The 55400-nt window shown below is 42.9% G+C and overlaps 2 protein-coding genes across 2 annotated transcripts; one reads left to right on the forward strand and one right to left on the reverse strand.

Moving 5' to 3' along the window:
• Positions 1–13715: 13715 nt before the first annotated feature.
• Positions 13716–37985, forward strand: adam17b (ADAM metallopeptidase domain 17b). The gene is made up of 19 exons (XM_063223488.1): positions 13716–14129; positions 14518–14650; positions 14923–15056; positions 15451–15539; positions 16700–16889; positions 21820–21947; positions 22715–22801; positions 23786–23896; positions 24530–24674; positions 26132–26223; positions 27541–27693; positions 28706–28905; positions 30145–30248; positions 30538–30672; positions 31939–32072; positions 33000–33078; positions 33700–33788; positions 34227–34283; positions 34985–37985. The coding sequence occupies exons 1-19, from the start codon at positions 14048–14050 to the stop codon at positions 35483–35485; spliced, it is 2643 nt and encodes an 880-aa protein (XP_063079558.1). The 5' UTR covers positions 13716–14047; the 3' UTR covers positions 35486–37985.
• A 131-nt stretch (positions 37986–38116) lies between these two features.
• On the reverse strand, positions 38117–54170 carry cpsf3 (cleavage and polyadenylation specific factor 3). The gene is made up of 18 exons (XM_063223490.1): positions 54002–54170; positions 53794–53857; positions 53599–53696; positions 53380–53508; positions 52957–53134; positions 52385–52474; positions 51858–52008; positions 50932–51107; positions 50286–50444; positions 49487–49633; positions 48695–48847; positions 47577–47685; positions 43734–43832; positions 43272–43366; positions 42228–42315; positions 41439–41505; positions 39636–39732; positions 38117–39080 (listed from the first exon to the last, which is right to left on the reverse strand). Exons 1-18 carry the CDS (start codon positions 54070–54072, stop codon positions 38979–38981), a joined length of 2073 nt encoding a protein of 690 aa, XP_063079560.1. The 5' UTR covers positions 54073–54170; the 3' UTR covers positions 38117–38978.
• Between the last annotated feature and the right edge of the window lie 1230 nt (positions 54171–55400).

Genomic DNA, 55400 nt, shown 5'->3' on the forward strand with positions numbered 1-55400 from the left:
GGGACTCCACATAGTAGCCAATAGAGTGGAGCTATGTCACCTGTGACTCCACATAGTAGCCAATAGAGTGGAGCTATCTCACCTGTGACTCCACATAGTAGCCAATAGAGTGGAGCTATCTCACCTGTGACTCCACATAGTAGACAATAGAGTGGAGCTATCTCACCTGGGACTCCACATAGTATCTAATCGAAAGCTTCATCTTTTCAGTGCTGTTAGATGATTGGTCCGGCTTGCACCACATGTGCTCGTAGGTGTCGTTGAGTTTGACGAAACGTCCCATCCAGTCTGATTTAGCGCACACGTAGAACTGTCCTTCAAAGAACATCATCATGACCCAGAGCATCGGCGCCGCCGTTGCTTTGACAGCACTCCACACGCCTTTCGTCAGCTGTGCGGATGGAAAACACATCTGTATGTTGTGTGTGTGTGTGTGTGTGTGTGTGTGTGTGTGTGTGTGTGTGTGTGTGTTTGTGCCTGTCTGTCTCTCTGTCTGTCTCTGTGCCTGTCTGTCTTTCTGTCTGTCTGTGTCTATCTCTCTGTGTCTGTCCGTCATTTTCTATGTTGGCACATTCAGGCCGACTGAGAACTATGCCGGTGCTCGTTCCAGCATCTAATCGCGTGGACGTCAGCAGGTTCATCCGGGTAACACAGTCACGTGCGGGAAACGTTCAAGCCCGCTATGAAAGTGGGTGGTTCACAGGTGAGCACTTGAGCGCCAAACGTAACTGTGTGGGCAGTGGCACTGTTCTGGTCTGCCTGAAAAACAGTACATACTGTATGTCTGTCTGTGTGGTAGTGCCGTGGTAGTTCGGATATTTGCCAGGTGTCAACATGAGCATAGGTGTGCTCTATGTCAGACTCAAATTGACTGAGGAGAAAAATCTGGAACGAAGTCGCAGGCCAACGTCAATATTTCTTTCAAAAAATCAAGAAAAATAAATAAATAAATGAAATAAAATAAAATAAAATTGTGCGTGCAAGCACTTTATCCTCAGTTAAATTTCCCACACACCATTTTTCCATCATATGTGGTAGTTCAAACGTCCTCGCACATATTTTGTTGCATATGACTGAGCTGTTTCATTGGCCTGGGCCCACTCATATTCCTGACAGATATAATGTCATGTTCAAGTCTTGTTACACTATACATTAATGGTGTATGTGGGCCACCTGTAATGCACATTTGACCGGCCAAATTAAAAGACTCTGTGGGCCAGATTTGCCCCCCCCAGCCTGAATATGACATCCCTGGGCTAACCTGTAATCTGTTAGCTCTGGCTCCTGCTTGATCTTACCTTTCCACAGCTGCCCTCCCTCTGCACTGGTCTGTGTCTGACTAAAGGAGTCTAGTTGAGATTGATGTTTCAGAAGAATATACAGTACAATGGTCTGTAATAATGAGTACACCACTGTTAGTAGAGCGGCTACAAGGCCAACATGGAAAGAATCGTGCAAATTATGAATCAAGCATGAAATTTGAGAGGAGAGTATGGACGATGCCAATATCTCTAAAATGCTAAATATCACCCCGATATATTGGTGGGGCGATCATTGGTCGGGCTTTCGTCTGTATTTCTGTCTGTCTCTGTACCTGTCTGTCTTTCTGTCTGTCTATCTCTCTTTATCTGTCTCTCTGTGAAGCTGTCTGTCTGCTTGTGTGGTAGTGCCGTGGTAGTTCTGATATTTGCCAGGTGTCAACATGAGCATAGATGTGCTGTTAGACAGGCAAACCATTACACAGCAGCCCTGTGTGTGTGTGTGTGTGTGTGTGTGTGTGTGTGTGTGTGTGTGTGTGTGTGTGTGTGTGTGTGTGTGTGTGTGTGTGTGTGTGTGTGTGTGTGTGTGTGTGTGTGTGTGTGTGTTAGTCTCTGTGTGTGTGTGTGTGTGTGTGTGTGTGTGTGTGTGTGTGTGTGTGCGTGTGCGTGTGTGTGTGTGTGTGTGTGTGTGTGTGTGTGTGTGTGTGTGTGTGTGTGTGTGTGTGTGTTACCTTTTCACAGTGGTCCTCCCTCTGCACTGGTCGGGGACTGGCCCGTCGACTGAGCAAAGAAGTCTACAGATACAGATAATAGTGATGTTTCAGAAGAATATAGGCTACAATGTTCTGTAATAATGAGTACACCCCTGTTAAAACAATATTTCATACAATATTTCAATAAGCATGCAAGTTATTGCCAAAATATGCGTAGAGTGAGTTTAATACAACATCTATTGATCATACAACAGAAAAATTAAGGTTAATGATGTAATTCAAATTACACATTTTTGTCCATTTTTGTGAAATAATGCTGGTGCAAAAGTGAGTACACCCCTATATTAAAGTCCCATAGAGAGGATAATGATCTGCTTAAGTAGTCACAGTCCATGCTGACGAGCACATCTCTTTTGGTAAAATTCAGCTTCCCAATGTTGATGGCATTCATGCCGCCCCAGCCTTTGTGAGTCCCACTACCATGCTTGACTTTAAGCATGGGGCACATTTCTTTGTACAAATCACTTTGATAGATAGACTGTGTTACTGAAAAACACACAAAAAAACTAAACAAGGACCCACCACAAACTTGATCCAACCAGTACAGAGCCAGCTGATCGTGAGACAAGGGTCTACTGGTTACTCAGATAAGTTATCCGTGTTGGAAGGACACTGTGTTTCTTTTTTTACTCTTACTTTTACTTTTACTCTTACTTTTACTTTTACTTTTACTTTTACTTTTACTTTCACTTTTGACACCTCTGAATGACACAGACATTGGGTAACTTGTGTCACATGATTGGTCCCGCTCCTCCAGAGTACCCTTTCATTTGCTTCTTCCTGTTCCCTTGAGCCATCGGACCCTTCACTGTCGTCAGGCTGTGTGGCGTCTGTCCCGTGTGGCTGTGTGGCGTCTGTCCCGTGTGGCTGTGTGGCGTCTGTCCCGTGTGGCTGTGTGGCGTCTGTCCCGTGTGGCTGTGTGGCGTCTGTCCCCTGTGGCTGTGATAATGACACAGTTGTGCTAAATGATGACTTAAAGGGGTATGCCACTATTTTGGGGCTTAATACAGTTAAAATCGTTGGCCAGGGTTTATAAAGGTGGTAAAGTGTCTTATTTTTTATGTTAGGCGTTGTCTTGCTTTAAGACAAGTTAAAAGAGGGAGTATGTAGCTAAGCTAGTGAAACTCAATGGATCGCTGTAGCATGTGTGATCCATTGACTCTCACTAGCTTAGATACTGACTCCTTCCTTAAAACAAGGCAACGCATAACATGAAAAATAAGACACCTTACCACCCTTATAAACCCAGGGCAATGATTTTAACCGTATTAAGTCCCAAAATAGTGGCATACCCCTTTAAAAGCTGGCCAGTTTCTGTTGATAAATGTATGATTTTCATATCAAGTAGGCCTATGTCAAATATCCATGTCCATATGGCACATACTATAAAACTGCCCTATTTCTATTTTTCCACATAAATTAATGGTATTGCCATAGAAGTTATTTTTTATATCGCCTTCTGTGACATTTTTAGTGGTTGACTGAAGGCAAATAACTGTCTTTACTCTTTATATATAACAGAGGTAATGGACTTGTGACTTGTGACTTGGACTTGAGTCAGACTTGAATCACAAATGACTTGAGATTTGACTTGGCAATATTGGGAATGACTTGTGACTTGACTTGACTGGCACGCTATTGACTTGACTTTACTTGACAGTTTACAGCTTGAAATTGCATGTCAGGTCTACATATATTCCATTTTCTGCATTTGTATGTGAAAATATTACATGAAAAAAAGGAAATTAAGTGATTTGCCCTTGACTAGTACCAGTAGGCCCACTATTTTACTGAACCTGAATGATTCAGCCATTATCCTTAACAACAATGGCACAACACTCAATAGTGGAGACGTCAACAGATTGTTTTGTCCACATACAATTTGTACATTCTATCCTCGTTTCGTTATGAATGTCGGACGTCTATCGGCTGTAAATGTCAATGCATTGCGGACAGAGGAGGGAAATGAACGGCGATTTGACGAACCACCTGTAAGTTTTGGATGCTGTCGTCAGCCATGATCATCTGTGTGCGTAAGAAAGCGGTACCTATCTGGTAACCCAAAGTGAGCAAAAAGAGGCGGAGCATCTCTTTGTTGAGTTATCATCTCTGTTCTCTGTTATGAAGAGTGTTCATGGAAATTAAGACACTGTTATGATGGAAGTTAGAGAAAAGTGTTCTATTGAAATGTGAAAGGATGTATAAACAGCATTTTGACATAAGCAGTTTTCCTATGTGAAACAACATTTTGGCCAACTTTTCCCCCCCAAAAAATGCACCTGCAAAAAGGGGGTTGTCTTATATTCAATGTAACTGACAAAATGTTTTGGTGAGAATGAGAAAGGAGTGTACCTGTTCAAGTGACAATAGAGTACCTGTCAAGGTGAGGATGAGAGACTTGAGTACTAGTTAAGAATGAGGAGAGGACCTGTACCTGTTTAGGTGAGCACTGCATCACCAGCATTAGCAGAAAGATGATGATGGCCGGTAAGACAAAGAAGAGCGCAGATGCCAAAATGTTCAATTTGGGGTCGCAGGGACATACAAACACCACGTCCATCAGATGCTCCAGTCCCGCAAAGAGTTAGCCTGATAAACCAGACTAAATGTGGATGTCTAATTTAGTCTGGCCTCGATGCATAATACATCCGAAGATTGTTGATGAGAACAACCTTCCCTCAAAACCCTGCCCGCTTTGATTCAAAACACATCTTTGTGTTGTAATTGGTTTGCCAGATTCATGGCATTCTGACTTCATTGAATCATTATGCGAGGCCAGACCCACCCGTAGACAAAACATTTTGCCGTCCAGCGGGTGGCGCTGGTTCACCAGGCTAGCAAAGAGTAAGACGATGATCAGCTTTAACTGAATCCCTCTCTGAAACATAAACTTCAGCATGTCGTCAAGCATGGTGGCCAAGTGCAGATACTCAGAACGGCACAGAACAATTTCCCAAAAGGACAATAAACAGTCTATCTCTCTTTGTATACTTCTCTACACTCGTGTCTTTCTGCCTTTCTGTCTCTCGTTGTGGTTCCCAGGTAGGAGGAGCACTGGAGGTGAATTCCCACTTCCCACATTCACAAACACACAACCAACGGATTTTGTCTTGGCTTAATGCAACAGTGCAATGCCAAGCAGACTGACATGTTCATAACTGTGACACACACACAAGGACACGCACGCATACACCCCCACATACACACACACACACAATACATATGCTGCAGGTCCCAACAGGTCTTCCTGCTTGTGGTGAGTGGTGTGAGGGCTGCTGATAACATTCTCCTTCTTCTTCCAGGAACCATCAGGTACAGGCTGTGTGTGTGTGTGTGTGTGTGTGTGTGTGTGTGTGTGTGTGTGTGTGTGTGTGTGTGTGTGTGTGTGTGTGTGTGTGTGTGTGTGTGTGTTTGTTTGTTTGTGTGTGTGTGTGTGTGTGTCTTTATGGGGCCTTCATTGGGGGGGGGGGGTACATAGTGTTCTCCCAAATGCTCACCCGTAAGCAGGCTAGCAATCTCCGCTAGCCAGGGACGCCCCACCCATCGTGGGGGCGACTAGCAGCAGAGAACGACGTTCTAGACAAACTTTGTGTAGAAACGCCATAAGTAGAGCCACCGGCGGAAAGGCATACAGCCTCCCACTGGGCCATGAGTGTGCTAGGGCATCAGCGGCTTCAAACTGGTCTTTGTAGAAAAACAACCTGCAGTGGGTGTTTTCCGCAGATGCAGCTTCGCCGAAGCGGTCCTATATCAAACTCACCGCCTCAGGATGGAGTCTCCACTCCACCGAGCACAGGCCTAATCTGGAGAGCATGTCAGCTCCAGCGTTCAGGGCTCCTGGCACATGCGAAGCTCTCATAGAGAGAAGGTGCCTGTCTACCCACAGCAGTATCCGCTTGGCTAGGGAGTGTAAGATCGCAAGCCACCTTGGTTATTGATGTAGGCAACCACAGTCATAGTGCCTTAAGCCCAGGAACACTGACAGGAGTTCCAGGTAGTTCATGTGACACGCGGACAGCTGGGGGTTTCAGGTGCTGCTGACACCACGGCCTTCCAACAGCACTCCCCTACCAGTGAGGGATGCGTCTGTACAAAGAACTTTACGAGAGGATACTGTCCCCATCTGGGATCCTCTGTTGAAGACATCCTGCTCCCTCTATGGTTTCAGGGAGGCGAGACAGCTATTCGACAGTGTGACAGCACAGCGTCTGTGACGGACTGGGCATAAATGCAGCGCATTTACCCACTGTTGCGATTCTCTTATGAGGAGATGGCTGATGGGGAACACATGGATACTCAAAGCCATGACTTCCAACAGGCGTAATAAGACGGGAGACTCCCTGAGCGGCGAAATGTCGCCAAGCAGGCCCTGAATGCCGTTAACCTCGCTGGGGACAAGTAAGCCCTGTACACCACCGAATCGAGGGACATTCCGATGAACAACATCTTCTGCGACAGTAGGAGAGAGCTCTTCCGCCTAGGGGATTCTCGGCCCAGGAGGGGCTGCCTGCATTGCAGGCTATCTGCCTCTGCTGCCCCAAATAGTCAGTAGCCGCTATGGGCATGCAGTCCACTAGGGCATCATCTACCTCAGGGGAAGTTGGCCGCTGAAAGGTGGACACGGGGGGTTGAACCGCTCGACCGTGTTGTGACCGTGTATCGTCCCAATAGACTCAGCAAGTTCGGTTAGAGTTGCAAGCCGGTGCCTACGCACTTTCACCGAAAGATTGCTGCATGGTTCACATGAGCCACCTATTAGCGCCTCTCGGGCATGGGCTATACCGAGGCAAACACAGCACGCGTCGTGTGTGTCAGCTGCCTTAATGTTGAAGCCACAGCCCCGTGGGCATGGACGGTCTTCCTGTGGGGGTCTCTTACAAGAGGCCTTTCGTCCAGTCATCGTATACACCGTTAGTGATAGGATGCGTAAGATGGACATTTCAGGGTAGGGGATGCTGAGCAAGCCCAACAGTGACAAAGCGAAAACCAGGAGTTAGCTGCAGCTAGCACTGCCTCCGTTAGCTTCGTTAGGTATCTCGGGTAAGTTAGCCAATTAACTGGATAGCTGGCGTAACCTTACCACGGCAGATCATTTTGGTGTTACCGTCGACGGGAAACCCACAGGATACAAGTATTTGAATTCGTTTGTTAGGGGAAATACTTGTTTTAGTATCCAGCAGTATCAGCAGGCACGGGGGGGAGAGTGTGGTCAAGGCTAAGGACACAGCGAAGTGCCAGCTGCTAGCCTCGTGAGCATTGCTAATAGCTTCGTCACGCTGAACCGAAGTACGGCGACAAAAGACTATTAACTTTTTCTGCCTAAGCAAAAATACCTCAGACTGTTGACAGCCTTTGTCTTTCTGTCCAGACGAATACGGCCAGGAATAGAGAGACAGTACGAGACTACTCTTATTCCAGTCAAGCTAAGCTCCTGCTTAGCTCCGCCGGGTAAGATGGTCGTCTAGCAGAGACGAACGCTGGTCTTCAGTCAAGTCTTCAAAAATGTACCCTTCTTAGCTGCTTTCGACGATAGTCCGGAAGTTGAATGCCGAAGTTTACTAGTCGGACAATTAGGCCCATTCTCCTGTTCATTTGAGCGTTTTGCTGCTAAACGCACATTGACGGCCTGTAGTAAGGTCAATCGCCACTGTGACAAAAGGTTACGGTTTGTGTTAAAGAATTTTTCACGTTAGATGTTTGGTTCCCAGATGTTGCTCATTTTGACAGGACACACTAGCCATCGATTTGAGCTACATATCAACTTGTGTTACCTGTTAAAATGAGCTACATGTCAAATTGCGCTACCTGTCGAACTGCACTACCTGGACAGCCATAGCAAAACAAATGTGCAGAAGAAAGATCACAATCATAGACTGTGTGTGTGTGTGTGTGTGTGTGTGTGTGTGTGTGTGTGTGTGTGTGTGTGTGTGTGTGTGTGTGTGTGTGTGTGTGTGTGTGTGTGTTTTGTATGCATTCACCAGGAGCAGATTTCCCACAATGTTTTTTCATGCATTTTTTTACATTTCCCTAGTCTTTGGTGGTGGTGTATTGCCAAGTACCAAATCCACTGCTTAAGATTTGGCCAAATGTGGAAACCGAAGTCCATCAGCATGATTGAATCCGGACAAATCCAAGACCGAATCTCTCTATACCACTTGACCTTTTGTATGTTAAAAACAAGTTTATTCACACAGACACACTTACTTTTACACACACTTTTACATGCACATTGCACACAGACACATACCTGCACATTCACACACAATTTCTCATATGTGCGTGTGAACACACACACACACACCTTCCCAAAACTGGCACACTAAGTCATCTGGGTTCAGAGGAGTGCAGTAGCAAAGCTCAGATTAAAGGGGTGATGTCATCCCTCTCTCTTTCAGCTGTCACATGCTGCTCCCACTCTCTCTCTCTCTCACTCTCTCTCTCTCTCGCTCTCTCGCTCTCTCCCTCCCTCTCAGCTGTCACATGCTGATGTAGCTCATACCCACACTCCTCCTTCTCTCTCTCTCTCTCTCTCTCTCTCTCTCTCTCTCTCTCTCTCTCTCTCTCTCTCTCTCTCCCTCTCCCTATTCGCATACCCCATCCCTTCCCTCCCTCCACAACCTTCTTACAATTCACTCTCAGATATCAGGTTTCAGGAGGGCTTAAGCCTATACTATTCAAGCTATATAGTACAGTATGGCTGGCCCATCCACTTATATTGTATATCACACCCCCAGCTGACTAAATCAAGGCCAAGGGGTAGTAGCCCTATTCCAATAACATGATATTTCAGTCCTGTCACATTTCAGACATGACATTGCAGTACACGCCATAGGCTACTCTCATTCTGTTTCAAACAGGATATCATGGGCGAGTTCACCATCAAGTGCGTAAGAGGAAAGAGAAGTAGAAGAAGGAGAAGTAACCCCACTGTGTGTGTAATCTCTATCTCTGTGTGTGGGTTGCATATTGAAAGGCACACCCTGTCGGTCCTGTGCTCTGTCTCTTGATTGTGTCCCCCCGGCCGGCACCACTGCACTGCAGACACAATGGCCAACTCCCAGGAAGCCTACACCAGGCAGTGTCGCCAGATTGGGCTGTTTCCTGCCCAATTGGGCTGCTTAGGATGGCCGTGTGCGGGTAAAAATTAGCCTAGAAATCTAGACGCCCCTAGAGACCGGTACGGGTCTGGCTCGCCAGGCTAGGTAAAAATGGCATTTAGCAGAAAAACCTAATTTTTGCCATAGACATCAATAGAATTGGGCGGAATTTTGTGCTTCTAGGCGGGTTTTGAGCATTCTTGGGGCTGGAAATCATCAACCTCATCTGTCAACCCTGACACCAGGAGCCATTTGACACCAGGAAGCAGGAGATACAGCACATGCACCTCATCTGCCTAGGCACGGGCCCTGTGTACTGTGGGTACACTGTAAAAAATACTGTTAATATAACTTAGTTGAGAGTTGAAATGAACTGCCTTTCAGATCACCTTTAAAACATTTTACAATCAACAAAGACAGTGTTAATTTTACTGTTCAGAGTAATATTTTCCGAGCTAGGCCTAATTCTTATCAACACTGTGTACAAATTTACTCTGCTTTTGCATCTTATTTTTTTCATTTGTTAAGAGCATGTGAATTCCAAAAGTTCTCCAATAACTCCTCCATTAAGCAACACAAACCAAATAAACCAATAATCATAAAGTCGACTCCATAATGAAAAGCAAAAATAAGAAAGTGTTTATGGCTCCAACAGAATTGTGAGCTTGTCTGTTCTGAACTGGCACTGAATACATCATTATTCACTTTTACGTACAGCCCCACACAAAGACGCCAAAGACAACCAAATTAGCTTGTCTAAATATATGTAATCACATCGCATCCTCGTACTCTTGGCATTGTTGAATAACATGTTGTGAATGGCCCTGTGCTGTTCATTGGTATTACGTCACGGGCTGCCCTCAGCCCAGGGCCAAGTTCAAATTTCCCAAGAACAAAAGATGGCATTATCATTTCCCTAAAACAAACTCACTACACATACTGCCATGAGCAATAGTTATTTTCTTGCAAGGTCATTTTGTTTGTGTGTGTGTGCGTGTGTGTGTGTGTGCGTGTGTGTGTGTGTGTGTGTGTGTGTGTGTGTGTGTGTGTGTGTGTGTGTGTGTGTGTGTGTGTGTGTGTGTGTGTGTGTGTGTGTGTGTGAGTCCTCTCCTTGACTTTTTGCTTCTGGAATGTGTATGTCTAAGCATTTGATGAAGCCATTATTTCTGCGCTCCAGTTTGGCTTACACCACTAGATCAACACTGCAGCACCAACAAGCCCAATCGGGACTCACTAGTTTCATGCCATGTTGGCCCGGGTGGGCGGGATTTGGGTTGGGCGTACTCGTGCTCTAATATGCCTCATTTTCAATAACTGGACTGCCAGTAAAGCAGTGGCACACAGCCAACTCGGCATGACCTCGGCATGTCACAAGCCCAATCAGACTGCACCTTGCCCCGTGCCCAATAGAGCTTAGTTCCGCATTTCAAGGGACCTAAGCTGACCATCTAACAACATAGTAGCGAGTAAAAATCTTCTGATCTCAGTCATTATATGCGCTGGGCTACAAATATGCTGTTTAAGAGGCTAGATAAAGATAATTCATGCAGAAGTATCTTTTTTTTTTTCGAGGCCGTCTGCATGAAAACTGTGAAGAAACACAGCTTTCTAAAAAGTTTGGGAGTTCGTATGAAAAATTAAACAAAAATATCAGAAACAGCATATGTGGAGCTCGTGGCACAACTCGAAGGGGATCGAAATATCATTTTAATACCGCCATTGGATTACATGCTACGATTTTCGGCTAAAAACGCCGTTGAGGTCCCATGAAATCGGGGGAAGTGACGTCACTTTCAAGCTCTATAATACATGTTGTGCGTTTGGCTCCACACTCAGGTGACTCGAAACACTGCGGGCAGGCATACAAAAAAAAACGGGCAAACAAACAGACAGACTGGGTCGTTGCAATACAAGGCCATGGCTGTATTGGCCATATGGCATACCGGGCATTTGCCTGGTGGACTGGTGATGATTTTGACCGGGTCCTCCCCTCAATGTAGTGCTATCAATCCTCATGTGTACAGTTTACCTCACCAAGTCCGACTTAAATATTCATTTTGGCTGTTGTGGTCAAAATAGCTTGTAAAAGATTACTAGAAATGTTGTCGCACACAGGCTTCACTGTCTCTCTCAATGCCTGACCGACTGGTCTTGGGTGAAAATGCCCGGCTGATCTTTTGTCCCAGTTTAGCTCTGTACATGGCCCAATGACCTCCAGGGAGGCATGGAGCAAGCAGGGGCGTACAGTAGCACAGACATCTGGGTCCTGTATGTAGTATTAAAGTGATACTGAAATAAGCTTATTTTACACCTTCCCTTGAGTTAAATAATAGGGTTTTACCGTTCTCCTGTACTTTCAGCCGTTCTCTGGGTATGGCAGTGCAAATTTTACCTCCAGGCTAGCAGTTAACATTGAGTCCTATGAGACCAGCTGGCGGCTAACTGGTCTCATAGGACTCAATGTTAACTGCTAGCTTGCAGGTAAAATTTGCAAAAATGAGACAGTATCACTTTGAGCCTAGTTCATACTCCATACCTCAGCTGCAACTGAGGTACACAAACCAGCCCCCGGCAGCGCTGCAATGGTTCTGATATGGAATGTTGATAATACATAGTTGCACGGGCCCCATTTGAGGGGTACCACTTCCGTTCTAGGCTTACTGTAAACAGTGAACCTCAGTCCGGTCTCTGTTGTTCATTTAGTTGTTAAGTTGTTATAAAGTAGCCACACAAAGTTATATAGGGCTATAACTTAACAGCAACGACCCCTTACAGCTGGGCCAATGTCTAGGCCCAATAACTACAGTGCACTATTTAGCTGCACCATCTTTTGAACCCAAGGCCTATTAGCTTATAGTCTTACTGATGTCAGTGTTGCCTATTCTGCAACTACAACAACAATTTGGCACATGTAGATATGTACGAAAGAGATAGATATCTGTATGCAAAGCAATTGTACACACACAGAGAGTCTCTCACACACACACAGTCACAAATACACACACACATCTTTACACTTTTTCACATTTCCTGGTTAACAAACCATGTGTCTGTCTGCCTGTCTCTCAGCAACTCAGAACTAGGAGCTTAAGTCACAGTCTCTGTCCAGACAGCAGGAAGCAAAAAAAGGCAATTCCTTCATTCCTAATCTGTTCTGCTTTGTAATAAAATGCAGTCCAGCAGCAATAGCAACTCCATAACTTAACCCCTTAGCGCAGAGACTATGTTATAACCTCACTGTCACCAAAATTGTAATGGCTATGTCTTAATCTGGTACATAAGGCTGTCAGTAATGTCATGTTGTTATGATGTAGTTGAGTCTTTCTAGCAAATAGTGAATAGGCCCGCCAGCGACCCCATCTGCACTAAGAGGCTACGCCTTCATCCTTCAACCAAGGCAACGATTCTCGAACAGTAACGTGTACTGTATGTAATGAGTTATGACCTTTTAAGGTCACAATCCAATGGGGCTTTTGAAGGGCACACACACTCCTCCTTGTATTATAATAATGTGGTTGTGTTTCTTTTTTTAAAGATGTTTTGGTCTTTTACGACTTCATTGACAGGACAGTTTGAGAGGTGGACAGGAAGCGAATAGGGAGAGAGACAGGGAGGGGTCGGCAAATGACCCGGGCAGGGAATCGAACCCGGATCGGCCGCATGTTAGACGAGTGCCCATATGGGTGTGTTTCATCGTAGATCTGTGCACATGCTGGTTTGTCCAGTGAAAAAGTTATGAAATTTTGATCACTATTGTGTATTTGTGAAATCATTGCGTGTAGCCATTATAACAGCCTTGTTGAAATACAGTATATAAATTACCCATTTTGTAAAGCACATATTTGAGACTTAGCCATTTTTGGGTGGGAGGATGGGAGTAGGCTATCATTTATTAATCCCTAGAAAAAGTAAGGTGTCCAGTAGCATAGGCCTACATACATAAATACAGAAAAAAACACAAAGACATTACACACAACATTGCACATACTACATTTACCATACATATTATTATATTAGGCTATTCACAAAGTCAGATCTCTCCCTCCCACTCACACTCACACACACACACACACACACACACACACACACACACACACACACACACACACACACACACACACACACACACACACACACACACACACACACACTCACACACTCATACACACACACACACACACACACACACACACACACACACACACACACACAGAGTGTAGGATATACAGTAAAAATGTAGTTATTGTGTTATAGTCATATCTGAGTTCACTGCATTAGATCATGCGTTGACCACAAATGCAATGGGAATAAAATGGGTATGGCCAGGCAAGCATTACAAATAGGCCCTAGATAAATGCATTGTGCCGAATTCTGCCTGTCCAAGAGATTCTAAATAACCCTGAGTATGTTTCTACCTGTTTAAATATGGTTCACGACTGAGTTACCGCGATTTCTTCGCCGCAGTTTCCTTAGATAAGATTATCAACAGTCTATTTCCTATATAGGCGGTTGCCGTGCGCTTTGGGCTATTTCAACCGAGGTTTATGCACGCATGCCAAAACATTTTTTTCTTGTTGGGTAATACTTCCGGGTATACAGTTGCTTGCTCGTGCCTGGACTGGACTGTGTCGACTTTGCTTGAAATTTCCCTAAGTTCAACTCATTGTTTAGATCTGAACTTTTGTTAACGAGCGCTGAGAAGTTAAAGGGGAAACTTGCGATATGTACTCGGTTACTTTGTTTCGTTATTCAACTTCATTCATTGCGTCTTTGTTGCGCGTCGGCCCTTGAACAAGCGAACTTCGCTTCGCAGGGTTTTTTTATCATGGCATCCAGATGTTGATGTTGATTGAAACAGGCTGTTTAATCCTGTGGACATCACGTAACAACTGTTGGGGATAAAGCAGGCTCGGCCATCATGGATCTATTTGTTTTCGTCGCATTTTATTCACTTTTCATGACTGATGCTGTTCGAAGCAACGCTGACGACAATGAACTAGGTAAGTGTTTCGATTAGCGGCTACAAATGTTATTGGCTACCCATTACGCATAGGCGCAACAACATATAGATCCCAAGTTATTTTTAAATGGCCATGTGAGTTATGAACTGTGATTTTGCCATACTGTAAGCCACGAATGTACTGTGGCTGGTAGCCTATGTTGGGCTTACAACCAGTTGCAGTTGCTGCAAATTTTAGCTTGAGTCCATTCTGCAAGTTCTTCTTTTCCTTATCCATGGGTTCACTCAGCATCCATTGTATCCGCATCCATACAATGGTCTACTCTATATTTCCTCACAGACGGTATGCGTAGACCTTATGTAGCCTACACTCTTTTGTTCTGTTGTGTTGTTGATGTTGACCACCTGTGACTGTGACACCTCCGCAGGCGAGCTCAGTTCCATGCTGTCCGACTTTGAGGTTCTCCCCATGTCTAGCCTCAAGCAACACTCGGTGCGAAAGCGAGACGTTCAGATGCACACGCATATGGAGAGACTGCTCAGTTTCACAGCCCTTCAAAGGTTTGTCTGACCTTTTTATTTGATAATATTTAGTTACTAAATGATGACACATGTGGGCTATCTAATTGTAGGCTGACCACTTCCTGTAGCTACTTGAATAGTATACCCATCAAGTAGGCCTACTTTTGTGTGTTGTCACAGCTGATGAAGGTCATTTCTCTTGTCTGTTTATATTTTCCGAGAATGTCTGTCATGCCATTTGTCCCCCATCATCACTATTTGTCAACACCATTTCAAACATTCCCTTTTATTTCATTTTTTGTTCTTTTTAGGCACTTCAGGCTCTACCTGACAACCAACAGGGAGTTGTTTACTGATGACTTCCGGGCTGTGGTCATGGATGAGAGTGGGAATGAGAATTTGCTTGAAGTACCTCGGCAGAACTTCTTCACTGGCCATGTCATCGGTGAATACCCCACCTCTGTTCTGTTTTTTCCCCCCGGCAAATACATAACCCATTATAACATAGAAATGGGTTCTTTTATCACTTACATACATGTTAACAGGAGACAGACTACCGGTCAAAAATGTTATTTCCTCCACCATACTTATTTTTTAAACTTATTTCAGCTTACTCGGTTTCAATTTCACTTGGTTTAAAATCAGTTCATTGTTGTGTCATGCTCTGAAATTAATGCATACGACAGATAAGCAATTTATTGTTGGAAAAAGTTATCATGGGGAAAAACGGAGACAGTGGTTTGGAAAACTTTTTACCAGAAGTGTACAGTATATAACATTGTCTTCTGTACGATTATTTTCCATGCCTGTGTCATATGGGGTACTTGTCACATTTGAAGGGGAGGAGCACTCTCGAGTCCAGGCACACATCGATGACAATGACTTCTCTGCACACATCCTTATCCATGATGCGGAGTACAACATTGAGGTATGTCATCTGCGGTGGATTAGTGTTTTGGCTAAATGTTTTGTCTTTCAGGTCGTCCTTCAGTAGAGTGAAGGGCATGGTGTCTGTATACCAGTGTGGCTCAATGCCAAACATCATTGCTCATCAATGTCACAAGGATATTGCCAGACAGACCAGGCTTTAAAGGATAACCTCAGTCAATTTCAACATGCAGTTGTAATGCTCACACTACCCTGGACTTGTCAGTACCTGAGTTTTTTCCCCTTCTTCAGTCTTTTCCAAGATCCTGGTCATTGTAATGGGGGCAGCGCTTTGTTTACATTTAAAAAAATAATAATAAAAATAAAAAAAACATTTAATTTTTTTCCCAAAAGGTTATGCAACATCAGCAGACAACTAGCAAAAAGTGGTAGGCTACCTTTAGGGAAATATTTGGAGTAGGCCCATGCTCATTTTTAAAAAAAAAATGTAAACAAACGCTGCCTCCATTAGAATAGCTCATATCTCAGAAAGGGCTGAGCCAAAAAATGTGGCATCACCGGGTACTGACAAGTCAAGGGTAGCGTGAGCAATAATACATTAACCCATTGTGTCCTGGAGCGACATGTACGCTGCATTCAGCTTCTTGAGATTTGAGCTGTTTGAGATGTTTAGGTTTTAATAGGAAGAGGGCACCTTTCCCCAAAAAGGGCTTAGCCTAAAATGGGTTAAGCCACCTCGGGACATAATGATTTTGTCAGACTTTTACAATTAGAATGAGACTGCCTGCACCACACCAATGAAGGGATCTGATGCGATTTTGAGTCCGTTGTGAGCACAAACGTAATGACTGTTGAAAATTTAGAACAGACTCGCAAGATGAAGGTTCCACTGCTGATGCCTTCTGCATTAACTTCTACATTAACACAATGGACTTGCCTCGATAATGTAATGTGCGAACATGCATCTGTGTCTGTACCGATAGTGACGATTGAGTGATGCCTGCTGTTTGACAGACATCCATAAAACGAACGTTTCCTTCAATGGCTCAATTTGAGTGGGAGATGACCGGTTTCTCACTTTTTTCTCACAGCTTCGCGAGTTTACAATGTCACAGATATCCAACTTTCTTTCTCTCAGATTCGTGACTTTTCCCTCCTCCTCTTCCTCATCCTCTTCCTCTTCCTCCTCTCCTCATCCAGCCCCTGTGGCGGTTCACCACGTCCCCCTCCACCGCCGATGACCGCCTGCTGGTCTACCGCTCTGCAGACATCCGCAACATCAGCCGGCTGGCCTCCTCTAAAGTCTGCGGCTACGTCAGCGCCAGCTCCAGCGACCTCCTCCCCGCCGGACTGCAGCTTCCTCACATCGCTGACGACCAGCAGGAGGAAGGTCAGTCCCGGCGCTATCTCTTTTAGGGTGCTATAATTATAGTCCTGCCCTTAAAGTGATACTGTCCCATTTTTGGAAATAAGCTTATTTTACACCTTCCCTTGAGTTAAATAATAGGGTTTTACCATTCTCCTGTACTTTCAACCGTTTTCTAGTTATGACAGTGCAAATTTTACCTCCAAGCTAACAGCAGGCCCGTTGCGTTAAGGTAAGCAAAGTAGGCATTTGCCTAGGGCCCCCACGGACGACATGTTTTGTATTCAACAGCAATGACGATTTTAAATAGCTTATAATGAGCCACTGTCATCTGTATGAACGGCTCTGCTGCGAGGGCAGCAACAGCGCCTCCCTAATGCCCCCTGCTCGAGGGGGCCCCTTCAAATTGGTGCATCAGCGACAGCGTGAGGTAAAGTGCCGAAAAGTGCATCGACGACAGTATAGTCAAAGTACCCCCAGCTGGAGGGGGCCCCCTTCCAATTGGTTGGCAGCGAAAGCGTAAAATCATTCACAAATACAAACTGAAAAGAAAGCGAAAATATCTCTCTCAGATGATGTTGTACAGACGCCAGTTTACATTACATTATTTTGGCTCAAACCAGTTGCTTTGATAATACAAATTATCTCGAAGACAACATATTACTGTCTGTAGCCTACTGCAATCAAACTTTCCCAGGCCAGTGACATCGCACTCACAATCCGCTGTAACAAGCACTTGGCAAACGTCTCGAGATTGTTCAATAACACGCCGTTTCTCGAAGCGGAACTGTTTTGGATGTGGTCAAATGTGCAATATTTCAGATATAACACAAGTCACACAAGTGAGCTGAGAGGAATCGCCAAATTGTAGCACAACAACAGTCCCTCTCTTGCTATTAGCTATGATGTGGATTACAAGGTGGAACGTGGACGATGGTCATGTTAATAACGCATGGATAACAGTGAAAGGTTGGGATAGTAGCCTACATTCTACGCGGTCAAGACACCGTTTAAGGTAAGGGCACTTGGTTAATATTTGTCCCCTGTCACAACTGCAATCACGAGTAACGCAGGTGGTTGTTCCGTGTGGTCGTTATGTATTCGGGGTTTGACTTCATTTATTACCAGAATATTACCTGGTCCAGACCCTTTCTGGAATGATGATTGCGCTGCGGTGATGTGTTATTGTGTTGAATGTGAGTTGTTGCTGTACAGTAATGGTATTACAACGCAAACATTTCGTGGGGTGAATGACGCAATACAAAACGCAGCGTGCAAGAAAAATGACTGAGTAGAAGGAAGTTGAAGGAGTAGAAGGAGGTTGTCTGAATTCTCGTCTGGGGGAGACACCCTTGGCTTGGTTACAGAATTCTTGCTTACCAATATCACATCCCCCATACCCGCCACTGTGCCTGTAACTGTTCATTAGTTTAGCCTTGGGTTTCTGGACTGTTCTGCTGTTTTATGAGTCAATAGTTCTTTTCACAAATGTTGCACCCTATGTTGTATTTTAAAAGTGGTTGGAAAGATTAAACCTAATTCTTTATTTGTGATTGCAATGCAGATCATGATTTTGGTGGGTCAAAAATGGGACCATATTCTCATGTGATGTTAAGATAGGCCAGGTTACATAGCCTACTGTAGGCCTACACAACAGAACATTACTTCATGAAATCATGAGACTATTTGAATGGGCTTTATTTGCCCAGGTCTTTATTCATGAAGTTTCAGAAAATGAACTGATAGGGATATTATAATAACTACAGGTAGATTGCATTCCATTAGGTTAACATGTATTCTGTGACATGTTGTAATGGTATGTGACAATGACTGAAGTGCCACCCAAAAGCGGTCCCATGCGCCGTGGCTTCCCAGAACATCCCCCCCCCTCCAGGCTCCCAACAACCCCTTTGCCTAGGGCCCCCAAAATTCTAGAAACGGGCTTGGCTAACAGTTAACATTGAGTCCTATGAGACCAGTTAGCCGCGAGCTGGTCTCATAGGACTCAATGTTAACTGCTAGCATGGAGGTAAAATTTGCACTGCCATACCCTGAGAACAGTTGAAAGTACAGGAGAACGGTAAAACCCTATTATTTAACTCAAGGGGAGGTGTAAAATAAGCTTATTTCCAAAAATGGCACAGTGTCCCTTTAAAGGTGCACTGTGTAGGCTGGTGGCCAGAGCAGGTATTGGTATTGGTCAAATGTGTGCAATATCGGCACAAGAACCTGAGACAATGTCCATTAACCTATTAATGAGCATTAAGTGGGCTAGAATGACAAAGTGGGCAATGACCGTCCTAATGTACGTATATTATTATGTACTGTATGTTATAGACTCTGTTTTGTCATTGTAGTGTAGTACTATCGTAGTATTTTTTCCAGCTTAGAGTGCGGTCCAGAGGAGGAATTGTGTGCATTAAGCGTTTTGTCTGTTTGATACAGACACTGTGGTATGAAGAAAGGGTTGTGTGTTGTGTGGTGTTGGTGTCGAGTGTAACAAACTGCCACTGGCCCCAAAAGAAATAAATGGTTTTGTGATAAATGTAAACCTGGAACACAACACATAATGAGGTTGTAAGAAGTTTGCTGTCCACATGCATGTGTATGATGTTGAAATTATATAATAATACTGAATGTCTAAATATGATGGATAACTTTCAAGATAACTTAAATGTCATTACCACACTGGGAGCAACCAGCACCACACCCTCATGCACTCTGTCTTGGTAAGAGGAAGCTGTGACAACACTTCCCACAGCATCTGTTTCACTTCCCTTTTCAATATTTACTTTCAGGATGTTAAACAATATCCTCACATATATATACTTTTATACACTCATGCTTAGGGGTGTGCCTGGATGTATTATACGTATTCTTGCTTACTGGTATGCTAAACAACACATGCAGGTGAAATGGGGAAACAGCCTGTCCTCCCCTTTCAGTGTAGGCAATGGTGTAAGACAAGGGGGGCTTCTATCCCCAGCACTGTTCAACCTATACATGGACAACCTCTCCAAACAACTGGGGAGATGTAAGACAGGATGTCTGATAGGGAACAATGTTTTAAACCATTTGATGTATGCAGACGATCTTGCTATCATGTCCCCTAGTACTGTTGGATTTCAGCAGCTACTCAATGTGTGCTCTGAGTATGGGGTCGAGTTTGATGTGCAGTACAATGCAAAAAAGAGTGTTGTGTTGATATGTAGAACCAAGGAGGATCATAAAGTGCCTTTTCCAACGTTCTACCTGTCAGGGCAACCAATATGTGTATCAAGCAGTATAAAATATCTTGGGCACATCATCACTGACAAGCTGGAGGATGATGCTGACATGTATAGGCAGAGACGAATGTTGTATGCACAAGCTAACATGTTAGTAAGAAAATTTCATTACTGTCCTGATGATGTGAAAGTAAGCTTGTTTCGTGCCTACTGTAGCCCTATGTATGCAGCTCCATTATGGATCAACTATAAAAAAGAGACAATGCGTAAACTCCAAGTAGCATATAATGACTGCCTAAGGATATTGCTGAAAAAGCCCAGGAGTTGCAGTGCTAGTAAACTATTTTGTGACTCAGGACTATGTACTTTACAGGCTCTCCTGAGGAACCTAATGTTTAAGTTCATGTGCCGTTTGGATAAGTCTGAAAACTGCATTATAATGATGCTCACAAGTGCCAGATATAGCTCTGTCCGTTACCAATCATATATGTGGAAACATTGGTATAGCTGCCTTTTAAGACTGTCATGACATAGTTTGTATATGCTTTGGCATCATTGCTGTTTTTTTTTGTTTTTTTTAATTATTATTATTTCTTCTTTTTCCTGCACATTCTATTTCTATGTATATGTTGTGTGTCTGCCTATTGGGCCCTGAGCCTGTAATAAAGTTTATATATATATACTTTTATACAGACATTAAAGTAGTAGACTTACCTCATCAATGCCGAAGGAAATTAAGAAACATTTACATATTATACAATATACGTACTTAACACATTACACAAAACACATTACACAGTGTACTGGACTGCTACTTTAACAATCCCAAAGTGAAAATATGTCTTACAGTGCCGTGCGTATGTTTTTGCCCCCCTACTGATAGTAGTAGAGGTAGTACTAGGTACTGGTATCCATGGTCGTCATGGGTGACCTCAACTCTGAGATCAGTAGCAGGGACATTAAAATGGAAAACATTGTTGTGGTTTTGGGCAATTGTTTTGGCAGCATCATGGAAAACATTGCTGGCAAAATTTCCAGCTCTGTAGTCGGTGTCATTTTGGGGAGGTGTGTGTGTGTGTGTGTTTGTGTGTGTGTGTGTTTGTGGTTGGGGGGGTATTTTGGCTTGCAGTATCATGGAGACAATGTGGCCTTTCACTCGTTTTTCCAGGAACAACAAGCAACTACACTCAGATTGTGGGATATCTTAGCCTCTGATGCACATTAAAACATCAAACAAGTTGCATTTAAACCCCCTAGACCCTCATCTTGCATTAGAATGTGTTCATTCAGTTGTAACATACGCACATTTTTATGAAAAATGTCTAAATGTCAAGAGCCTGAGTGCAGCGTAGTATATGTGTCTCCAGGCATCAAAGGTAAAACAACACATACGAGTCATCAGGCTTAAATGGGTTAAATGGACAGAGAAGCCTCTGTGTGCTGAAGAGGTTTTTATCTTTGTGTTTGTTTGCGTGGTTGTGGATGACTTGAAGACAATAGTGTGTTCAGGTGATGCGTGTTGGCCTTTGACGTGCTTACAATGTGGACGAGGAGGTGACACATGAGTGTACCTTTGACTTGATGACAGTGTGTGTGTTTGTGTGTGTGTGTGTGTGTGTGTGTGTGTGTGTGTGTGTGTGTGTGTGTGTGTGTGTGTGTGTGTGTGTGTGTGTGTGTGTGTGTGTGTGTGTGTGTGTGTGTGTGTTTGCCTTTGATCACCTCCCAAGAGCACATCAGAGAGACGCGGCAGGTGCACGACCACAGTGTGAACACCTGTCCTCTGCTGCTGGTGGCCGACTATCGTTTCTTCAAGCACATGGGCCGCGGAGAGGAGAGCACCACGCTCAACTACCTGGTGAGTGAGGACAACCAGACCCACCGCCAGAGAGGGTGGGGGGATAAAGGGCTCACTTGTCCAGGGCCCAGTGGAAAAGGGGGGGGGGGCAGAATTGGGTCCCTATTACATTGTATTGTATGTATGTTTTTAGAGGGAGGCCCTTTTAGATTATTTTATCCCGGGTCGAGTCAAAGCTGTCAACAGCCCTTAGAACAACACACACACACACACACACACACACACACACACACACACACACACACACACACACACACACACACACACACACACCCTCCCTTACCTCACAGAGCCCTTGGTAAAATGGACTGCATTCATATAGCGTTTTACAAAGCGCTTCATAGTGCATGCCTCAGAGTCTCCCATTCAGCCTTTCTTAAACATTCAGGGGTGGGGAACCTATGTCTCAAGGAACCTATATCTTGAGGAATCTATATCTCGTGGAACCTATGTCTCGAGGGACCTATGTCTCTAGGGCCATTCACCCACTCATTCTGTCCCACAGCTCCCACTCTTCTGGGTCCTGTCATAAGAAAGGTTTTAAGTCCTATTCTCTAGGCCTGCAGAAAACAACACACATTCTGAACTCACTCACAGACAAGCCAAGGGATGTCATTTAGACGCGTAGGTTGTTCTTTCATAGGGATTGTGCCATGATGACACAATTAACCACTCAATCACCAGGTTCTGTAGAGTTTGAAAGAAGATGATGGGTCAAGAGCTTGCTACAGTGCTGGGATACCAAGGTGTGTTTTCTCTCTTCTCAGATCGAGCTGATTGACCGTGTTGATGACATATACAGGAATACATCTTGGGATGAAGAGTACAAAGGATACGGCGTTCAAATCCAGCAGGTGAGGAGTGCTTTGTCATACTTACTGAGAATGATTACTACCAGTTAGTTATATACTATAACTTGACTACATCTAGTTAATTACTGTAGTACATACATTTTAGTACTTGTTTAGAATTCTTGGAAATAACTATTTTTGGAAATGAGTGTGTGATTGAAAGATTAGATTCTTTATTGCCCCATAGGGATATTTGGTTTCACATCAGACTGTTCAGTTCCATCAGGTTAGATCTTGTAGTACACATCTCATTTGTTAAACATATAGACACCATTTCCACACATAGACACATAAACATCCTCAGACATTCACATACAATACATATACTAAAGCAAACCATTCCTGACTTTTCTGGTAAATAATAATGTTTGAATATCATCATACCTTACAATGACATTGAATGCTGTGATGTAGTTACAGCACCAACCCCACACAAGTGGCACTGTTATGTGAATCTTGAACAAGTTTTACAAAAAAAACTTTTCCAAACTATTTCAAGCCACTCAACCAGACATTCAAACAGTTGGTGGTGTTGTGAAGGCCTTTCCTTCACAAAACAGTGTATCGCTAAAATATTGGAATATTATAATATCTTCAGAAATATTCATCAGTACGTATTCAATATATTTTTCAATAAATGAAAATGTGACAATCATTGCCATTTTCATGTATCACTTTCATATATACCCAATTGTAAAATATATGTATGTGGTGTATACATTGGCTACGTTTACACGAGACATTTAATTCAGAATTAACTCCCTGTAATTCTGAATAAAGCTTAATTCCGCTTTGAAAACGTCATGTAAACACTTCACAATTCGGAATTAAATGAAAGATCAAAGTAAACTTGACTGAACTATTTAATTCGGAATTATTCATTCGGAATTAAAAACGTCATTTAGACATAGCCAATGATATTGTCGTGTAATCGATTGTGAAGTACATTTTTGTTTCCTGTGGGCTCCGTGGCCATCTGGCTGGTAGATCATCATCAACAAAGAGTCGACGCCAGTGGCCCCCGGAGAGCTCCACTTCAACATGAAGGGCAGCCCAGTGAAGGATAAAGACGTCTGGGACGTCAAGAAGCTCCTGGAGGTACAGCAGGATTATTTATGAACATTTAGGAACATTTATGTTTAGTGTTTTATATACTTCTTTTTTTCAATCTGGAGTTGACATTTTCGAGCTTGTCAAATTAAGTTAAAGATAAGATTAAGGTTATGTGACGGAGGTGTTCCCGCACGGTTCGTCCCCTTTGGGGCCCTGAACCTGCCACCTTGTCAACTACATCGGTTTGGGAATGGGAGGCACAGTACGAGCGGTCGAGCGCGCTGAGCTAAAGGGCCGGTGCGATAGCCTAACGCCACCGCACTGTATTGAGGTTTCGGGAGGGAGGTTTACCAACGTTCCACGCCACACGCTGCTAGTTGACCTCCATTATAGTTACACACCCACAAAATCGTACTGGTATTGTTTTATTGTAACTCTTTCTAGAAGTGTTCGTTTGCCTTTGTTGCTTGACCTATCTGCATTCATCCAGCATTTATATTGAGGTTATATGCCTTTAGCTTTTTACAATTAGGCTGGTAAACCAGTCTCATGTGCCACATTTAATTTCGAATAAAGGGTTTGGAAGCGCTGCTTCGAACCTCTGTGTCCTGGAATTAATGCTACAATCTGTGTTTTAACTCTTGTGTTTTTTTTTTGTTGTCCACCCACTTGATGCAGCAATTCAGCAGAGACATAGCAGATAACGCGTCGCAGGTGTGCCTGGCGCATCTCTTCACCTACCAGGACTTTGACGAGGGCACCCTGGGCCTGGCGTACGTGGCCCATCCCAAACAGGGCTTCCCTGGCGGCCTCTGCTCCGAGAGTAAGACCTCCTTTATTGCCTTAGTGTCTCTTAACCCATTGATGCCTAAAGCACCTGCAAAAAAGGCTGCTGAATGCCTAAGCCCTTTCTAAGAGCCTATAAAAACCTAAATATCTCAGCCTCTGAAGCACATACAAAACATGCAGTAAGTTGCATTTAAACGCTAAGACCCTGATCTTGCATTGGAATGTGTTCATTCATCTCTAACATACCAAGATTTTTAATAAAATTCTCTCAAATCCCATGAGCCTGAATGTTGCATCATGCAGCTCCAGGCGCCAGATCAAATGTTGCGCAATGCACACCGTACCTCCAGTGGCTCCATGTAATAGTCATTGAAAAGTTAACTACCGTTGTACTACTATGACTTAACACGGGGCCTTTAGTAATGCACTACATGTACGACTTGGTCATTGCCATTCTGATAACAGCAAACTTATAACGCTGTGTCTTAACGGATATTTTTATTGTCTTAGAGAATATTTTTTCATCCGTTTACGTGTAAACATGATATGTGAATGAAAATAAAAACTCCATTGTTACAGCTACATGTGATATTTTGAAAGTGCACATTCTACAACTCAGCTTCTAAGACACAGGCTCCTCTTATAACTTTGTAGTTGTTTCCAGAATGGCGAAGGCCTAAGTAGGGCTGTGCAATATGTCGTATTTATATCGTGATAACGATATTTCAGTGTATCGATAGCAAATTTCATAATATCGACATAAACAATATTAAGGTTAGTTGCCTCTGCTGCTAAAAGAGACAGCAACAGAGCCTTCCCCTCCACGTGAGCCACTGCTAGCGCAGCTGACTTGCAGCTAGAGCTCTAAGCTATACTCACTCAGAGCACCCTGTCTGTGTTTCCCTATAACTATTCTCAAGCTACTGAATGGAAGTGAATTGTTTGGTTCAAACAGGGATCTGAGGGCGCATGCGCTCAAAAATTATTGAGGATGCAACTGCCATCGGTAGACAAATGAATTAAGTAGGCGAGACTATACCGAATGAACGCCCATCAAACTGAGAAAGTAATACATTGATATGTGTGCCTCACGCAACGGCTTTCTTTTTTTTAATTATCGGTTTGCAAATATTGTGATATCAATATTGTATGAAAATATCGTGTCCCAATTTCCCAATATCAAGCAGCCCTAGGCCAAAGTCATAATATGCTACTACTTAACCCCTTTGTATGGAGTCTCTGTCACCAACATTGTAACGGCCAAGTGTGTTTGTGTTCCTGATATTTGCAGTTATTTGCCGAAAATCTTCCTTGACCTTATATAAACATTCTTATATAGTATGTTGTTAATGTTAATGTACAGTATGGATTCCTAATGTTAGTGTATGTACTTGTATGTGCTTCTAATGTTCCAAGTGTTTCCTCAATGCCACGTCTACATTGCATGATGTTCATTTCCTGAAAAAGTCCATCTTTTTTTGTTTCGAATAGAGGTCAGTCCTTCCTCATCTGATCAGAAATCCATATACCTCAACACCGGACTCACAAGCACCAAGAATTATGGGAAGACCATACTAACAAAGGTACTGTCAGTTCATCTAGGTTCCAGGCTTTTGTACGGTGTGTGAAAGGTGTACTGTGTAGGTTGGTGGCCAGATAAGGTATTGCAACTATGCTGCTCATTGAAACTCTGCTGCCTGTTGCAAAATTTGATCATGAATATTTACTATATAATGAATAATGAACACTGGGGAAAAACTGCTCAAATGTAACTCAGTGCACCTTTAAACAAATGAGAAAAGCCACATTACAACAATCATTATACCAGGAAATGGAAAACTTTGAAAAGTTTTTTTTTTTTGTGCCATCATGCTTTGAATAGAATATATTTTTTAATATGCAGCACAAAATTGTTTTGAGCAGTGTTTTTAGCTTAAATTACCTCCAAAATATTTCAGTCCACCTTATAAGTCGAGGGTTTGTCTGTAGTTTGTAGTTGGTCTATAGTATTTACTATCTGTCTGGCTGTCTGGCCGTATGTCTGCCAGTCTGTGTGCGTCTCTCTGTCTCTCTCTGTCTCTCTGCCTCTCTGTCTCTCTCTCTCTCTGCGGTGGGGGAGTGGGCTGGGGAGTTGTTGACCGTGTAATGGGCACTACTTGGACCATGAAATGGTCCATTAAGGGCATTTTAAATAGCCTGAAGCTGCATTCACACACATCGCTATGTGTTACTTGCTCAGTGAGAGTCAATAGAAGGTTTATGTGTCCCAGCGATGCGAGACCTGGACAGCCGAGGAGAGTACAAGCAAAGCGATGTGGAGAGTTCAGATTGACAGTTAATTGACAGTTAACTCCTCGCTTTTCCAGTGACAGTTAACCCCTTAGCGCAGAGCCTATGTTAACCTTACTGTCACCAAAATTGTGATGGCTATGTGTTATCTATTACTTCAGGCTCTCTGTACTGTCATAGCAATGTTACTATGATGTAGTTAAGTATGTTCAGTAAATAGTGAATAGGCCCGCCGGTGACCCCATCTGCAGTAAGAGGCTACATCAGCGAGAACTTTAGCAAACGTTCAATGAGCGAGTGGTAGACAAGCAAGTGAGCTAGAAGCAAATACCCTGTAAAGTGTGCAAACGTTTAGCTCAAAAGTCTCCACCTCCCTGGCTCTACCGTGGCTGATATGGTAGGGCACACGTTTACCACTCGTCTGACCTGGGTTCGATTCCCGGTCCGGATCCTTTGCCGGTCCTTCCCCATCTCTCTCTCCCAACTCGCCTCCTGTCTCTCCTCCACTGTCCTGTCTCACAAAAACCAATAAAGGCTGAAAAGCCCCAAAAAATGCTTTAAAAAAGTTATATATATTTTTTTAAAAAAATGTCTCTTCCTCCCTGTCGTAGGAAGCAGACCTGGTGACCACTCATGAGCTGGGCCATAACTTTGGTGCGGTCCACGACCCCGACGACGTGCCCTACTGCGCCCCCAGAGACGACCAGGGAGGGAAGTACGTCATGTACCCCATCGCCGTCAGCGGAGACCACTCCAACAACAAGGTACCCCCATCGTAACTTTTTTTTTTATTTATTTTTTTAATCTTTATTGCGATGGGATAGTGTGAGAGAGACAGGAAGTGAGTGGGGAGAGAGAGATGGGGAAGGATGGGCAAAGGACACGCTCTGGAATCGATCCCAGGTTGTCGGCGTAGTAACCCAGTGCCCTACCGTTATGCCACGGCAGGGCTCTGGCATCGTAAACTTGACCGCCATTCGTTTATCAAAGCAAATAAGTGGTCCAGGCTTCAAGAGGCATCTTTTTCATATTATATTTCCATATCATATTTCAGGTTAATTTTAATGAGGGGAAAAATCTAATTATTGCTTCATAACCAATTATCAAGCATGTTTGAATTCAGCACTTTTATTCATCTATGTATTGTTTTTTAAAGACCCGTTTGCAGCTTGGTTTTGTTTTCCCTCTTTCTTACATAACTAGCTGTTCTCCACTAACCTGGTTCTCACGATGGTTGTTACCTCGTGCGAGCTCATGAAGTTTAACGAAGATGCACGAAGCACGAAGGGTCTGCGTGAGAGCCAGGCTGTTCTCCACATCCTTGACAGTAAAAACTGCAGTGTTAATTCAACTGTCAATTCAACATCCTCTAGAGTGTATTTGGTGCCAGAGTACTCTCTAAGCATTGAAATAACACTGTATTTTTTATTGTGCCTACCTGTGTCTGTGCTCAGCAAATGTGTCAAAAATAAAAGTAAAAGTAAAAATGAAACAAGACAAGCTGGGCTACTTCACAGTCACTAGACCCAGGGATGACTGGAGCACTCAGCAACTTGTACTTGTCTAACGATCAGCTAACTCTGCGCTGATTGGATAATGTTCGAGGTGGGTTCTTGTTGGGTTTTTAGTGTTTTTCAGTAACAGCGCAGTCCATCTGTCTCATTAAGTACAATGGCGTAAATGGTGTAACAGCCATGTAATATCATGTGCTAGTGTTGTACTTACTTACACCATGGGTTTACTTTTACTTTCACTTTTGACACCTATGGTGCTCAGCTCTTCTCCAACTGCAGCAAGATCTCCATCCTGAAGCGGCTGAAGGCCAAGGCGCCATCTTGCTTCCGCGTGAGGAACAGCAGCGTGTGCGGCAACTCGCGCGTGGAGGACGGGGAGGAGTGCGACCCGGGCCTGCTGCACCTCAGCCACGACCCCTGCTGCACCTCCAGCTGCAAACTGCGGCCCGGGAAACAGTGCAGGTCCGCCACACCGACACCTTTTTTTTCTTTCTCTCTCTCTTCTTTTTCCCCACTCCCTGACTATTACCTGTGTTATATGTGTCTTTAAATGTCCATGTGGGCATTATTTGTATTTATGTAAGCTACTTGACACTTGAATTTCCCCTCTGGGATCAATGAAGTTACTCTACTCTACTTCATGGAACAGAACTGCCCTACAAAAGCAAAGTGTAGTTCACTACACCAGCATTGAAACTGAGAAAAAGACCGTTGAAGTATTGGTATTAGGTTCGAAACAGTAGTTGCTGCAAATTCGAGATAGCAATATCTCTAGAACTGAACACATTTGGACCACAAGACTTTGTCCCTAGAAAAAGGAGGTGTTATGAAGACCATGTTCAGTCTAAACTCAATTTTAACAAAATATGTAGTCACTGCACTTTACTTGTGTTCAGCAGAGAAGCTGACCAGATCTAACACAATATCAAACACTGTGAATAAATTCAGTGCAGGTCCGCCACACCAACACATGGAACAGAGGTTGACCAGATCTAACACAATCTCAAACACACAGTAAAAATGCAGTGTTAATTAATTGAACACTTACAGAGTTGATTTAACAGCGTCTAGAGTATGTTTGGTCCCAGAGTACTCTAAGTGTTGAATGAACACGGCATATTTTACTGTGCCTGGAGTAGAATCTAATAAGATAAAATACAGTAGGGGGTGCTGTGGTGCAACACTCAAATACACCTGACCATTCAGTCTGGATGATGTTATTGTGGAAAAATGTTTTTTGAAGATTATTTGAAAGATATTGATGGTAATCTGTTTCATATTCTTAAATCCAAGTATGAATACAAACACAGGTTTTTCAAAGACTGATGATCAATATTGATATTTTTTTAAGTGTAAAGAATGGGTGCATTAAATCTGGTAACATGAATCACAGCACTTTAAAACTAATTAATTGTATGTTCATGCTTGCATTGTACCATAAAAAGTAGAAGGGAACAGCACCAATGCTTTAGAGAAGAATGGAAAGCAGACTCAAGTGGAATAGAATTGACCCTTGCAACTGCAAACTATGCCTCGGGAAAGTCAGTTTTGCTGTATGTTTCTTTCTCTCTCTCTCTCTCTCTCTCTCTCTCTCTCTCTCTCTCTCTCTCGCTCTCGCTCTCGCTCTCTCTCTCTCTCTCTCTCTCTCTCTCTCTCTCTCTCTCTCTCTCTCTCTCTCTCTCTCTCTCTCCTCTCCTGTAGTGACCGTAACAGTGCTTGCTGTCAGGACTGCATGTACGAGGTGGAGGGCAAGGCGTGTCAGGAGCCCATCAATGCCACCTGTACGGGCATGTCCTACTGCACCGGTAAGCCACTCGCATGCTTACTTCCTTATTCAGCCTTCATATTATGTGTAAAAACAATGCATGAAACGCTTTGTGTTTTATCTACTAAGTATCAACTGAAGTTTCTCTTCCTCTGTGTCTCTGTGTCCCTTTATGTGTGTGTTTGTATCTCCACATTTTTTTATATTCACATATTCATCTCTTTCTTTCTCTCTCTCTTTCTCTCTCTCTCTCTCTCTCTCTCTCTCTCTCTCTCTCTCTCTCTCTCTCTCTCTCTCTCGCCCTCGCCCTCGCCCTCGTCCTCCTCAAGGTGACAGCAGTGAGTGTCCCCCTCCAGAGAACGCTCCCGACAAGACGGTGTGTGTGGATAATGGCCAGTGTCAGGACGGAGAGTGCATCCCCTTCTGTGTGGCCTTTGCCAAGCTGGAGCCCTGTGCTTGCAATGGTAACTAGCCCCTCCCTCTGATATTCATGAACGGCCATGCGGGTACTTTGCTCGTAAATGAGCGTTACGCCCCTTTATGGGGGAAATCAAACCGAATGTCTCATTAACTTACATGCTACATCGGCTAGCCTAAATGAACACAGTCCATGCTTAAACCACGGCTGTTTGGCAATATTATTTGAACAGCCCGCAACACAACAAGGTTTCAGCATGTTGCGCGTGAACAACACTCGTCTACAGGTCCTTATCTTTCCGTTATTCTTCCCCCAACACCACCAATTGACATGCATTGCCTGTTTTCTCCCACAAATTGGCGTAACGCACATGGAAAACGTCACGTATCAACTGCAATGGTAACTAACTAGTCCCTTCCTCTGATCAACTGCCATGGTAACTAGCCCCTCTCTCTGATCAACTGCCATGGTAACTAGCCCCTCTCTCTGATCAACTGCAATGGTAACTAACTAGTCCCTTCCTCTGATCAACTGCCATGGTAACTAGCCCCTCTCTCTGATCAACTGCCATGGTAAATACTGCCGTGCAAAACAAGAACGCAGTAACTCAAAATGGTCGATTTTTTTTGTAATATCGGAAATGGGATTTAAACTACCTCATTTGTCTTGTGTCAAAAAATGGTGGTCCAACACCGTCCCGTTTTAGAGAAAAATAATTTTGAAAGTGCAAAAATGACCAAAAAAAAGTTACTGCGGTGTTGGATTAAAGGTTACGTCGTGCAAAACAAAAACGCAGTAAGTCGGTGAGTTACTGCTGCACTTTCCAATGGGAATGGTTTGGGAGTAGACAGTAATATTAGCCAAGAATGCAGTAACTCCATTTTGTGGCAGTAATACCAGCCAAGAACTCAGTAACTCTGTTTTTTGTGGCTAAAAGACACATAAATGTTGTTTTTTCAGGTTTTTTTGTGTGCATTAAATTTCTATCCTAAAAAAAGCATGACCAGGAAGTGTCACCACCACTTTACCGACAACACAGTTGTCGCGCCACATAGGAAACTTTGAAGCCTTTTTTCTCAGTTTGCAGTTTTCAGAGTTACTGCGTTCTTGTTTTGTAGGGCAGAATAGCCCCTCCCTCTGATCAGCCGCAATAGTGGGTACGATATTATTTGGAAACACTTTTACTTTTCCATCTCTATTCACCGACTTAGAAAACAGTCAGTTTAATTTAAAAAACATGTAATAGCACCGGTAAGACATAAAAACTACTCTCACCCCTGTTTAAAAACATGTTTGTCTTCCACTCTGCCAGAGACCAAGAACTCGTGTAAGGTGTGCTGCCGCAACAAGAATGGGGTGTGCACCCCCTACCGCTACCAGAGCAGCAAGCAGTTCCAGTACCTCCGCAAGGGCAAGCCCTGTACCGTGGGCTTCTGCGACGGCAAGGTGAGACACTGTCTTTGGTTACACTTTACTTGACGCCGGCGTCATATGTATGACATAACAGTGTCATAATAATGTCATGAACGAGTCATAAATATAATGGCAATGTCATAAACATTGTATGGCCATGAAAAGTTGACATTGTCAAGCCTGTCTTTGTCATAACCGAATTTCACTCAAAGATAAAGTCATGCAATGTTTATGACATTGACATAATGTTTATGACACATGCATGACTGCATTATGACAATGTTATGACACTTTTATGTCATACGTATGATGCCGGCGTCAAGTTAAGTGTTATTATTAAGTGTATCTTTTCCATAAATTTATATTACAATACAGTAAGTAGAATGGGGGAGGTGGCCCGCACACCTTGAATCTTTGTTTGCAGGTGCAGCTGTCTCAATGGAAATCACTTGGAAATTATAGAATAAGCGCAACACTGCTACAATTACGGTCAAGGTTTTAATGTGAAAGCTGACGTTTCGGTCAGTCATACCTTCATCAGCTTTCACATTAAAACCGTAATTGTAGCATTGTTGCGCTTCTTCCATGTTACAAGACAGTAACATGCCATTACATCAACTGATGTTATATGACGTTATATACAGTATATGTCACAACAATAGTACATTTTTTATAGAACACTTACACACTTACTCTATAATGTTCCTTGTACAATACAATATGGTGATCTCTGGGGTATAAAGTCATATCTCCTGGTTCAAAAGTCGTTTTTCCAGATGAAAGTGTATTAAAAATGTCTGTATGATAGAAGAAGATATATGATTGTTCTACAAAAAGGTACTGCTGGTGCAAGAAGGCAGCATGAATTCTGGAAATAAGCTAATACAAATATCACACAGTGCACCTTTAGTATGAACTGATGAAGGTAAACTTGGTTCTTCTTTGTGTTTCATGTTTTAGGGTAAATGCATGAAGCAGGTTCAGGATGTCATCGAGAGGCTGTGGGACTTCATTGACAAACTTGACATCAACACGTTTGGTAGGTTGCTTGTCAAAATGGTGAAATCTTGTGTGACTGTTATTTTGTGTGTTCTACTGTATTTCAATCATCACTGTACCACAGCATCCATTAAGTAACTAAAGTGAACTTCAAGCCATATTGTGGAATATTTCAAGTTGTAAACAATTTTATGCTATGAAATTAAAAAGTATTGCTTAATTAGTAATCACCTCATTCCGAAAACTGCAGCGTTCTTGTAGCCGTTCTTGCAGCAAGTTTTGCGCCTCAGAATCATATATATCCGTTAATGGTTTCCCTATATATTGTTGATTTAGAGTTTTACAAATACTGTAGTTATGTATAATATTTGATTACAGTTCAGAATCCTGAACTGACATTCAACTCGTTCAGTGAAGCTGATAGATTTTTTTTCTGAATGATGACTGTATGTATTTTTAAACATTTATTTCATGATGTCTATAAAACGACCTGTTGACTGTCCAGCTGCCACTGACACCAGACACATAGATGCTAAATGAGTCCAGTGTTCCACTCTGACAGCTCAACAGTCGACAGGTCGTAGCAGCGAATCAAAATCGATTGAAACATTCATGTCGCTTTGCTTTGTCCATGTTTGCTTGTCTGCCTTGGCGATTGTAGGGAAGTTCCTAGCGGATAACATAGTGGGCTCTGTGATCGCCTTCTCCCTGCTCTTCTGGATCCCTCTCAGCATCCTGGTGCACTGTGTGGTAAGTGGTGCTCTATGTCTTATCCCTCATCCCCTTTGCTGCATCTAAGGGGATGACTAAGAAATTTTAGTACACTAAGAAATTTTAGTAATAGTGCTCGTATTAACCCATAAGACACACACAACGTTATACATTTGCTGTTACCAGAATAGCAATGATCAAGTGGGAGTTCATTACTAAAGGTCCTGTGTTATGTCGTAGTATTGTAGTACTATGGTAGTTAACTTTTCAATGACTATTACAGCATGCCACTGGAGGTACTATGGCCCGGGCCTGCCCATAGTGCTGCAGTGTGATTTCCGCAGTCAGTCTAGCCTGGGAAAATTTGGAAACATGAAAAAAAGAGAGAAAAGATTGACTCTGTTATCGAGTCGCATGTTGTTCGCATATTATCAGAGAAAACTTGTTATGCTGTGACTGACCAGTGCTCTCTTACAGGACAAGAAACTGGACCAGCAGTATGAGATGAAGACCAAGTCTCTGTTTTACCCCAGTGTGAGTACTGTTCACCATCACTATGTTTGATATGACACGTTATCAAGGCCTCTGTTTTACCCCAGTGTGAGTACTGTTCACCATCACTATGTTTTATATGACACGTTATCAAGGCCTCTGTTTTACCCCAGTGTGAGTACTGTTCACCGTCACTATGTTTTATATGACACGTTATCAAGGCCTCTGTTTTACCCCAGTGTGAGTACTGTTCACCGTCACTATGTTTGATATGACGCGTTATCATGGCCAAGGATCTTAATTTGGTGAATGGGATTTACTTTTGTAGTGCATGTCCTTAATTACACATCTGTGACCGGGCTTGACACTGGCACCTGCAAAATACTGGTAAAACTTGGCTATGGCTGGTAATAATTTTAATGTCACTAGCCAATTTGGCAGGTGGCTTGTTCTATGGTTTGACATATGAGAATAGTCTATAGTCTGCACTTTGCCCGTGGTGTATCAAATTTTTGTATTTAGGAAAAAGCTCAGTTACTCTGTATTTGTTTGATTTATTTCCATGTAGAAAGCTGTGCATTCATCGTCTTCACTCATCTGCTCATGATAAAGAAAATGTGTGGCTTGTAGAATAGCTGAATGGCTAGTGACTTGGGAAAACCACTAGCCACTGTGGCCGGCAAGCAAAATAGTTAATGTCAAGCCCTGATCTGTGAGCATCTCTTTTGCTCTCCCCACACTAGAACGCTGAGATCCTGAGCAGTCTGGACTCGGCCTCCCTGCGCATCTTCAAGCCACCGCCCTCCGCCATGTCACTGGGCCTGTCCGCCATGCCGCCCCGCTTCCTGGCCTCCTGTCCGCTCCAGACCAGCACCCCGCCCATCCTGGGACCTGGGCCCTTCTCCGGCCCACTAGGGGGGCCCCCCTCCTGCCCCCCCACCACGGCCACGTCCGTGGGCGACGGGCCCCCCCGCATCATGGCCACCATCCAGGAGGACCCCAGCTACGACTCCATGCCGCTGGACGAGCAGGTACTGGAGGAGGACTTCTCCTCGTCGGGCCGAGGGGGAGGAGGAGGAGGAGGTGGTGGCGGTGCGGGGCCGGCGCGCTCCTTTGAGGACCTGACCAGCAGAGGTTCTCCAGCGAGGAGCGGAGGGGGAGCTGCGATGCCGCGTAGCGACAAGGCCAAGTCCTTTAAGCTGCAGAGGCAAACGCGCCTCAGCAGTAAAGAGACAGTGTGCTGACTGACTGACTGACGAGAGATGAGCGTGCGTGGCAACTGGAAAGATAGAAGAAGGGAGGGAGGGAGGTGATGGAGAGGGAGAAAACAATATCTGAACTGATAACACTGAAGAAATCTTGGTCGCTACTGCAGCCAAGGATAGAAGAAGGCAGACCGAAACCAGGTTTCCATCAACATCTTTGTGATTCTTTTAAGAAACTGTCAATCATTTTACTCTTTGATAGAAGAATTTCCACAAACATTTTAGTTGTTCATTTAAGAAGGTGTCTATAGAAAGGACTTGACATTTACATTACATGTGGCCAATCAGCCGAATTGTGATGAATGCACAGTACCGATGCGACTATGTTAAATGGAAACCTGACAGTTGTGAGACAGCTGAACTCTTCAGCAAGGTACATACTGTATAGTGGAGGAGTTGAAGGAGAGGGTTGTGCACATCCCAGGAAAAGGTGCAGGACGAAGGCCAACTGTAGTTTTCAAAGTGAGAAGTTGAAAAAAGTGAAGAAGGATTTTAAGTGTGCGGACTTCTCACTTTGAAAGCTACATATAGAGTAGAGGAACAAGCGGGGCTTGTTGTCATACCAGTGTAGGGACATGTGCATAATGCATTACATTACACATGCATAATGCATTACACATGCTTTATAACTCCTTTCTGTCACTTCAGACGATGCCAGCAGAACACACATTTCATTTGTGCGCAAATTGGGAGACGATGAGCCTTTGAGAATACTAACCTCTAATCTTATATTGGACATGAGATTATAGTACTATGGTGTTTTTTAAAACTTTATCAATATATATATTTTTTGGGGAAGATATTTTTTACCTGTCTTTTGAAACGCTGGTATTGCCAAAAAGACTTTTGTTGTAAGCCACTCAGCTAATAGATGACTATGAAAGGTCTTTGGCGGTTTCATAGTATGAACCACGCTACAAGCACTGATATGCCCTCTGCTATTATAACAGGGAGTTCTGTATTTTTTTTACATATTTTTAAAGGGGTGCCCCGCCAGATTTCAATTCTAAGGGTTCAGTGTTGAGAAAACTAAGGACAAATTAGGATATTATTGATATTGTTTTCATTATTGTTATTGTTATTTTTGAGAGTTCAATTCTTTCACTGAACCCTGAAATGTCTCGCAGCACCCCTTTATTTCCAAGACTGAAACACGATGAGGAGCTGTGTGTCGAGTCCTGAACGTAAGAAGCAGGCACAAATGTTACTGTATCCTCTGTTAACGTAGGTACTTCTGATTTTACCGCAGTGTGCAATGCTAGCTGTACCTCATCCAAAATGGATGGATGTGTTATTTAGAAAATATTTTACTTTTTCTTCCTTTGTGAGATTTTTTTTTGCAATATTTTCTGCAACTGTTAGGTATTTGTTGATGGGAGAAAAAACATAATCTGTTATTATGATAGCAAAGGATACTGTGCAGCAGTTTTTTTTTAATTCAGGGAGAAGCCTACCAATGGGACAAGAACAAATTACTCAGACCAAGTCTAAAAGAGTTTACAGAAAATGTCAATATAGGGATATCGTGTTTCACAAACCTACTTGTGTATTGTCAGATTCATTGCCGATTTAAAGTAAATTATTTGTTACAAGTGCCTTGTATGTAAAGAGAAAAAATAATTTATTTTGTATTTGCCCCATGGCAACAGTGAGACATATATTCATATAGCCATATAAATAATTTGCATGTCGAAACGACAATCATATGTTTGGATATAGATTTTTAGTACTGTCAAGTGGGGTATTTTTTCCAGTGAAGCACTGATGGGAGAAGTGCTTAACAGGGCAAGAGGATTACAAGTGCCTTAAATCAAATAGCTCAAGCCTATCAACTTCACTCTTCATCATATCACTTAAGCCACAGACTGTCAGATTGCAAACATTTTTTCTCATATACTCACTGACAGATTGATATGCACAGGGCTTGGCTCCCACCAATATTCTAAATTGTGTGTGTAAGTCCTCCTTCTGTTTTGATAGCTCCACATCTCTACATGATTTTTTTTAATTTAGTTTAATGCGACTCACTTGCAATTACTACTTCTGTTTTTGTTTTGGGTTTTTTACACATTGCACCCCAATTCTAAACTTTCAAGACAATTATTTTCATTTCACATTTGCAAACACAAAACTAAACAATAGTTGTCTTTGATACGAGGAATACCAATGACTTCATGCACACACTTTTAAACGTCATCTCTGAACAGGTGTTTTTATTTACAACATTTTATCTACGTATAACATAAGCTGAGGACTAAGCCATTCAGTCACTTCTGATTAGCTCTCTCGCCATTAACAAGGCAAAATGTTGATAAGTCTACTGTAATTTACCAGTTTCTTTCTCCAGTCTTCACCAGCAGTTTAAGTGTTAATACCTTACAAACAAAAGATCAAGTGTTATATCTATGTGCACTGCCAGTAGAAAAAAGTATTCTTGTATCAACTGTGTGTGACTTTTGCAATAAAACTCATTCATTTCTTCCTGACTACGAGATGCATGTTGTTAAAACTATTTAATAATTAATTGATGTTGTTAATGACAACGTATGAAATGAGGAAATGGTAAGTGATCATGATGGACAAAGTAGTAGTAATATAAAACACCCAGAATCCAAAGACAATGAAATATTTATTACACCAAAATAATCATTCTTTTCAGAGTTTCAGTGTTAGCTAACCTACACATTAAAAAAGAAAACAGTATCTTCATATGCGAAGTAGGAATGATCTTCCATTTCATGTTTCTGCATTCAGAGAACATCATATTCATAGAAATCACATGTGAGGGCGCACACACATACACGCGCACACACACACACACCAACAGAAGCGACATACAAAAAACTTTACAAAGGAAACAACAAGACCTGTATTCTCTTGTTTTCTTCAAAAAAGTCCTCCAATACAAAATGACCACAGACACACAGTGAGATGAACTGAAGAGGCATCCCTGAACTGATTTCGTCGACTCTTTGTGGTTCTTTATGTCAAATGAATTCAAAGTCCCAGGGAGGTGGAGTTTATATCTCCATCAGGTCTTTACGTAGACCATGCAAGAGAGTGTACTTGCGTATATCTGTGTGCAGGACTCTGAATGAACTTTTTTCCATCTCCAGCCAAAATGCATAGAAGGTATTAATCTTCTTACTAGCAAAAGACACTCACTAATGGGTCAAAGTGGCTAGTAAGTTGGTCTTTTCTACCAGCTTAACTGAAATGTCACCAGCATTTGGCCAGTTGGCTGGTGTTAATTTAGAGCCCTGTCTGTGTGTAAGTATGTGGGTGTGTTCATGTCCTTCAATGACGCTGGACACTGTGTGTGTTTTAGTGTGATGATGTCCATTCACATAGCATCTTAGAGCCTGTGTGTGTGTGTGTGTGTGTGTGTGTGTGTGTGTGTGTGTGTGTGTGTGTGTGTGTGTGTGTGTGTGTGTGTGTGTGTGTGTGTGTGTGTGTGTGTGTTCATGTCCATTCATATAGCGGGGCTCATGGCATCGTAGAGCCTCTGCACAGCCACCTCCACCATCTCCTTGATGGTCTCGTCATCTGCACTGCCCTCCTCATACTCCACCGTCTGTCACGCGCCAGGACACATGGAGGGGAAGACACATGTTTGGAACAAAATACAATCAGTTAACTTGCCTGCTATAGTTGCACACACGCACGCACACATTTTTTCGCGACCCAACCGCCACCGCCACCCCCACCATAGTCTTAGCCTAGCAATGCATTTCTAGCAATATTTTCTTCTCATTAATATTGCTAGATTTTCCATTAATAGTTTGTCCTTTAATATCGCTAGAAATCCCACAAGACAGCAATTGCATCTATTAACCATACAAGTGAATACGAGTCCCTTTTGTCCACGACCCCTCCTTCAGTACCTCCATGACCCCTCCCCCCCCCCTAGGGGTCCCTACCCCCAGTTTGGGAACCACTGCCCTAGTGAATACTCTTACATTTGTTCGCTCTGAATTTAAAAGAGCATAAAGTCAAACCAGTGTGCGGTAAACTTTTTTCTTTTGAAGTATTGCATATTCCTGGGTTTAGCACCTACAAGCTGTGCATGGATCTCTGAACTTTTGCACTCGTATATTTGTGTAGAGGCAAACTGAGTCCAAAACCTTACCCGGGTCTCCAGGTTTATGTATGCCGTCTTCCCATCCACCGTCACCGACAAGTTGCCAGGGTCCTTGAAGTCCACACAGTCTTCTCCAAACATGTCACTGGAACGTAAACAAAAGCGTAACATTTCATTGGTCAAACGACTCTTACAACTTACCACATGGGCTTTTAGGAATGCTGTGACCTTTAGTAAGTGAGTTTTAAAATGTCGAGGATGCAAACAGAGATGATGTTGCAAGGGCTCTTAACCTTGATGTTTTTCATTGTTATTTCACTAGTTGAAGTTGCGAGTTACGTTTTACAATTTTACACTTTTTTATCATTAAAAATCAAGTAAGTAAATTAGTAGGTAATATTTATTTGTATAGTGTGTTCGCAGAGTCACAAAGTGCTTTACAGTAAATTCAAAGAAGGCCAGTATACACCGCATTCCACATTATTACGCAACTGACATTTTTCGCTGTTTCCCCAAATAATCAATACAAATGACAGTCGTCATAATTTTCAAGTCATCAGCCATTAGAGTACAATTAAAACGTTTTTGAATGAACCTTCCAATGATAACGGTATTTTTTTAAATAATAAAAAACTTAAAATGCTCTGTTCCACATTATTACGCAAAGTAGTTTTGTAGTGTTCAAATACAAATTTCTTTCTTTGTTTCCCATTTACATCAAAACAGTTGGAATTTGGTACCTTCTAAATTACATTTCAATGTTCAATACTTGATGATAAACTCTTTGTCTTAGTAACTGGAATGCTGCATTTAACATTGAAGTCAATGACAGGGCATTGCATGGGAGTTATGGAAGCCCAGATATCCTTGATGCTTTGCTCTCAGCTGTTTTTGTTTGTTTGGTCTGGTGACCCACACTTCACTCTTCAATATACCCGTAGATTTCCATGCCACGTTTAGGTGCTTTGGTGGTATCGACATTTTAACTCACCAGACATAAAACCCCATTGAAAATGAATGGGATGTTATGTCTGGTGAGTTAGAATGTCATCATCTCCAAAGCACCTAAACGTGGCATGTAAATCTACGGGTATATTGAAGAGTGAAGTGTGGGTCACCCGACCAAACAAACAAAAACAGCTGAGAGCAAAGCATCAAGGATATCTGGGCTTCCAGAACTCCCATGCAATGCCCTGCCATTGACTTCAATGTTAAATGCAGCATTCCAGTTACAGCTTATAACAAAGTTTTGAACATTGAAATGTATTGAAGGTACCAAATGCCAACTGTTTTGATGTAGATGTGGAAAAAAAGAAAGAAATTTGGATTACAACACTACAAAACTGTTTTGTGTAATTAATTGGAACAGAGCATTTTGGGCATTTTAAGTTTTTTATTATTTTAAAAAATACCGTTATCATTGGAAAATTCATTCAAAAACGTTTAAATTGTACTCTAATGGCTGATGACTTGAAAAATATGACGACTGTAATTTGTATTGATTATTTGGGAAAACTGCAAAAAATGTCATTTGCGTAATAATGTGGAATGCGGTGTACATACGCAAAAAAGGCATACACACAGCATATAAAATAAAGAGCATAAATGCTCACTTGTACTCAACTACATTGGGCAAGATTCACAGTCATTCACATTAACAAAACGTTTCCATGACCCATAAATCTTTTTCCTTCCACAACCTACTATTACACCAAGATCTATCCAAACCCTGAATGAACCCAATATACGGTGTGCAATCATAACTGCTAGTTTCTCCTACAATGTGTTTATGCGTATGGTATGTAACAGTAGTAGTAGTAGTAGTAGTAAGTCTGCTGAAGTGATACTTACTGGAACATAACCTCCAGCCTCCTCTGGAACTCATGCACGTTGAGAATATCCGGTTTGGTGTCCATAACTGCGGTAGAAGCAGACATACAGATAAATCCACACATGAGAAAAGAATCCAAGGATGTTACAAAATACAGAGAGGACAATCATAAATCATAAATCCAAAATCTAAAATGATCATTTGTTCCCAAGGGACTGTGAATTTGTGAGTACTGACTATTGTAGAAACTATGCACTATGCACAACTGATTGGGAATCCAGTGTATCTCAGTTGACTGATTGATTTGAAAAGGCTGTGAATGTTAGTGTTTCAAAGATGTACGCTTCATAATACCATTTTACATGCTTTTTTATCCTTCTTGTGGTTAGGACTTTACCAGAACCCTAAATAGGGTTTTCAGGCTGACCGGAACGGAGCCGGTGCCAGTGCCCGCACCAGTTGCGTTCGGCACTTAAGTGCTCATCTGCGAACCGCCCGTGTTCATACCGAGCTCTGAACTTATTCTGCACGTGACCGTGTTGCCTGGATGAACCTGCCACGTTGTCGTCACTGTTCGCGGAGAAAACAAGTATTCTGCGGTTCGCATTGCGAACCAACTTTCCGGTTCGCAAACACTAATTTCTGTGGCACAAACACAACGGCAGGTTTGCGACTAGGTGCGGGAACGGGCACCGGCACGGTTCTCAGTCGGCCTGAATGCGCCCTAAGGGGGATCTTAGAGGTAAGAATTCCTTAACCGCATCTGGGCAACCGAGTCATAGTCTGATTCAATTCAAGCAGCAACTTACTTTTCTGGGCTTTGGGATTGGACTGCACCTCCAGCACTACTGTGGTGACGGCGTCAGCGTACATGTCATTCAGAGGGTTGGCTATCCACTGCAGAGATACACACACACACAGGGAGGGATACGACGGTCAAACAGGTGTCACATGTTGAGGTCACTGGCAATGTCGTCTTAATTTCATTTTATTTATTACAATGACAAATGAAGTGCTGTCCTAGTTCAGTGCAAAAATACTGAAAATTAAAAACAGCTTGAACTGAACAACCTACCACTGAATACCAAATCCTCTGGTTCTGCCTGTGTAGTTAACAAACAAGCATGCTCATCTGCATTCACCCTGCTTGCCTGAGCCACACTCTCTGTATCCCCCTACATATTGTATATGGCTGATCATCGATTATGAGGACTTATCTCCCTTCGCAATGGAATTCTCTTCTCTGATTGGCTGATGGGGTGAGCTTTAATTTCGTTGAATCGGTCAAGCGTCAAAAATTGAACATGCGTAGAATCTTCGTTTGGAATACATTATCTAAGGGATAATGTTGTAGAAATCATGTGCGTGGTCACCGAAAATTGAATAATCGCACTGTCGGAATTCCAAGTGAAGATTCTATGCGCGTCTAAGTTAGAGAACCGTGTAATTTAGTCACTAGATTTTGGCAGCTGGCATGATTCCTACAACTCTACAGACAGTAATAGATTTTAAAAAAAATACCCTACCCTAATAGGAGATACGTAAGCGGGATAACGGCCTTCAAGGTCAACCTGTTCGATAAAGTTAAAGTCTTGGCGAAGGCAACTCCGACTCCATGAGCAGTCTGTGCGCCTTGTCATTAACTTAATCAAACAGCTTACCTCGACGGCTGTTATCCCTCAAATAATCAGCCGTATACACAATATGTAGGGGGATGCAGAGTGTACGGCTCAGGCAAGCAAGGTGAAGAATTATAATAATTCATTTGGATAATAGCGTCTACTACTGTACAAGTAATGTTATGTACTAGAAGAGGAAAATGCTAAATGTAATGCAATGTCATGTAATGTCACCTCCAGCGTGACCATGCCGGCCTCGTGGAACAGAGAGATGTGCTTGAAGATGCGCAGCGTGGTCTTCTCCGTACCCTCCACCTCCTCCACGTCCCCTGAAACACCACAGCACCACACACACAAACAAACAGTCTTTATATAATTGGCAGACACTTTTTATTGATACGACCTGATTAAAAATAACACAGACCAAGCCTTTTCTTTAGGTGCACATAAATGTGTGTGCGTGTGTGTGTGTGTGTGTGTGTGTGTGTGTGTGTGTGTGTGTGTGTGTGTGTGTGTGTGTGTGTGTGTGTGTGTGTGTGTGTGTGTGTGTGTGTGTGTGTGTGTGTGTGTGTGTGAATGTGTGTGTGTGTGTGTGTGTGAATGTGTGTGTGTGTGTGTGTGTGTGTGTGTGTGTCTGCATAAATGTGTCTGTGTGTGTGTGTGTGTGTGTGTGCACATGCATGAATGTGTGTGTACCTGCTAGGTGGCGTAGCTGGTTGACCAGTAGGGAGTAGGGCCCGGTGAAGGGGATGGCCTGGGTCTGCTTCACTGTGCTCATGGCCAGCTCTGTGTAGTCTACAGGTAGACACATCAGGACACCATGAAACACACAGGCACACAGTTACAGTGAGTCCAATATGTATTTGATCCCTTGCTGATTTTGTTGGTTTGCCTACTAACAAAGACATGATCAGTCAATAAATGTTATGATAATATGTATTCTAATATAGAGAGACAGAATATCAAAAAGAAAATCCAGAAATTAACTGAAGAGAATATATATTAATTTATTTCCATTTCATCGAGCAAAATAAGTATTTGATCCCCTGCCAACTGATTACAGTTCCAGGCCCACAGACCAGATGGGCACTTCCGATCAACTTGTCATCTGAATTAAAGACACCTGTACATACTAACATGCATAAAAGACACATTGAATCAGCAGAATCAGCCCATAGTATGAGTGAATCAGTCACACTCCAACCTCACCAGCATGGGAAAGACCAAATAGTGGTCAAATGATATCAGGGACACGATTTTAGACCTGAACAAAGATTAAATGGGCTGCAAAGCCACAAGAAAGAGACTGGGTATTAATGACCCAGCTGTTGATGCATTTCTTCCAAAATGTGAGGAATACAAAATGACTATCCATCAGGCTGTCTGGGGTTCTATACAAGATTTGACCTTTTGTAGGGATTTGATAATCATGAGAACAGAAAGAAATCACCCTAGAGCTGTACGGGATGAACTAGGCAATGATATCAAAGCTACTGGGACCAAAATCACTGAGAAAACTACTGGTAGCACTTAATGCCACAGAGGTTTAAAATCCTGTAGTGCACACATGGTACCTCTACTTCAGAAGGAACCTGTGCAGTCCCACCTGAGGTTTGCCAACGGACATCAGACTGGTTTAGGATATGATAAGGAGGTGCTGTAGTCAGATGAAACCAAAATCAAGCTGTTTGGCATTATCACAATTCAATGTGTTTTGAGAAAGAGTACTGCTGTCTATGATCCCAAGAACAACCTCCTCACCATCATGCATGAAAGTGGTATCATTATGGTTTGAGGTTGTTTGTCTGGCCAAGGCACAGGACAACTTCACACCAATGAATGGATGGAGGGAGACATGTAATGTGCAATCCTGAGTGCAAACGTCCTTCCCTCCACCACTACACTGATGGGTGGGCCATTGTTGGATCTCCCAACATGACAATAATACACAACATACAGTCAAAGCAACGAAGGAGTGGCTCAATAAGAAGCATATTAAAGTCGTGAAGTGGCCTAGACAGTCTCCAAATATTAACCCTATAGTAATTCTATGGAGAGAACTGAACCTCCCATTTGCCAAGCTACAGCCACAAACTATTAATGTTTTAGAGATAATGTGCAAAGAGAAATGGGCAAAAATTGTTTCTACTATATGCACAAACATTGTCATTAACTAAAAGAAGCATCTAACCTCAATGCTAGAAAACTAGGGCTTTGCCACAAAGCACTTTATCTTCTTTAGCTAGAGGGGTCAAATACTTATTACCCTAAATTAAATACAAATAAATTAAAATATATTATTTTAAGTTATTTTCTGGAATTTCTTTTTGATATTCTGTCTCTCCATGTTTGAATACATATTATCAGAAATTTATAGACTGCTCATGTCTTTATTAGTGGGCAAACGGGCAAAATCAGCAAGGGATCAAATACATATTGGACTCACTGTATACACACATATACTTGTAGTACAAACAAGGACACAAACACACACGCACACGCACACGCACACACACACGGATATGGACATTTGGACGTGGGCACACAGTTATACTCACATATACAGTGAGGAAAATAAGTATTTGATCCCTTGCTGATTTTGTTGGTTTGCCCACTAATAAAGACATGATCATTCTATAATATTAATGATAAAATGTATTCTAATATGGAGAGACAGAATATCAAAAAGAAAATCCAGAAAATAACTTTGAAGAATAAATTTTCATTGATTTGTATTCCATTGAGGAAAATAAGTATTTGACCCCTCTAGTCAAAGAAGACAAAACACTTGGTGGCAAAGCCCTTGTTTTCTCATTCAGAGGTCAGATGTTTCTTTCAGTTAATGACAATGTTTGTGGATATATTAGAAAGGATTTTTGTCCACTTTTCTTTGCAGATCATCTCTAAATCATTTAAGTTGTATGACTGTAGCTTGGCAAATGGGAGCTTCTGTTCCCTTCACAGGATTATTATAGGGTTAATGTTTGGAAACTGTCTAGGCCACTTCATGACCTTAATGTGCTTCTGCTTGAGCTACTCCTTCGTTGCTTGGGCTGTATGTTATGGATTATTATCATATTGGGAGGCCAATCCATGACCCACCTTCAGTCTAGTGGTGGTGGGAAAGAGGTTGGCATGCAGCATTGTACGTTTACATGTCTCCCTTCATCCATTTCTTGACGATGTGAAGTTGTCCTGTGTCTTGGCCAGACAAACAACCTCAAAACATAATGTTACCACTTTCATGTATGATGTTGGAGAAGGTGTTGTTCTTGGGATCATAGGCAGCATTTCTCTTCCTCCAAACACATCGAGTTGTGTTAATGCAAACAGTTTGATTTTGGTGTCATCTGATTCCAGCACCTCCCAATCATATCCTAATCCAGTTTGATGTTCATTGGCAAACCTCAGGTGAGCCTGAACAGGTTCCTTCTGAAGCAGGGGTACCATACATGCACTGCAGGATTTTAATCCACTGTGGTATTTAGTGTTTCCAATAGTTTTCTTAGTGATTGAGGTCCCAGCTGCCTTGATATTATTTCCTAGCTCTTCCCATACAGTTTTAAGGTGCTTTATCTCTTTTTTTCTGATTATTAAATTCCCACAAGGTCAAATCTTGTATGGAACCAGAGACAGGCCTAAGATTGATGATTGAAGATCATTTTGTATGTCCTAAAATTGGGAAGAAATGCACCAACAGTTTGCTCCTTAATATCCAGGAGCCCATTTCAGCCTTGTTGAGTTCTAAAATCTTGTCCCCGACATCCTTTGACAGCTTTTTGGTCTGTCCCATGTTGGCGAGTTTAGTTTGACTGATTGACTGATTCTATGGACTGATTCTGCATATTCAATGCGTCTTCTGTGCAGGTTACTATAAACAGGTGTGTACAATTCAGATAACAAGTTGACTGGAAGTGCCATTTGATCTGCGGGATCAGAACTCTTAATGGTTGGCAGGGTATCAAATAGTTATTTCCCTCAATGAAATATAAATCAATGAATATATATTCTTTAGTGTTCATGTCTGGATTTTCTTTTTGATATTCTGTCTCTCCATATTATAATACATATTATCATTAACATTAAAGACTGATCATGTCTTTATTAGTGGGCAAACCAACAAAATCAGCAAGGGATCAAATACTTATTCTCCTCACTGTAGTACGGACAAGAACACACACACTCAAGGATATGGACGTTATACACACATCCAGTACAGACACACAAACACGGATATTGACACAGACACACAGTTATACACACATGCATACAAACACAAACACACACACACACCGATATGGACACAGACACACAGTTATACACACATCCAGGACAGTACGGACACGGACACACACATGGACATTTGGACACAGGACGCACATGCACATGGCATTCACACACGTTCAAGCGAGCGCACACGCACACACGCACGCACACACGCACGCACACACATTAAACAACATCCAGTGTACAACAAAACTTTGTGTGCGTACTGCATCATGATTACTACGCTTTCAATACACACGCGTACACACTTACTGGACAGGTCTGAAGGGGCGAGGATGTGATAGCTGAAGTTGCGCTTGACCAGGATCCCAGACACGCGCTGGCCCTGCATACACTTCTTATCCGCCAGGGAACCCATCACCTGGAGAGGAGAGGGGCCAAGCATCAAGTCAGAGACCACCAACACACACATACACACACGCACACGCACACGCACACGCACACGCCCACGCCCACGCCCACGCCCACGCCCACGCCCACCTGTGGCTTAATCGGTTGGGCACTGGGCTGCTACGTGGGCGACCTGGGTTCGATTACCGACCTGGGTCATTTCCAATTCTTCCCCCGTCTCTCTCTCCCACTCTTCACTGTCCTGTCTAAATACATTTGACCCCCGCCCCCCCACCCCCCCCCCCCCGAAAAATAAAATCGAAATGTATCGATGTATCGGAAGTATCGGCCGGCGATTTAATTGAATCGCATCGTATCGTGGGGCATTCTTAAGAATCGAAAAGAATCGAATCGCTGGCCCCTGTGCAATGCCCTAGTTCCATAACACAATAGTAGCGGAAAAGTAATTGGAAAAAATCGAATTGAACCGAATCGCATCGTATCGTGGGGAATTCTTAAGAATCGAAAAAGAATCGAATCCCTGCTTTAAGAAATGGATACCGTATCGTATCGTCATGAAGGCTGTGATTTACACCCCTATGCTCTAACTTGGTGTTTCTCAACGGGGGCGCTACAGCCCCCCCAGGGGGCATTGGGGAGCCCTAGGGGGACATTGCAAAGCAAGCTAGCACGTTTTCACAACTGTTGGTCATTTAGACCAGTGCTCCCCAAACATATCGCATACCCCTTGAAGCCTTTAAGCCTACATTAATTTTCTTCGTACCCCCTGCATCATGTCATACTACAGTTTGGGAAACCCTGATTTAGACAGAATTACTCGCATTCACCTATTCACACATCAGCTACAAACACTGCTCAGAGTCTCCACTCCCCTTAGCCACAAATAATAACTGAACAGAATATGTAGTCACTGAAGTTCAAATATTATCAAATGAAGACATAATGTACATACTCATACAGTATACAAGTAACAAAGAAAATCAGAACAAACATCCTAGAAATACATGAATGCATCCCACCTTGGCCAGCTTCTCTCCGCGGAAGTTGAGGGTGACGGCCTCTGTGTTGCGGGGGTTGTGCACCTCGATGTGGACCTCGTCGTTGTCCTCGTACTCCCGGATCAGCGCCGCCTTCAGACGAGCCATCTCGTTCTGCTCGCCGTGCACCAGGATCTGCCACAGAACAAAGACGAATAGTAATGACATCTGATACATTGATTCATCTATGCTCTAACTTGGTGTTTCTCAACGGGGGCGCTACATCCCCATTGAGAAGTATACAACTACCAAAATTTCCTAGCTGGCATCCAATAAACCTGATTTCCATCAAAACTTGGTGGCCGTAGGGCCTGCTTCGGGCAATTATTGCATAGAGACAAGGACCTCCGAGAGCTGCAAGTGTTGCCTGAAGAAGGCCCTACGGCCACCAAGTTCTGAGGATTGGACTTTATTGCTGTAAAACGATATCAAATTTCATAATATCGAGTTCAAACAATATTTTTGTCCAATGTTTATACAAAAGCTAGGTTATGCCAAGCCCAATACATTCCCCTCCACTTGAGTCATTGCGAGCACAGAGCAGACTTGCTACCCAACACTCATGCAGAACACCACTGTGTGTTTCTCTATGGCCCTCCACTCACACTGCTGAAAGGAGGGAAGATTGCGAATTGTTTAGCAAAATTATTTGTCTTTTAAAAGAAATATCGTCTGAAAAAAAAAAACCATAATATCATATCAACATTGACTGAAATAATAGTGATATTGATTTGGCTCATAATGGAGCAGCCCTACCAGCAGCTCACTACTCACCACGTGTGGGGGCTTGAGAGCCCTGATGAACTCGCTGGTCTGCTGGTAGTCGGTGTGAGCGGAGAAGGAGATGTAGTCCACAGACATCTTCAGCTGCAGCTTCTGGCCAGACATGGTGGTGATCTCCTCTGGCTCAGACATGATGTGCTGGAGATAGGGACCAGAGCATGGTCACACACACATTTTTTTTTATAGAGCACAGACGAGAAGGACTTATTATTAATACTATAAATGCTACTACGGTACTGTGCAATAGAGTAATGTTATTATCCATAATTTTATTAGAAAGAAATATCCATTGTCAATGTTAAAGAAATATATATATACATTTCTAACAGAGGACAGGTGGGAAGGACTTTACTACTAAATAATAAGTCAAGTCAAGTCAAGTCAAGTTTATTGTCAATTTCTTTACATGCACTGGTCATACAAAGAATTTGAAATTGCGTTTCTTGCTCTCCCATGCAGACATAGACTAATCTAGGTAAGGACATAGACAGTATAGACATAGACAGTACTCATACATGGACATAGACAGTATGGACGTAGACATTGCTCATACAGACATTTAAAGTGCAAGACTGGACAACAGAAGACTTGTAGAGAACATACATTAAGAGGAGGTAATAACATCATTACTACAGTGCTAAAAATCTGTGTATGGCCATAGCGTTTTGTAAAAGTATTCATAACGTTGTGTGGAGTGGACCACAACTTTTTAAGTGTGCAAACTGCTTTCCGGTGAGACCACTACTACTACTACTACTACTACTACTACTACTACTACTGCTTGCCGCACCTTTGCCAGTGTCCCCTCCACACAGTAGCCGGCAATGATGACGCCGTTCCTCTTGTCGGTGCACCAGCTCTCGAACAGCTCCCGGGAGAGACCACTCTGCATCATACCGGGGGAGGCCATCACTACGCTGGGGCCAATGTCATCAAAGTGATCCATGCTCTACACAGGAAGGGAAACAGAAACAGTTAGCTAAGGTAAAAAGTAAAAAAAAAAATCTGGTTACCCTGAACATGGTACCGTCCCACCGCACTGCTCCCTTGGGCCGCCGTTTGAGGCTGCCCCCTTGCACGACCAAGGCATAAATGCAATTTCATTCTGTGCAGTTCGAACTGTGTGCTGTGGAGTGTAGTGTCACAATGACAATGGGAGTTTCCCAGGTGGGCTTTCACTTCACACAAAAAAATGGTGAAACTGATTTGCCACCCTGATTTGCCAGCCATCACACAGCACGTCAGGGACATAAGTGCGAAATCATTTTTATATTGGACATGACCCAGGCTGGGCTGGAACCTGGGTCCCACATGTAGTTGTAGTTCTGAAACGTACAGGTGCTTTATCACACTGCAGCACAGCATCCGTTATCGTTACAGTCTGTTATATCGTCTCTGCGTGTGTGCTAACTTCAACAAATATAACTGGTGCTGACCTTCAGGTTGCTGATGTGCTTGAAGACAAAGGGGTTGTTGATGTTGATGGCCTTGCGGATCTTGTCGTTCATGGCGTTGACGTAGGTCTGGTAGACGGCCATGCACTTCTTGGCCAGCGAGGAGGCGTAGTAGATGGGGATGTCGTGCAGCTCGGGGTGGTTCTGCCAGTACTCATCTGGAAACAAGCGGCAAAAAGCAAAAAACACAAGAGCTTAGGGTTTGTTTCTTCTCTGAATTGGCACAGCATGCATGGCTCTCTGAGCTACAGTATGTTAGCTATCTGAGCTAGCAGTTGAGCCAACAATTACTTATGATAACAAATAAGCCGCCATAGTACCTCTGCCATGTCATACCAACTCATGTCTCTGTTACATTCCACTAGGGCCCTTCCGTGGCCTAACTGTGGGGCACTCGTCGACTATGCAGCCGACCCGGGTTCGATTCCCGGCCTGGGTCATTTCCCGACCCCTCCCCTTCCCGTCTCTCTTCCCATTTGCTTCCTGTCCACCTCTCATACTATCCTGTCATCAATAAAGTTGAAATAGAACATTCCACAACAGTGGAAGTTCACCATTCCATCTTGGTACCTCCGTAAATGAAATAAAGATGAGTAAATTTAAAGTCAATAACATTACCAGCCACTAGATGGGGGAAAATATGCCTTCGCAGACATCCCCGAAAACTTTTGAAGAGATTGTGTAGTTATACAACCTCTCTATTTATCTATTTCTTCAAGATTTATTTTGGTCTTCATGACTTTATTTGACATGACAGTTTGAGAGGTAGACAGGAAGCGAATGGGGATAGAGACGGGGAGGGGTCGACAAATGACCCGGGCTGGGAATCAAACCCGGGTCGGCCGCATGGCTGACGAGTGCCCTACCGGTTGGCCACGTCAGGGCCCCTGGCAAGAGGATTCCCTTACCCAGGATGAGCAGGAGCTCCTGGGCTCGCCCCAGGGCGAAGACGGGGATGAGGCAGCGGCCTTCTCTGTTGACGATGTCGTGCACCGTGTTGCAGAAGCGAGCCTCCCTCTCCTCCCTCTTCTCGTGGATGTGTGTGCCGTACGTCGACTCCTGATGCCAGAGACATATCCAGGTCAGTATCAACATAATTTTCATTGGCTAGGGACACTTGCACAGAAAGCACTTTTGACAAACTCTTGAATATATTTCACAGAGACACAAGACCCTCTAAGATAAACATGCAGACAGTAAAGATAGAAGCATATATAGCAAAATACACATCGGCAACAAAAATTGAACACATTTGCAACACAATTATGAATGCATTTTATTTTATAAGGTTCAGCATTCCTTGTTACTGAGACGAGAAGATGTAACCACAAGTGACCAGAGTGAGTTCCCGTGATGAGAAACAACTACAATTCAGTGATCCAAGTATGTTAGCATGACGGAAAACAAACTTCGAAGAATGAGCGGAGAGAGTTACCGTGATGAGAATGTCCGGCCTCACGCTGGGGATCTCGGCTGCCATGAGATGGCGATCCTCCTGCCGAGAGAAGTCTCCCGTGTACAGCAGCTGAGGAGGTAAGGTAAGGTAACTTTATTGATACCCGAAGGTAGATTTGTTTGCAGGTCAAGAAAAAGTAGAGGCTTACTTACAACACCACACAGTACAGTGACAGTGACACAACACAACAGACAGGAGACTAAACAAAACATTGACAAACAGACAAAACAAAAACAAAACAAACAAACAAAATGCTCCTGGAGGACCGGGAAGACTTTTAAGTCTAAAACTATGCCTAAGGAATATGTATCCGACATTCATGTTTTGTTTTTTTAACTTAAGTACAAACGTTTGTTTGTTTTGCACCACATTACTTCTGACTCAAGCAGGTAGCAGATGGGCAGTATTGCCACGGGTGCAAGTCATTCTAGCCGTAGGAAAGGAGAGGAACCAAAATTATTCGCAACCCACAACTCAATACTTCCACATGGTCATTATACAACGAAACTACTCAAACTACTACTACTACTACCACTACTACTACTACTGACCTTCACACCAGCGATCTCGATCATGAACATGGCCGCTCCCAGGACGTGGCCGGCGTGGTAACACCAGAACTTAATGCCGGCCACCTCCTTCACCTCGTGGAAGTTGATGGTCTCGATCTTGTCCATGCTCTCCTCCAAGTCAGTCTCCGTGTACAGCATATCATCAGCAGAGATGTTACTGCAGGAAGACAAGGGATGAGACACCATCAGTTTTGTGTTCAGACAGATGACATTGATCTTCGCCTTCATAGCCACATGAAATGATGCCAAAACTGCATTCAACACATCAATGCATTTTCATACAAACAGAATTAGTACTTGTCCCCAAATTACAATGTTCAGTCAACAACAATTGTCATTTTCAACTTGTCAATCACAAAACAAGACTCTGAAACCCTGTTTACAACACTGAACAGTGCATACCTGACTTTGACATAATCTGACAGCAGCCAGCGGTAGATGGCTTTGGTGGCATGGGTCATAAAAGTCCTTCCTTTAAAACTGGTCTTTTGTAAGAACCATGGCAATGCCCCGCAGTGATCCAAGTGAAAACTGTGGAGACACAAATGGCGATGGTCAGAGCAATTAATAGAAAACAGTAGCCTAACTATGTATGCGTATATATCATTCATTTGCACTCACTGGCTGATGAGAAGCAAATCAATCTCGGCCGGATCAATCAAATCGATATACGGCAGGGCATCCATGCCTTCCAAGCCAGGATGGATGCCACAGTCCAGCTGCGAATGCAAAACAATATAGAGCATTATGCATAGCCTATACATTAATGCCAATCTCAGTCTACGAATTTCGAAAACACTGTCATTTTGATCCTACCATAATCTTGCGCCCCTTGAATTCCAAAATAATACATGATCTGCCAACTTCTTGCCCCGCGCCACTGTAAACAAAACATGTATTTAAGGTTAACAATTAGAAGATGGAAACGTATCCATTATTCCGAGAAGATTATTATGTGAAAAGAACATCAGACAGACTAGTAATGGCTATTAGCTAAAATTCGATTGAATGAATAGACTATTACAGAGGTCTTATGAGTAGCTGGTCGCTCTCTTCTGCAGGCACTATGACATCGGCTTTACGTTTCGCAGCCATTCTTGAAATTTGCCTAAATCTGCGCCTTGATAACACTAATTATAAGACCTATAACATTTCTAAACAATTTTTGAGCGGCATGACAATTCTCCGGCAACTTCCGGGTCCTTTCATATAAAACGTCCGGGTGGAACGAGAACGACGACATTAGTTCCACTCGTAAACAAATACAATGCTCATATTTGGGAGACTGAATTGGTTGTGCAGTTTGCTCAAATAGAGTCAACACTATTGTAACAGTTTAAACATCTTGGCAGAAATTATGTCAAGTGTAAGAACATTGGTAGCACTATAAAAGCCTTACCCATGCTGCTCGATAACAGGGGTGTCCAAAAGGCTCTGGCTGGATGAGGCCTAGCCAGGCCATGCCCTCCTAAGTCAGGCCAAGAGCAATGTAAATATAGTTTCTGATCTCCTGAAAATACGGGAACTCAACCCACTATGTCAGGAACCAATCAAGCAGTAGCAAACCAAGGGAGGCGGGTGAACAATACTGTTTGGGAAACGTTAATTGTTATGCTCTTGGTCAGACCAAGTATAAAAGACATTAAAAAATAAAGTCTAAAAGAGATTTGAAAGTCAATGATAATCAGGCTAGATGAGGCCCACCAGATCATTCAGTCCAGCCCCAGACCAAACAATAAGTACATATCTTGCCCATTTCAAAATTGCTGCAGATTTCAGATTTCAATACTTCAATATAAGATTTTAATACATTCCGATAAGAAAAATAAATTCTTAATTTTTCGCAATTACTTAACTGGTCCGGCCCAGTTGAGTTGAAATTGGCAGTATGTGGCCGCTGACCTGAAATGAATTTGACACTTCTGTGAATATGACTGATTATGGTGGACTTTCTTAAACCTCAAATTCATAGGCTAATCATAAAGCCAAAGAACTCCAAAGAGCTCCATTTGAACTACTCTGAAAAGTGGCTTGTAATCTAGACACATGTAATCTCACACACAGATCCAAGCAAGGTTTCCTGGACCCTGTGTTTGATTCAAAAGTGTGTGGACATTCACAAGGCTATCCTATTATCTCATTAGAATCAATGTATGTTATGTTGATGGGTGCCTGAGATCTATTAGCCCTACATGAGTGGGTCAGCTGCAAGTGCAAGTCAACTACAGGAGGACTGCTTTTTAATGCAAGAAAACACAATGGAAATGAGATACCACCATTTATTTACACTTACCGTCACTGAAGTTAAAAAAAAAACAAAAACAAAAAAACACACACATGGGTTTAAAATCTTGAAACCTGGCAACATCCATTTCCCATGCTGTGAGAATATTTAAATGACAAATACTCAACCAGTGTTGGAT

Source organism: Engraulis encrasicolus, chromosome 18, assembly GCF_034702125.1.
Source record: "Engraulis encrasicolus isolate BLACKSEA-1 chromosome 18, IST_EnEncr_1.0, whole genome shotgun sequence".
Lineage (NCBI taxonomy): Eukaryota > Metazoa > Chordata > Actinopteri > Clupeiformes > Engraulidae > Engraulis > Engraulis encrasicolus.

Bases quoted from the DNA above. Each gene is read 5' to 3' on its own strand.
- adam17b (XM_063223488.1), top strand. From the start codon at position 14,048: ATGGATCTATTTGTTTTCGTCGCATTTTATTCACTTTTCATGACTGAT. The intron at 21,948-22,714 runs GTGAGTGAGGAC...CTCTCTTCTCAG, and splicing joins GCACCACGCTCAACTACCTG to ATCGAGCTGATTGACCGTGT. The intron at 32,073-32,999 runs GTGAGACACTGT...TTCATGTTTTAG, and splicing joins TGGGCTTCTGCGACGGCAAG to GGTAAATGCATGAAGCAGGT.
- cpsf3 (XM_063223490.1), bottom strand. From the start codon at position 54,072: ATGGCTGCGAAACGTAAAGCCGATGTCATAGTGCCTGCAGAAGAGAGC. The intron at 53,858-54,001 runs GTAATAGTCTAT...TTTTGTTTACAG, and splicing joins CAGCTACTCATAAGACCTCT to TGGCGCGGGGCAAGAAGTTG. The intron at 39,733-41,438 runs GTAAGTATCACT...TTTACGTTCCAG, and splicing joins AGGCTGGAGGTTATGTTCCA to TGACATGTTTGGAGAAGACT.